The sequence below is a fragment of the Pongo pygmaeus genome, chromosome 18 (genome assembly GCF_028885625.2).
Source record: "Pongo pygmaeus isolate AG05252 chromosome 18, NHGRI_mPonPyg2-v2.0_pri, whole genome shotgun sequence".
NCBI lineage: Eukaryota > Metazoa > Chordata > Mammalia > Primates > Hominidae > Pongo > Pongo pygmaeus.
Window position 1 is genome coordinate 6,009,511 of NC_072391.2, and position 72,089 is coordinate 6,081,599.

Below are 72,089 nucleotides of genomic sequence, written 5' to 3' on the forward strand. Positions count from 1 at the left end.
AACAGGAGTCAGAGGGATTTCTAAGGCAGAATCTAGTCCCCAGGGCAGCTATAAGGCAAAGAGAAAGAGAGAGAGAGACAGAGACAGAGACAGAAAGACAGAGAGAGATGGGAGGAGACACGAGGCACCCAGGCCTCTGCATCAAAATCCCTACAAGAGGGGATTCCTAAAAATGCAGGAGGCTGAGGTGGGTGCACACAGAAGTTCAAGACTAGCCTGGGCAACATAGCAAGACCCTGTCTTTACAAAAAATACAAAAATCAGCCGGGTGTGGTGGTGTATGCCTGTGGTCCCAGCTACCCAGGAGGCTGAGGTGGGAGGATGGCTTGAGCCCAGGAGGTAGAGGCTGCAGTGAGCCGAGATAGCACCACTGCACTCCAGCCTGGGCGACAGAGTGAGACTTCATCTCAAAAAAATTTTTAAAAATTTTTAAAAAGGATCACCCTGGCTACCTGAATGGATGGTAAGAAGGTAAGAGCAGAAGCAAGGAGACCAGCAGGGAGATTCTGCAGTGGGAATCCACAGTGGCTCAGACCAGGCTGCCGCTGAAGACCGGCTGGATTATGTATATATTTTGATGATGAAGCAGCTCACTGACTCTTGAAGAGTGGGCTCTAGGAGACTGTATTTTTAACAAGCTCTCAGAGGATTCCAATGCAGGCTGAAGTTGAAGAACTCCTGATTTAGGTGAAGCTTCTGTTTCATCCTTCGGGAAGTACCTACTGACTTTTCTCCAAGCCACCTCAAAAGAGGTGCTAGACAAGATGTGCTCCAGTGTCTGAACATGTGTGCACAGCTCTAGAGCAGACCTCAGGACACCGAGTCAAAGGTTAGGAGTACAACAGTGAACAACCACCATCCTCTTTTCAATGAGCTTTGCATTTAATGAGAGAAATAGAAAGCAAAAAAAAAAAAAAATCATTTTCAACTCAGAATGGTAAGAGTTATGGTGACAGTATGCCTGGGGCAATGGGGGCACATAGAAGGGGCAGCCAATCAGCCAGTTACAGTTGTTCATGCCTGTAATCCCAGCACGTTGGGAGGCCAAGGTGGGTGAATCACTTGAGGCCAGGAGTTCAAAAACAGCCTGGCCAACATGGTGAAATCCTGTCTTTACTAAAAATACAAAAAAAATTAGCTGGGTGTGGTGGCAGGCACCTGTAATTTCAGATACTCAGAAGGCTGAGGGGGGAGAATTGCTTGAACCCGGGAGGCAGAGATTGCAGTGAGCCAAGATCGTGCCACTGCACTCCAGCCTGGATGGCCAGAGTGAGACTCCATCAAAAAAAAAAAAAAAAAAGCCAGGAGGTGGGTGGGCATCCAATCTATATCAGGTGGTCAGAAATACTTCTCCATCACAGGACTTCTAAGTTGAAGACTAGAAAATGGTAGGACTTAGCCAGGTCGATAGGAGAGGTATGGAAGATCATTCCCAGCAGAGGGAAGAGCATGTGCAAAAATTGAGAAGTGAGAGGGTGCGGAGCTGAGAGATGTTCATGTAATTGTAAAAAGTGACTAATGTAGAGGTAAGTTGGAGCCAAATCATAAAGGCTCTTTGTCATGTTTGTCCTGTAGACAAAGGGAGACAGTAGATGTTTTTAGGCAGGGAAGTAATGATCCACTTTGTGCTATAAAAAGAGCAGTCTGGCTGGAGGAGAGTGGGAGCTGAGTAGACCAGGTAGGAGGCTGCAATACACCAAGTGAGACAAGATGGTTGGCTGGACCAGGGCTGTGGCAGTGAGGATGGAGGGGAGACAGTAGACTAACTTGACTGAGAAAGAGGGAGGAATGCAGGATGAGGCCCAGGTGTTTTGGAAGCTTGGTGGATGGTGGTGAGCCCAGGCAGAAGAGGAAATCAGGAGAGGAAAGGTAAGGTGAAGTCAATGCAAGACAGACAGCCAAGTAGAGATCACCAGTGGGCAGCTGGATTCATCAGCCTGGAGTTACACAGAGAGCTCTGGAATGGAAATAAAGAGGAAAGGACTGTGCGAATAGGTGAATCCTCCCTGAATAATGTGTAGAGAAAGGAGAATAGAACACAGGGGACAGAAAAAGGGAAGAGATTTGTTATTAAAACCAACCATCCATCGGACATCTTCCAATAAAACACTTGTTAGAGGTTTCCTCAGTGTGAGTTATTCAGGACCAGAGCTAAAGACCATATTCACAATAAAATAACTGCTGGGAGGGTCTTAATGAAAACATTTAATGCTGCTTTTAAAACAACAACAACAAAAAGGCTTTAGCTACTGCACAGACCGTGGAGCAATTTTTCAGCGAGAGTCTATCAAACACGAATCTGATCTGACTCAAGGAGGTGTCATATCAAGTATAAAAATCCAATTCCAATGTCCATAAGAGCCTTTCTGCCAGGTACAAGAACCTAATCCAGTTGAAGTGATTTTCTACTGATTAATAGGCTGGGAATACACAGGTTGTTGGTTTTTGAGATTTCCTTTCCTGTGCCTTCATGCCAGCTGTGAAAGAGTCAAAAGGCTCCCAACTGTCAAAATAAAAATGACACTTGGTCACAGAGGAAACAGATTACAGGTCAATCACCTTGATGACTTTTTAACTATGAGGAGCCATTAATGTTACTAAATAAGCAAATCTGTTTGCATAACCAGATTTTTGTAGGCTACTGGGAATAAAGGTTTTCCTAAGTGGGTGATTTGTGCAACGATAGCCTTAGGGTCTCTGATGGAACAGCTCTGATGAGGAAATGTTCCTTTAATTATGTGGAAGGCCAATTACCATGTTATAGCCACATTGTTTTGCAGATTGCATATAATTTCACCATTTCCATAGCTTCAGCACTATAATTCTGGAGAAAATTCAGGCACCAAGAAGACACTTGAGGCACATTATGCTGGAGATAAAGATGTTTTAGTGAATTCAATTTAAGCTACAACATTAAAGTTATTTTGTTGAATAAAATATAATGCAATAATGAGCTTGTGTATGTCAACTCTATAGTGGAGGTAATAATAGCTAGAGAGAGCATGTCCCCTCTCCTCTTTTTCATGCTCATTAGAGTAATAGATAATGCTATAGAGAGAACCTTTCTCTAATATGTGCTTCATCTCAGGCTAAGCGTGTTTTGTGCAACTGCGCTTCATGAAAGAAAAAAAAAAGGTAAAGGAACTAATTTGGGAGCCATTCACAAAAGCGCTACCACTTGATGTTATTTTATACTCTGGGATTTCTTATTCCCAGTGCCTACCAGGAATGGACTTTCCGGAGAAGCTCAGATTAATCACTCCTTATGAGAGGTGACAGCCTGCTGGCAGCCCTCACAGCCCTCGCTCTCTCTCGGCGCCTCCTCTGCCTGGGCTCCCACTTTGGCGGCACTTGAGGAACTCTTCAGCCCGCGGCTGCACCGTGGGAGCCCCTTTCTGGGCTGGCCAATGTTGGAGCTGGCTCCCTCAGCTTGCGGGGAGGTGTGGAGGGAGAGGCGCGAGCCGGAACCGGGGCTGCGCGCGGCGCTTGCCAGCCGGCTGGAGTTCCATTTGGGCGTGGGCTTGGCGGCCCCGCACTAGGAGCTGCGGGCCGGCCCTCTCGGCCCCGGGGAGAGAGGGGCTTAGCACCTGGGCCAGCAGCTGCTGTGGTCGACTTCTCGCCGGGCCTTAGCTGCCTCCCCGCGGGGCAGGGCTCGGGAACTGCAGCCCGCCATTCCTGAGCCTCTCCGCTCCGCGGGCTCCTGTGCGGCCAGAGCCTCCCGGACAAGCGCCGCCCCCTGCTCCAAGGCTCCCAGTCCCATCGACCACCCAAGGGCTGAGGAGTGCGGGCGCACGGCGCGGGACTGGCAGGCAGCTCCACCTGCGGCCCCTGTGCGGGATCCACTGGGTGAAGCCAGCGGGGCTCCTGAGTCTAGTGGGGACTTGTAGAACCTTTATGTCTAGCTGAGGGATTGTAAATACAGCAGTTGGCACTGTGTATCTAGCTCAAGGTTTGTGAACACACCAATCAGCACCCTGTGTCTAGCTCAGGGTTTGTGAATGCACCAATCGACATTCGTATCTAGCTACTCTGGTGGGGACTTGGAGATCCTTTATGTCTAGCTAAGGGATTGTAAATACACCAGTTGGAACTCTGTATCTAGCTCAAGGTTTGTGAATACACCAATCAGCACCCTGTGTCTAGCTCAGGGTTTGTGAATGCACCAATCGACACTCTGTATCTGGCTACTCTGATGGGGACTTGGAGAACCTTTGTGTGGACACTCTGTATCTAGCTAATCTAGTGGGAACGTGGAGAACCTTTGTGTCTAGCTCAGGGATTGTAAACGCACCAGTCAGCGCCCTGTCAAAACAGACCACTCGGCTCTCTGTAAAATGGACCAATCAGCAGAATGTGGGTGGGGCCAGGTAAGAGAATAAAAGCAGGCTGCCCGAGCCAGCAGTGGCAACCCGTTGGGGTCCCCTTCCACACTGTGGAAACTTTGTTCTTTCCCTCGTTGCAATAAATCTTGCTGCTGCTCACTCTTTGGGTCCACACTGCCTTTATGAGCTGTAACACTCACGGGGAAGGTCTGCAGCTTCACTCCTGAAGCCAGCGAGACCACGTACCCACTGGGAGGAATGAACAACTCCAGACGTGCCACCTTAAGAGCTGTAACACTCACCGCGAAGGTCCTTAGCTTCACTCCTGAGCCAGCGAGACCACAAACCCCACCAGAAGGAAGAAACTTCAAACACATTCGAACATCAGAAGGAACAAACTCCAGACACGCCACCTTTAAGAACTGTAACACTCACCATGAGGGTCTGTGGCTTCGTTCTTGAAGTCAGCGAGACCAAGAACCCGCCAATTCTGGACACACTTATATACTTGGCACTGGGAGGTCTGTATGGAGCAAGTGAAGAAATCAGCAGAGTGAAGATAGAGGGAGAATAACATGATGGGGGAAAGGCAAAGTTACTGCCATGTTGGTTTCAATTCTGCCACTCATGAATGAGACCTATGACCTCCTCTCTCTAGGACTCTGTTGTTCTTATCTGTAGAGTGGAGGAATAGCAGGGCCTTTTAAAGTATTAACATTTCCTGACCTATCTGTAAAACACTTTCGTTCAAACTGATGGGAATCTTGACTACTTTGCTAAGAGGACATAATAATCATCAAGCTGAATGCACCAAACAACATTGCCTGAAACTATCTAAGCAAAAACTGAGAAAGTTACACAGGACAGACAAACCTCCTATAAGAGTAAGAACTGTTTAGCACATGCATAGTGTGCCAAAGACAATGCTGTGTTCACACCATTCTGCTTCCTGGACAGGCAGAAAGACTACATTTCCCAGCCTCCCTTGCAGTTAGTTTGGAACTATGTGACTGCATTTCCACAAATAGAAATGTAAGAAATCACTTCTGGGCCAAGGTTATCAAAGGCAAGTGTGAGCTATGTTCCCTCTCTTCCTATCCATATAGCAACAAGAGAAAAACTCTGAGATAGCAGAATGAAAAGATGGAAACCTCCAGAATCTCTGAATCACTGTTGGACAAGGGCCCCCAAGGAGAATCCCCTGCCCTGCACCAGACTATGCTATGGGTGCCAACACACTAAGAGTTCAGGGTTTATTTGTCTCAGCAGCATTGTCTGGTGTTACACTGACTAATATCCTAAGGTTTGAGAGATCTAGCATGTTGTTAATTGAAGCTAGATTTCAATTACACTGAGAACCTTATCTATTTAAAAATAAAAACTCTCCTGAAAAAACTAATAATCCATATTCCTTTTAACCACATGTGGCACATTTGCCAAAAAACAAACAAACAAACAAACAAACAAAAAAAACCCAAAAGAACTGGCCACATATTAGGCCATAAATAAGTTTCAGAAAAATCCACTATACTATTGACATTACCCAGACCACGTTTTCCTGACCATAATGCAATAAAATTAGAAGTCAACAGCAAGAAGATAGCTAACCATAAGCATACATGTGGAAAATTAAAAATATCCTTTCATGAGTTAAAGGAAAAATCACAATAGAAATTACTAAATATTCTCAACAGAACGAAAACAAAACTTTATATATATATATATGTATATATATATTTTTATGAGTCTTCCAACTTTGTTCTTCTTTTATAAGGTTATTTGGGAAATTCTGGGTCTCCTGAAATTCCTCATACAGTTTTATGCTGTTTGTCAATTTCTGTGGCTGGGATGAACTGGTGGTAGTTGTCATAGACCGGGGTCTGCGTGTCGCTGTCTAGAGCCAGGATCTGCCGCACCATGTCCATCTCACTGTCCATCAGCTGGGCCAGAGGGCACTCTCTATGCAGCTTGTCTAGGTAAACTTCCGGGTCCAAGTGCGCCCCGTTCAGATCAGTGGGGTCCAGGGGGTCGGACCTGGCGGGGAGTCCCACCGCCTCCCCTTCCGAGAGGCTGTAATAAAGCTTTAGCATCCTGTGGGCCTTCCGCCGACGCTCCGTGAACCTCCCCCTCGGGCCCTTCTGGGGAGTCCCCAGGTCCACACCCCGGGCTAGGCCCAGCGGCAGCTGCCACAGCCATAGCTCCAACTGCAGCCCACGGGCCTAACTTTTTATATTTTTAAGGTGGATACATGGAGCTACTTGGCTTCTGCTTTCATCACATCATTGAGGAAAGAGGTGGTTGCTTATGGTACCCCTGTTTCTACTGCAACCTGTAATGGATGAGAACCTCCCTGTTGCTGAGAGCAAAACAATGAACTAAGTTGTGCTGTAACACAGCCCTGTGTTGGGGGATTGGGAGTGATCATGCAAAGGCTTGCAAATTTGCACAGTGACAGAGACAATTGTTTGGGCAGCTGTTCACTATATGAAAAGGCACCTGACCAAAAGTCAGTTACTGAGCTATCTCAATACTTTCATTTTATTTAAACTTTTGGCAGCAGGGTGCAATTAAAGGAGAGAAAGGAAGCAAAGTGGTAAGCGTAAGATAAGGTACACACATGTGTAACAGAAAATGACAAGACAGGATGACTATTTGTCTCTTGGTTAGATCCTTGGGCTCTATGTCTCCTTCCGCAGAGAACCTCGTTTTCCTTTGTCCAGATTTGTTAGGGTGGATAATCCAGGCGCCTGCTCCCTCATGATGCAAGCCAAAGACATCCCTGGAGCCGCCTCCCGCTGCATCCTTTCCTGCACTGCGCACATGGACACAACTCAGCCGATTAGGTTTCCTCTCAGAACTTTAGTCTTGAGCAAAGGGATTAAAGGGTGAAGTGACTGAAGGTATGCCCTTCCAAAGTGGTACGTGAGCTAATGGTTAAAGTTTGCCAAGCCCATTCAAGCACTTTTTTTTGTAATTTTTATTTATTTATTTTTTTGGCACAGAGTCTTGCTCTGTCGCCCAGGCTGGAGTGCAGTGGAGTGGTCTCGGCTCACTGCAACCTCTGTCTCCCGGCTTCAAAGGAGTCTCCTGCCTCAGCCTCCGCAGTAGCTGGGATTACAGGCATAAGACACCATGCCTGGCTATTTTTTCTTTTTTTTTGTATTTTTAGTAGAGACAGAGTTTCACCATGTTGGCCAGGCTGGTCTCGAAATCCTGAACTTGTGATTCGCCTGCCTCAGCCTCCCAAAGGGCTGGGATTACAGGTGTGAGCCACCGCGTCCAGCTTCCAAAAGTTTTCAGAAGAGCTCAGAGGTTTTAACCACAGGCACGTCGGAGGAGCATTTTTGAAACACTTTCATGCTTCCTCAATAGGAATGGAAGCCAAACCCCGAATTGATGACTCCTTTGAGGAAGTCGAGAGCTGTAAGGAAAGCCAGGAACAGGGGGAAAGGAGAGATGCGTCGCGAATGATCCTGTGCCAATTCTTTCTGGAATCCTTGATGTGATCTCAGCTGCCCTTTCTATACTTGACACAGTGATTGTGGCACCCACTGGTCTAGCTGTGGTCTAAAAGGAACCCCCAAAGAGAAGGGCACAGTGAGCAGGGGCATCGGCCTGAGTGACAAGGATTTGAGAGGGCAGGTTGGATGGAGGGAGAGGACTGGCCAAATGCCATGTGTCTGGACTTAGACTGCCCGGTTCAAATTGGACTTCACCCTTTTTGACTTCGTGATCTGGTACAAGCTATATGAAAATGCGTTGCTCCTTTTCTAGTCTGTAAAATCACCATGAAATATGCACTAATAACGTGGAGACTACACAGATGAAATGAAAGAAGCTGCATAGAGCAGAGAGCTCAGAGCATGGCCTTTAGGAAGCCTCAGTAAGGGTTCATGATGCCATGGTGTCTGTCGTCATCCTCTTTATCTTCATCATCACCTTCATAAACTCTTTGTCGTTCTTAGGGAATAGTTTAGAGGGACTGATTCCCTGCTATCATGGGTGAGATGTCTATGAAAAGGACAACCAATGGGGGAGGAAAGCAAAATTTTGAATAAGATTTCTGAGACCCCCATCACAACCAAGAACAGAAACTCCACAGTCTGCTGAGTGGACAGTTTGCACATTGGTCTCCTCACATCTGCCCACCGCACTCTCCCGTTTGTCCTGAGGAGGAGGAAGGAAAACAAGGCTCCCGATAATCCCAGCACTCGCTTGAAGGAGTCGCCTTCCCCTCCACACCTGTGGGTATTTCTAGTCAGATGGGTTGAGAGACTGAGAAAAGAAATAAGACACAGAGACAAAGTATAGAGAAACAACAGTGGGCCCAGGAGACCGGTGCTCAGCATACCAAGGACCTGCACCGTCACTAGCCTGTGAGTTCCCTCAGTTTTTATTGATTATTATTTTTATTATTTTAGCAAAAAGGAATGTAGTAGGAGGGCAGAGTGATAAGAAGGAGAAGGTCAGCAACGAACATGTGAGCAATAGAATCTATGTCATAAGGAAGTTCCAGGGAAGCTACTGTGACTGGAGATGCACGTAAGCCAGATTTATGTTTCTCTCCACCCAAACATCTCAGTGGAGTAAAGAATAACAAGGCAGCATTGCTGCAAACATGTCTCGCCTCCCACCATAAGGCGGATTTTCCCACATCTCAGAATTGAACAAGTGTACAATCAGGCTTTATACCGAGACATTCAGTTCCCAGGGGTAGGCAGGAGACAGTGGCCTTCCTCTCTCTCAACGGCAAGAGGCTTTCCTCTTTGACTAATCCACCTCAGCACAGACCCTTTACGGGTGTAGGGCTCGGGGACGGTCAGGTCTTTCTCATCCCACGAGGCCACATTTCAGACTATCACATGGGGAGAAACCTTGGACAATATGCCGCTTTCAAAGGCAGAGGTCCCTGCGGCTTTCCACAGTGTATTGTGCCCCTGGTTTATTGAGAGTAGAGAATGGCGATGACTTTTACCAAGTATACTCCTTGTAAATATTTTGTTAACAAGGCACGTCCTGCACAGCCCTAGATCCCTTAAACCTTGATTTCATACAACACATGTTTTTGTGAGCTTCAGGTCGGGTCAAAGTGGCTGGGGCAAAGCTACACATTAACAACATCTCAGCAAAGCAATTGTTGAAAGTACGGGTCTTTTTCAAAATGGAGTCTCTTATGTCTTTCCTTTCTACATAGACACAGTAACAGTCTGATCTCTCTTTCTTTTGCCTACACTCACTGAACTGCCCTTCCCCTCTGCTGGGCCATGACCACGGAGGACAGGTCCACTGTACTCCCTGCATGGTGCCCGATGGAGGCTCAGACTCCGTCCTCGAGGCTGGCAAGAAGACAGGGTGAGACATGAGCCTCCTGATACAGGTGACAGGTGTGGAACCCACAGGACTGGACCCTCACACTGCAGGGCTGGAGGCACAGACTATTTACTATTCTGTGGTCTGGGGAGTTCAAGGCACAGAGCTCCTCATTAGCCAGAGTCGCCCAAGTTCCCCAGCCTCTGAGGATTTCCTCATAATAATTCAAGAAGGAGAGGAGAAAAGTGAGTGTCCATAGAGGCTTTGGGGCTCTTCCTCTCATCAGGAGAAAGCTGGTGTGTATTCTTCACTTCTTTCTTTTCTTTGTAAAGATCCAACAGCTATAATTTTCATCTTTTATTATGGGAAAATATACCACATATAAGTATTGAAAATTATAAATATATATTAGATTATATAGAATGGCCGTATAAACATTTACAATTTCCATTCTTTTTCAGTTTACAGTTTAATGACATTAAGTACTTTCACATTGTTTAGCAACCGTCACTGCCATCGTCTCCGGAACAGTTTTATCTTTCAAAATGGAAATTGCACCCATTCACCAAACTCTCCACTCCTCTCTGTCGCCCACCCATGGGGGCCACCTTTCTAGTTTGCAACTCTATGAGTTTAACTACTCTACACATTTGATAGATAAGTGGAATCATACCGTGTTTAATTTGTTTGGTTTGGAGACAGAGTCTTTCTCTGTCGTCCAGGCTGGAGTGCAGTGGTGTGATCTCGGCTCGCTGCAACCTCCACATCGTGGGTTCAAGCGATTCTTGTGTTTCAGTCTCCCGAGTAGCTAGGATTACAGGCGTACGCCACCACGCCCAGCTAATTTTTGTATTTTTAATAAAGACGAGACTTCACCATATGGGCCAGGCTGGTCTCGAAATCCTGACCTTAAGTCATCCACCTGGCTCAGCCTCCCAAAGGGCTGGGGTTACAGGTGCAAGCCACTGAGCCTGGGCGTGTTTAACCTTTTGGGATTTATTTATTTCACTGATCATAATGTCTTCAAGGTTCATCCATGTTGCGGTCTGCGTCAGAAGTGCCTGTCCTTTTTTTTGTTTGTTTGTTTGACTTTGTTTTGTTTTGCATTTCCATGGAGTCTCACTCTGTCGCCCAGGCTGGAGAGCAGCGGCACAATCTGGGCTCACTGCAACCTCCGCCTCCCAGGTTCCAGCGATTCTTGAGCCTCAGCCTCCCGAGTAGCTGGGACTATAGGCACACGCCACCACGCTCGTCTAATTTTTTCATTTTCACTAGAGACAGGGTTTCACCAAGATGGCCAGGCTTGTCTTGAATTCCTGACCTCAGGTGATCCGCCCACCTCGTTCTTCCAAGATGCTGCGATTACAGGCGTGAGCTGCCGGACCGGCTAAAAGTGCCTGCCTTTTTAAGGCTGGATAGTCTTCCATTATATGAAGGAACTGCAGTGTGCTTTCTCATTCATCTGTCCACGAACCCTTGGGTTGCTTCCACATTTTGGCTGTTGCGAACAATGCTGCTATGAATATGTGTGTACAAATCTGTTTTCCACTCCTGGCTTCTAATTCTTTTTGGTAGGTACCCACAAATGCAACTGCGGGAACATCTGATCATACTGTTTCTAATTTTACCAGTGCACGCCATACTATTTTCTCCGTTCCTTCACGGTTTTACATTCCCTCTGATCGTATTCGAGCATTCCTATTTCCTTCTAGTCTGACCAATGCTTGTTTGTTTATCATATCCATCCTAATGTGTGGTATCTCATTCTTTGTTTGACTTGCGCTTCCCTATGATTAGTGATTTTGAACATCATTTTAGATGCTTATTGGCCATTGCTATATCTTGTTTAGGAACACGTCTACTCGAGTCTTCTGACCATTGTTGATGGAATGCTTTGGGTTTCTTGTTGTTTAGTTCTAGCTGTTCTTTATATGTGATCTATATCAGCCTCTTTTCAGATATATGATTTGCAAATATTTTTCCGAATTCACGGGTTATCTTTTCACTCAGTTCACAGTGTTTTTCGCTGCACAAAAGTGTCTGTCATTTAGATGTAATCCAAGGAATCTAATTTTCTTTTGTTGCCTATGCTTTTGGTGTCATATCCCAGAGAGCATTGCCCAATCTGATGTCATGAAAGTGTGGCCAATGTTTTCTTTTACGCGTATGATACTTTTAGCCCTTGGGGTTAGGTCTTTGATCCAGTTTGTGTTAATTTTTGCACCTGGTGTGACATGGGGTCCACCTTCATTCTTCCGCATGTGGAAATCAAGTTTCTCCGACACCATTTCTTGAAAAGGCTGCTTTTCCACCGATGAGTTTTCTTAGCACTCATGTTAAAAATCATTTGAACATATAGGTGAGAAGTTATTTCTGGGCTCAAAAACAAACGAACAACAACAGACAACAGATAAGGATACAGCATGGGCTGGGCGCGGTCGCTCACGCCTGTAATCCCAGCACTTTGGGAGGCCGAGGCGGGCGGATCACCTGAGATCAGGAGTTGAAGGCCAGCCTGACAGACAGGGAGAAACCCCCGTGTCTACTAGAAATACAACATTAGCTGGGCGTGCTGGCTCATGCCTGTAATCCCAGCCTCTTGGGAGGTGGAGGCAGGAGAATCGCTTGAACCCAGGAGGCAGAGGTTGCGGTGAGCCAAGATTGCACCATGATACTCCAGCCTGGGCCACAAGAGCGAAATTCCATCTCAAAACAAAAAACGAAAAACAGAAAACCAGCATGATTTCAAGTGTAGAAAGGGAAGAGCTTAAAAACCAGCATAATGAGAAAGGAAGCTTCTTACCAAAGCATCTGAAAATATGCAAGCAATTCTCGTGAATTAAAATGTTCATACCGTACTAACAAACACTAGAACTCACTTATTCTATCTTCCTGTATTTTGGGACCCGGTTGTCCACTTGTCTTCATTCCCCATCCCACCCCTTTTCTTCCTAGCGTCTGCTAACCCCCTTTATACTCTCCATCTTCCTGAGATTCCTTTTGTGTGTAGGTGTGTGTGGGATGGAGTCTCTTTCTGTTGCACAGGTTGGAGTACACAGGCACAGTCCAGGCTCCCTGCAACCTCCACCTCTCGAGTTCAAGCGCTTCCTGGGCCTCAGCTCTCCGAGTAGCTGAGACTACAGGCACCCATCACCACGCCCGGCTAATTGTTTGTGTTTTCCGTAGAGACGGGGTTTCACCATGTTGGCTAGGCAGGTCTCGAACTCCTGGACTCATGTGATCCGTGCGACTCGGCCTCCCACAGTGCTGGGATTACAGGCCTGAGCCACCACACCTGGCCAAGGTTTCCTTTTTTCTTCCTACATAGAAGTGAGGACACGAAATATTTGTCATTCTGTGCCTGGCTTAATTCATTTAATATACAGACCTGCAATCTCACACATTTCGTCCGCAGCGGAGAGGATTTTCTTCCCTTGTAGGCTGAATAATACTTCATTGGGTGTGTATACCACAGTTTCTTAATTGAAATAAATTTCAAGAGAGCAAGTATTTTTAAAATGTCTTGGAATGTGAAACTTCAGGGATACTGTGCCCATTTTATTCTTTTCTATTTCACATCTTATGTATATGCAAGTGTATAACAAAGTAGCAATCAATGTGTGTATAAATCTATAACTTCAACAAATGTGAAATGTAAATTCTAAGTGGTGGCAGGGCGGGGTCGCTCATGCCTGTAATCCCAGCACTTTTGGAGGCGGAAGCGGGTGGATCACCTGAGGTCGGGAGTTCAAGACAAGCCTGGCCAAAATGGAGAAACACTGTCTCTACTAACAATAAAAAAATAAATGAATAAATAAAATTAGCCAGGCATGACAGCGCATGCCTGTAATCCCAGCTACTTGGAAGACTGAGGCAGGAGAATTGCTTGAATACAGGACACAGAGGTTGCAGTGAGCCGAGACCGTGCCATTGAACTCCAGCCTGGGCAAGAAAGGTGAAAATCTTACTCAAAAAAAAAAAAAAAAAAAAAGGAAAAGAAAGAAATAGAAAATACGAAATGGTAAGAAAAAACAGCATAATAAACATTTGTATGGTGTTGATAGACAATGCATTTGAAGATAATATTTGAAGAAATCATGTTACAATTAATTTTTGTTCTTACACATTGGAGCTTGACGTCTCTAAAAACTTCGTCATTGGAAACATCTCTGGTGTTTATAAGAAAAAAAAAAATTTACATACTCACACAGGTGCAAGGAAATCCGAATCTCTGGTGTTGAGACCCAGGCCTCATCATTTGTAAGCTCCCCAGGTGATTTGACTCAAAGCCAAGATTGAGGAACGGCGACTGGATCTCTACACATAACCTGCCTAAGTAGATTCTCTAGAAGCAGTTTATAAAGAAATTCCACATGAACTGTGGAAAAGGATATGAATTTGATGTACAGTATGTACTCACTTAACATCTTTGAAAGTCTCTTGGAAACTTCACCTCGAAGCAAAATTATGTATAGTGAAACCACTTATTTTTCATCAACAGTATAACTACACAACTTTGAACAACCAACGATGTTGGAGGAGCTCCTGTACATGGTTTCCATAAAGTCAGTTTTCAGGGAATTCCAAAGTGAAGTGAGGACTTCGTATATATAAAAAGATGGTTGTGATTCCACCTGGATGACAGGTTTATTGCTCAGAAACTAAAAGGGGCCGCCTAGGCATAGAGGATTCTGTCATGAGGTTTCTGCTAAACAAAGGATCCCAGAATACTCACCCATTCCAGTTAAAGGCATAACGAAGAAAGCAATATTCACAAAGGAAACGCGGAAAGGAATAAAAGCCATCAAGCCACAAAAATAATGTGACTAAGGGGCAGGATTTGCAGATGTAGAGATTGAATGTGGTTGCCCTTTCTCACCCACACAAGAAAAAGGATGGAACAGATCATGAGATTCGACTGTTCTGCTGCGCAGCCTCCGCAGGGCACTTTGTATGTCCCTGTTTCTCAGGCTGTAGATGAAAAGGTTCAGCATGGGGGTGAGCACAGCGTACATCACTGATGCCACCACACCATTCCTGGGGGGTGGTGACACAGCTGAAGTCAGGTACATGCCAATGCCTGTTCCGTCAAATCAGGAAACAACTGCTAGGTGAGAGCCACAGGTGAAGAAGGCTTCCTACTTCCCATCTGACGAAGAAATCCTTAGAATGGAGGGGACAATTTTATAGTAAGACAAAAGGATCCCTGAAATGGCAAGAAAACCCAACATAGTACTATCGAAATCTATGAATATGCTATCGATGACGCTGTCAGAACAGGCAAGTTTGAGAAGTTGAGAGGGGTCACAGACAAAATGAGAGATTTCCACATTCTTGATGATGGTGAATTGTAACACAATCCAACTGTGCAGCTGGGAATCCAACAGGCTAAGGAAAAAGGACACCAAAACGAAGAAGACACAGAGGTGAGGATTCACGATGACTGGGGAGTGCAGAGGGCGACAGAGGGCTACAAAGCAGTCATAGGCCATCACAGGCAGAAGCATGTCTTCTATACATGCAAAAAGGACCAAGAAAGACATCTGTGTCAGGCAGCCCGCATGAGAGATGACTCTGCTATGCGACTACATGTGCACAATCATCTTGGGAACCGTGGCCGAGGTGAAACCCATGTCAGCCCAGCACAGGTTGGAGAGGAAGAAGTACATGGGGGTGTGGAGGGGGGAGTCAGAGCTGACAGTCAGGATGCTGAGTAGGTTCCTCAGCACCGTGACCAGATACGTGGACAGGGACAGGGAGAGCAAAGCGAGGACCGGCTGCAGTTCTGGATCCTCTGAGAGTCCCAGGAGGAGGAATTCTCAGACACCTGTGAGATTCCGTGGCTCTGTGTGTCTTGGACACCTTGAGAAGGAAAGAGGATTGGAAAAATAAAAGAGAAAAACCAGCCCTTAATGCTGGACGCAAGGAATTCACAGGGAACATTTTCACACTTGCGGACCATAAACCGCCAGCAATGTTTCTCAGCTGTGACAATTCCAAAAATCTCAGAATTATTACGTGGTTTACTTTTTTACTATACAAGTCTTTCTGTACATGCTACTTTAGAGAAAATCCACTGAAGAATATTAGAAGACCAAAACGTCATATATAACAAATCCGTGATCTCAGTAAAATACGGCCTACTCTTTTCAGAAAAAATACAATGCAATGAAAATGTCCTTCTCTCTTTAAGAAAAAGATCTCAGTCTAATTGAAAGAAATTAAGAAGCCGTGAAATACACTCTATTTTATTCTGACACCGTGCTACAAATTCCTTTGATGTAGAACATGTAAAAGGACGACACAAGAGCTAGGACCCCATTATCTATAAACGAAATCGAAGCTTATAGTTCTCAATCAGAAGACCTTTTAACGTGCCTGTTACTTTTCATATTTATTATCATCCTTAGGTTTTCTGACATCATTTCTTCATAAAAGTACATGCACACTCAAATATGGGAGCTGTGTTTCCAAATGAATTGAATATATAACTCTTGGCCCAGCACCATGCCTCACACCTGTAATCCCAGCACTTTGGGCGGCCAAGGCTGATGGATCACCTGAGGTCAGGAGTTCCAGGCCAGCCTGGCCAACGGGGTGAAACCCCGTCTCCAGTGAAAATAAAAAAAAATTAGCCGGGTGTGGTGGCGCGGAACCCTAGCTACTCGGGAGGCTGAAGCAGGAGAATCCCTTCGAACCTGGAAGGCAGAGATTGGACACCCCGTGATAGGATTTTTGATATCCTAGGGAGATATTGCTCCTGACAGCAGAGTGGGCGTACACCCTGTGATATTATCTGTAATATCCTAGAAAGATATTGCTCCTAATATCAGGGTGGCTGTACACCGTGTGATATTAATTGTAATGTCCTACAGAGATATGACTCCTAATAATACAGTGGGTGTACAACCTGTGATATTATTCATAATATATTACAGAGATACGACTCCTGGTATCACAGTGAGTGTACACCATGTTTCTACACCCTGTGATCTTATTTGTAACAACTTAGAGGAATATTACAGCTAATATCAAAGTGGGGGTACACCCTGCGATGTTATTTGTTATCTACTAGGTAGATGTTACTCCTAATATCACAGTGAGTGTACATTATGTGTGTAGAGACTGTGAAATTATTCATAATACCCTAGGAAGATATTACTCCTAATATCACAGTGGGTGTACACCCTGTGATATTACTTGTAATCACCTAGGGAGATACGATTCCTAATATTACAGTGGGTGTACACTCTGTGATGTTATTTTAATGTCCTAGGAAGAGATTACTCCTAATATCAAAGTGGATGTACACCATGTGTGTACACTCTGTGATCTAATTCGTAATATCACAGAGAGATATTTCTCCTATGATCACAGTGGGTGTACACTCTGATATTATTCGTAGTATCCTAGAGAGATATTGCTCCCAGTATCACAGTGGGGGTACACCCTGTGATATTATTCATAATATCCTAGAGAGATATTACCTCTAATATCAGAGTTTCTGTACACCCTGCGGTATTATTCATAATATCCTAGGGAGTTATTATCCCTAACATCACAGAGCATGTACACCATGGGTGGACACCCGGTGATGTTATTGGTAATATCCTAGGGGGATATTACCCTTAATGTCACAGTGGGTGTTCACCATGTGTGTATGCACTGAGATGTTACTCGTAATATCGTAGGGAGAAATTACACCTAAGGTTACAGTGGGTGTACACCATGTGTTTCTGTTGTGTGATGCTACTGGTAATATCTCAGAAAGTTATTAGTCCTAGTGCCACGGTGGGTGTATACCATGTGTGTCCACTCTGTGATGTTATTCGTATTATCCTAGGGAGGTAGTTCTCATAACATCGCCGTGGGTGTACATCAGGTATGTACTCCCTGTGGTCTTATTGACTATGTCCTGCGTTGATAGTACTCCTAATATCACCGTGCGTGCGCACCATGTGTGTACATTCTGTGATGGTGTTCGTAGTATCCTAGGGAGATATCACTCCCGATGTCATAGTGGGTGTACAGCCTTGTGATATTCTTGGTAGTATCCTTGGGATGTATTATTACTCGTGTTATCACAGTGGGTGTACACCCTGTGATAGTATTTGTAATATCCTAGGGAAATATCATTGTATACCCTGTGATATTGTTTGGGACATTTGAGGGAGCTATTTCTCTTAAAGTCAGAGTGGGTGTACACCCTGTAATATTCTTCCTAATATCACAGCGGGTGTACACCGTGAGTGATATTTTTTTCTAATATCCAGCGGGGGAGAGGATGATATTGCTTCCAGTATCACAGAAGGTGTACACCCCCCTGTGATATTGTTCCTAATATCCAGGGAAGGAGAGGATGACATTATTCGCAATATCACTGGGGGTGTACCACCTCCCGCCGGGATATTGTTCTTAATATCCGGAGGTGGGGAGAATGATGTTACTCCCAATATCACAGGGGTGTACACCACCCCTGTTTGTAAACACCCCCTGTTGTATTGTTCCAAATGGCCTGTGAAAGAGTAAATATGACTCCCATTATCGCGGGGGGTGTTGAGCCCTGATGATACTGTTTTCTAACATCCAGGGAAGGAGAGTATGCTATTACTCCCAAGATCGCAGGGGTTGTACACCCTTTTGTGTTTTTGTGCCCAATATCCAGGAAAATAGAGGATGATATTACTCCCAATATCGAAGTAATTGTACAGCTCCCCTGTGATATGCTTCCTCATATCCAGACAGGAAAAGAATGAGATTACTGCCAACAGCGTAGGGAACGTATACCCGCGCTGTGATATCTTTCTTTCCCAGTATCCAGGTGGGGAGACGATCATATTCCTTCCAATGTCGCAGGGTGTGTACACCCCCTCTGTGATCTCGTTGCTAACATCCAGGTTTGGGGAGGATGACATTACTCCCAATATCGCAGGGGGTGTACACACCCCTGTGAAAATCTTCCTCTATTCAGAGGGAGAGAGGATGATATTACTCCCAGTACCGCAGGGGGTTTACACAGCCCTGTGATACTCTTCCTAATATCCACAGGGAGAGAGGATGATAGTACTCCCAATATCGCAGGGGGTGTACACAACCCTGTGATATTGTTCCTAAGATCCAGAGCGAAAGAGGATGATACGACTCTCAATATCGCAGTTGGCGTACACCCCTCCTGTCCTATTGTTCTGAATACCCTGGGAGGGAGAGGATGAAGTTACGTTGAATATGGCAGGGAATGCACACCCTCCCCCTCTGATACCCTTCCTGATGTCCAGGGGAAGAGAGGAAAATTTTACCCCCAATATCGCAGAGGCAGTACACCCCACCTGTGATGTTGTTCCCAATATGCAAGGGGGGAGAGGATGATACTATTCTCAATATCGCAGGGCTGTTCACATCCCCAGTGACATTTTTCCTAATATCTAGGGGAGAGACAATTGTATGACAGCAAAGGTCGCAGGGTCTCTACGTCCCTTCCTGATATTGTTCCTAATATCCAGGGGGGAAGAGGATGGTATCAAATATGAAAGGGGGTGTACACCCCCCACCCCTACGATATTGTTCTTAATCATCGTGAGGGGAGACGATGATATCACTCCAAGTATCGCAGGGGTTGTTCGCCACCCCCTGTGATATCGTTTCTGATATCCACGGGGGGAGAAAATCATATTACTTCCAATATTGCAGGTGGCGTATACCCCACCTGAAATACGGCACCGAATATCCAAAGAGGGAGAGGATGGTATTAATACCAATATCGAAGTGTCTGTACACGCCCCTTGTGATATGGTTTTTAATATCCAGTGGGCGGGAGGATGATATTAGTGCCAACATGCCAGAGGGTGTACACTACCCCTGTGATATTGTCCCTAACTTCCAGAGGGGAGAGGATGATATCACTCCCAATATCTCAGAAGCTGTACATCCCCTGTGATATTGTTCATCATATCCAGGGAGGCGAAGGATGACATTCCATTGAATTTCACGACAGTACTACACGCACAGTGTGATATTGTTCCTAATATCCGAGAAGGGAGAGGATGATATTATTCCCAATCAAGTAGTGGGTGTACGTTACGCCTGTGTTATTGTCTCTAATATCCGGGGCCGCGGGAGTGGGGGAGAGGATAATATTCCCTCAAATTTAGCAGGTGGTTTGACGCCCCTTGTGGTGTTGTTTTAAATATCTCGCGGGGAAGACAATAGTATTATTTTTGATAGTCCGATTCATCTGCTCCACCTTTCTGGGGCTCTGAGGCCGGGAGGCGCCATGCAGTTTCCGTGGGATCCCCAATACCTTTGCCGTCTTCTGTACCAAGGGAGCCTAAAACGCAGGCCCGTTTATCTGAGCCGATCCGTAAGGGCAGTCGAAATCTAGGTATCAGATCTCGAAGAAGCACACGGGTTACTTCACGAGCTTTCTCAGTTGGTGTTGGATAGGCCGCCACCCACCCAGAGTAGGTACGCACGCCCAAGAACTAGTAAATACTTGTTACCTCCACACTTTGGCATCTCTGTGAAGTCTACCTGGAGATCTTCAAAGGGGGCTGCTCCATAAGCTCGTATGCCGGGCGGAACGGCTGGACCTTGCCTCGCATCATGCTGTCGGCAGGTAACACACCGCTGCCTCACCGTTTTGGCAAGGGCTGACAAAGGCGAGATGTAGAAATACCGGCCTAACAACTCTTCCAGTGACTCCTGACCTCGATGGGTGGTTTCTTGCACAGCCAGTACAACTGCAACTCCTAGCAGCTGTGGCACAGCTACGCTCCCATCTGGTAACCGAATCCATCCTTCCTCCATCACTTGTCCTTCCCTCTACCTGGAGAATGTCCTTTTCTTTTTTAGAAGAAGTAGGTCCAAGATCAGGTACTTGAGGGAGCACTGATGCCCAGAAGGGGGCAGATGCTGCTTTTCGAGCCTCTGAGTCAGCGCGGGTATTCCCCAAACCCACCGAGGTGGAAGCTCGCTGGTGTCCTCTGCAATGCCTAACTGCCACCTTGTGGGGTTTCCATACTGCTTCTAATCATTGCAAGGTTTCTTGTTGATATTTTCTGTCTTTTCCCTCAGAGTTCAATAGGCCCTTTTCTTTCTATCACGCTCCATGCACTCGAAGGGTTAAAAAGACACCGAGAATCAGTGTAAATGTTTACAGTCTCACCCTCACTGAGTCCTAAGGCCCGAATTAAAGCAATGAGTTCAGCTTTCTGGGCTGAAGTGGCCTGGGGCAACGATCTGGCTTCAACAAGAGTGTCCAGGGTTACCACTGCATATCCTGCACCTCTCTCTCCTTGGGGGTTGAAGAAGCTGCTCCCATCCACGTATAGTTCCCAGTCTACTGATGCCCAAGTCCGGTCCCGGAGGTCAGGTCTGCCAGAGTCGACTGAGTCCAAGACTTCCACACAATCAGGCTCGACAGGGCTCTCTGATACCGGGAGCAAGGTGGCGGGTGTAGGGTGTTACAAACTTCAATGGTTATACGAGGATTTTCACAGAGCCAAGTTTGGTACTTGGTGAGTCTGGCATTCGGTAGCCGACGATGTCCTTTAGCGTTCATGAAAGTCACCACAGCATGGGGGCCCTTTATGTTCAGGTTTTGCCCAAGAGTCAGCTTATTTGCTTCTTGTTCTAGCAGGGCAGTTGCTGCCAAGGCCCTCAAACAGGGGGCCATCCTTTAGTAGACCCGTCTAGTTGTTTAGAGAGGTAGGCCGCCGGCCTTGGCCGGAGCCCAACCGTTTGGGTTCAAAGTCCAGCTGCCATCTTTTCTCTCTCTGATGCATAGAATGGAAAAGGCTTTGTCAGATCGAGTAGCCCCAGGGCTAGGGCTGCCAGAAGTTTTTCCTTTAACTCATGAAAGACTTGCTGTTGTTGGGATCTGCATTCCAAAGGTTCCCGGTCCCCGCCCCCTTTGGGACCTCATACAAAGGCTTGGCTAATACTGCAAAGTTTGGGATCCACAGTCTACAAAACCCCACAGCTCCTAAGAATTGTCTCACCTGCTTTCTGCTCTTGGGCTCCACTAGATTGCAAATGACCTGCTTTCTTTCTGATCCCGGGCTGCGTTCCGAGCCCTGTCAGATAGTAAATCCCAAGTCACGTACCTGCTGTCGGCAGATCTGAGCTTTCTTCTTGGACATCTTATACCCACAGTCCTCCAGGTGCCGGTGTAGGGCATCTGTTCCCTTGGCACACCCGACTGCCGTGGGGTGTCCCAGCAGAAGGTCATCAACCTACTGGAGCAACACACAGCCTAGGTCTCTGGTGGGAAACTTCTGGAGGTCTCGAGCCAACGCCTCCCCGAAGGTGGTGGGGGAGTTCTTGAACCCTTGGGGAAGCCCGGTCCAAGTGTACTGAGTAGTGACACCTGACTCCGGATCTTCCCACTGAAAGGCAAACAGCCTCTGCCTCTCAGGGGCTAATCTGATAGGAAAGAAAGCATCTTTCAGGTCCAAGCAGGTGAAGCAGCTGTCCTCAGCTGGCAGCAACCCCAACAATGTGGACGGGTTAGGTACTGTTGGATGTCAAGTCAGTGTAGCTTGATGAAGCAAGCGCAAATCCTGTACCGGCCGGTAGTCCTTGGTCCGTGGCTTGGGAACAGGCAGGAGGGGAGTGTTCCATGGAGACTGACAAGGAACAAGAATTGCAACAGTTCTTAGGTGCTTGAGACGGACCTGGATACCTTGAAGAGCTTCTCTGGAGACCGGGTCCTGTTTTTGCCTAACCCGCTGGGCCCCAGTCTTAACTGGCCAATCCCGGAGGGTTGTCTTCTGCCCGTACTCTTGGCCACCGCTTAGCCAGAGCTGGCCTTCTCTCTTGGCCCGGCTCAGTTCAGAAAAGTCTCCATTCCTCCTCTCGGGGGACCATAAGGGTCACAATGACTCCCGTTCCGGGTAACTTTAGCAGCAAAGAGCCGTGCTCTGTCAGAGAGATCGTGGCTCTCAGCTTGCTGAGCAAGTCCCTTCCCCAAAAGGTCAAGGGACAGTCAGGCATGTACCATAACTGATGAATGACTTTATGTCCTCCTACAGTACAAGTCCGAGGCAAGCCTACAGCTTGCTTTGCTGAAACCCCCGTGGCTCCGATGACGTCAATAGTCTTTTTGGATAAGGGGGCGACCGGGGCGGTTACTAGCGAATGTTCAGCACCGCTATCTCCAAGAAAGTCAATGTCTCCACCCCCGACTGTCATTCTGACCAGTGGCTCTTTGGGGACACTTGAGCCCGGTCTCCCTCAGTCCAAGAACCCTCCTGCCGGGTTGAGCAGGGCCCCTTCCTCCTTGTCCGGGGCCTCCTGCTCTGAGTCATCTTGTTTTCTTTTGAGTTGAGGGCATTTGTTCTTCCACCGTCCTATTTCTTTACCATCAGCACACTGGTTACGCTGCAAACTCTGACAGCCAAGCTGAGTTCCTTTCCCAGGGCCCCCCTTCCCTTGCCTCTTTGTGGGGGCCCCTGTGATTGCTGCAGCTAGCAAACAGGTCGGTGTTTCGCCGGGCCTGACCTCCATTGTCTTCGCCGTTTTCCTGACGGCTTACTGCATCCCTGATTACAAACACCTGGCTAGCTATTTCTAGTAATTGTGATGTGTTCATCCCTGCAAGTCCAGCGTGTTTCTGCAGTTTTCTTCTCATGTCTTCTGCGCTTTGACGGACTAAAGCCATGTGAATCATGCGCTGATTTTCAGGGCTATCGGGATGAAAGGGAGTATACATAGCATAGGCCTCACACAGTCTCTGGTAGAATTGTGCCGGACTTTCTTCTTTTCCCTGAATGACCTCAGAGACCTTGTTAACGTTTGTGGCCTTCTGAGCTCCCCTCATTAATCCTTCCAAGAGAGCTTCCCCGTCTCGGTTTAGCCTTTGCATATTCTCTCTTTCATGTGGGTCCAACTGGGGGTCGGTTCCTGGCAACTGGGTCCTTCCATACTCTTTGGGGTTTTGATAATCAGCAGGTGCATGCTCCTCTAGCCACTTAGTTGCTGCTTGGAGGACTCTCCGCCTTTCTTCGCTGTTAAAGAGGAACATGAGCAACTGGTGCCAATCAGCCCAGGTGTGGTTGTGGGTCTGGATAACAGTTTGGAGCAAATCAATTAGGGCTGGCGGCTTTTCGCTATAGGGCGGTGTATTGTTTTTCCAGTTGAGAAGGTCGACGGAGGTGAAGGGCTGGTATCCAAAAACACGCCTCCCCGCCACGTGACCATCCTCATCTATCCCAGTATACCGCTGCTCTCTCAGGGGCATTTGCACCCCCGTTTTGGGTCGTACACGAGCTGCCGAGGAAGGGGTGGAAGGGCGCAATGTGACTTACCGCAATTAATCATCTCAATTATTAATTGACACTAATAATTATCAATATTAATGATTGATAATATAATTTTTAAATCAATACCGATAACAAGGATAATGAATATTCAATAGTTATACTAACGATAACAATAAATGATTAATATTAATGGTTAATGACGCCTGATATTAATAGCTGATATTGATCTTATTCGTTAGAAAACAGTAATACTAGCTCCTAATAATTAATATTAATATTAATAATCTGAAAATTATTAGCCATTATTTTTTAATATTAATATCAATATCGGTTATTCATATTTATGTTAATAATCAATGAGGAATAATTCCTACTACTATTACGCCTAATACCTCAGTGGGTGTACACCCACCGCTGATATTGCTCCTAATGTCCAGGGAGGGAGAAAGCATGATGTTACGTTCAATATCGCACTAGGTGTACACCCAGACGGTGATATTGACCCGAATATAATCTCCAGGGGGTGGAGTATGACGTTACTCCCAATATAGCACTGGCTGTGCATCCACCTGGTGATTTTGCTCCTAATATTCACGGAAGAAGGGAATGCCATTACTCCCAGAATCGCAGGAAGTGTACACGCCCGTGTGAGATGGTCCGTAACAATACTCCAAGGCGGAGGAGGTGATATGACTACACATATGGCAGAAAGTGGACACCCCGCAGGGACATTGTTCCCATGATCCTGGAGGGAAGAGGATGATATTACTTTAAATGTCACAGAAGGTGGACACGCCCCCACTGATATTGTTTCCAATGGCAACGTGGGGGAGGAGGATATGACACGCGATATCTCAGGGAGTAGAAACACTCGTGTGATACCGTTCTTAACATTCAAGGAGGAAGAGGATGATATTACTCCCAATAGAGACGGATGCACACCCTCTGTACATCGTGGGAGTGCACACGTCTGTGAAACAGCTCATAATCTCTCGAGGGGGAGATGATATTACTGACAATATGGTAAACAGGCTGTGAGGCCACCGCGGATCCTAAGAGCCCAGGGGGGCAAGAGGGGCTGGCTCTCAGCCCCCGCCTCGCGGGGGGTGCCTCACCCCCCTGCGAGGGGGGTCCTAAGAGCCCAGGGGGGCAAGAGGGGCTGGCTCTCAGCCCCCGCCTCGCGGGGGGTGCCTCACCCCCCTGCGAGGGGGGTCCTAAGAGCCCAGGGGGGCAAGAGGGGCTGGCTCTCAGCCCCCGCCTCGCGGGGGGTGCCTCACCCCCCTGCGAGGGGGGTCCTAAGAGCCCAGGGGGGCAAGAGGGGCTGGCTCTCAGCCCCCGCCTCGCGGGGGGTGCCTCACCCCCCTGCGAGGGGGGTCCTAAGAGCCCAGGGGGGCAAGAGGGGCTGGCTCTCAGCCCCCGCCTCGCGGGGGGTGCCTCACCCCCCTGCGAGGGGGGTCCTAAGAGCCCAGGGGGGCAAGAGGGGCTGGCTCTCAGCCCCCGCCTCGCGGGGGGTGCCTCACCCCCCTGCGAGGGGGGTCCTAAGAGCCCAGGGGGGCAAGAGGGGCTGGCTCTCAGCCCCCGCCTCGCGGGGGGTGCCTCACCCCCCTGCGAGGGGGGTCCTAAGAGCCCAGGGGGGCAAGAGGGGCTGGCTCTCAGCCCCCGCCTCGCGGGGGGTGCCTCACCCCCCTGCGAGGGGGGTCCTAAGAGCCCAGGGGGGCAAGAGGGGCTGGCTCTCAGCCCCCGCCTCGCGGGGGGTGCCTCACCCCCCTGCGAGGGGGGTCCTAAGAGCCCAGGGGGGCAAGAGGGGCTGGCTCTCAGCCCCCGCCTCGCGGGGGGTGCCTCACCCCCCTGCGAGGGGGGTCCTAAGAGCCCAGGGGGGCAAGAGGGGCTGGCTCTCAGCCCCCGCCTCGCGGGGGGTGCCTCACCCCCCTGCGAGGGGGGTCCTAAGAGCCCAGGGGGGCAAGAGGGGCTGGCTCTCAGCCCCCGCCTCGCGGGGCGTGCCTCACCCCCCTGCGAGGGGGGTCCTAAGAGCCCAGGGGGGCAAGAGGGGCTGGCTCTCAGCCCCCGCCTCGCGGGGGGTGCCTCACCCCCCTGCGAGGGGGGTCCTAAGAGCCCAGGGGGGCAAGAGGGGCTGGCTCTCAGCCCCCGCCTCGCGGGGCGTGCCTCACCCCCCTGCGAGGGGGGTCCTAAGAGCCCAGGGGGGCAAGAGGGGCTGGCTCTCAGCCCCCGCCTCGCGGGGGGTGCCTCACCCCCCTGCGAGGGGGGTCCTAAGAGCCCAGGGGGGCAAGAGGGGCTGGCTCTCAGCCCCCGCCTCGCGGGGGGTGCCTCACCCCCCTGCGAGGGGGGTCCTAAGAGCCCAGGGGGGCAAGAGGGGCTGGCTCTCAGCCCCCGCCTCGCGGGGGGTGCCTCACCCCCCTGCGAGGGGGGTCCTAAGAGCCCAGGGGGGCAAGAGGGGCTGGCTCTCAGCCCCCGCCTCGCGGGGGGTGCCTCACCCCCCTGCGAGGGGGGTCCTAAGAGCCCAGGGGGGCAAGAGGGGCTGGCTCTCATTCCCCCCCTCGCGGCGTGTGCCTGCTTCTCCCCCCTGCGATCTGGATCGTCATATGCAGCTGGGGAGTGAGGGGTGGTATTACTCCCCGCCTGCGTGGGTCCCCCGCCCCCCTGCCCTGTGGGTCGTCGTATCCAGGGTGGGAATAGCGGGTGACATTAGTCTTCTCTTCGAGGGGGTTCGTCCGTGCCCTTGCGATGTGGCTCGTAATAGCCCGTGGGGGAGTCTGTGGTGATATTACTCCCCGCATCGCTGGGGGCGCCCTCACCTCCCTGCGATGTGGCTCGCAATATCCAGGCGGGAAGACGGCATGATATTTCTCCCTTTCTCCTCGGGTGTTTTCTCTGCTGCCGCACTTTGTTAACACCCTGGGACATTATTTTCCATATTGTAGGAGGATGCCACTGCTTAAGTCCCAGGGGGTATACACCCTGTGATATTATTCGTGATATTGTAGCGAAATGTGAATCCTGATGTCACAAGTCTCTACACACTCTGATATTATTCGCAATACCATAGCGAGACGTTAATAATAATGTCACAATGTGTGTACAGCTGGTGCTATTATTCTTAATCTCCTAAGGGGACGTTGATTTTATTGTCACACGGGGTATTTTCCCTTTTCTATGATTCGGAATATCCTGGAGGGATGTCACTCCTTATGTCACAGGGTTTGTACACCTTGTCAAATTACTCGTATTACCCTTATAAGACGTCACTCCTCATATCACCGAGGGTGTACACTGTGTGATATTATCGTCATATTCTAGGGAAATGTTACTTTCAATGTCACAGATGTTGCAAACCTTGTGAAATTATTCATTATAGTTTTGTTGGATGGGACTCCTATCCTCACACGGGGTGTACACACAGTGATATTACGTGTAATCTTCTCTAGAAATGTTACTCGTAAATCACAGGTCCTGTACACACTTTAATATTCTTCGTCATATTTTAGGACAACGTGACTACTATTGTCACAGGGCGTGTAGACCCTGTCATAAAATTCGTAATATCCCAGCGGGAGTTCACTCCTAATTTCACATTGCATGTACACCCTTTGATATTGTTCGTATTATCCTAAAGAGATGTTACTAGTCATGTCCCAGGGCATGTACATTCTCTGATATTGTTCGTTATATCCTTGGGGGATGTTACTTCTAATATCACACGGCGTGTACTCCCTGTGTTCTATTTCCTAATATCCTAGGGCAATTTTACTCTTAATGACACAAGGGGTGTACACATTGTGATATTATTCATGATATTCTAGAAGGATGTTACTCCTAATGTCACAGGGGTGTACGCCCTTTGATAGTAGTCATAATTTCCCGGGGGTCTATACCCCTCATGTCACAGAAGATAACACCTTGTGGCATTATTCGTAATATTCTGGTGAGATGATTCTCCTAATATCACAGGAGGTGTACACCGTGTGACAGTATTCTTACTATTCTAGGGGGATGTCACTCTTAATGTCACAGGTGTGTTCCTTCTGTGATAGTATGGAAAATATGCTACCTGAATATTACTCCTAATGTCACAATGCGTGTACACCTTGTGATATTATTAGTAATATTCTGAGGGAATGTTACCCCTAAAGTTACAGGGGTGTACCTCGTGCAATATTGCTCCCAATATTGTAAGGGGATGTTACTCCTGATGTCACAGGGGGTGTATAGCCTCCGATATTATTTGTAATCTTATAGAGAGATACTACTTTAATGATGACAGTGGGTGTACACACATGGGGTACACCCACTGGGATATTCTTTGCAATATCTTAGGGAGATATAACTCCTAATGTCACAGTGGGTGTACCCCATGTGTGTACACCCTGTGATATTATTTGTAACATCCATGGTAAACATTACTTCTAGTATCCCACAGAGGGTACACCCTGTGATATTTTTCCTAATATCATAGGGAGATATTGCTTCTAATAACACAGTGGGTGTACACCATGTGTGTACACTCTGTGATGTGATAGCTTATGTCCTAGGGAGGTATTCCTTCTAATATCACAGTGAGTGTACACCCTGTGATATCATTCGTAATCTCCTAGAAAGATGTTGCTGCTAATATCACAGAGGGTGTGCCCCCAGTGACATCATTTGAAATATCCTAGGGAGGTGTTACTCCTAAAGTCACAGGGGGTGTACACCCTGTTATATTATTGTAATATTCTAGGGGGGTGTTACTTTTAAAGTCACAGGGGTGTACACCCTGTGATGTTATTCATAATATCCCTAGGAGGGGTTGTTACTTTTAATGTCACAGGGGTGTAAACCCTGTGATGTTATTCGTAATATCCTAGGAAGGGGTTACTCCTAATATCACATGGGTTATCCTAGGAAGAGGTGATAGCATTCGGAATATCTAAAAGGGATGTCACTTTTAATGTCACATGGGGTGTACACCCTTTGATAATATTCGTAAGATCCTAGGGACGTATGACTTCAAATATCACATTGGGTGTACACACATGGTGTACACGTTGTGTGTGAACACCTCCTGTGATATTATCCATAATATCCTAGGAAAATGGGACTCCTAATATCATGGTCAGTGTACACCCTGTGATATTATTTGTAATATCCTAAAGAGATGTTACCGCTAGGGTCACAATGCATGTACGCCCCCTGATATTATTCGTTATATCCTCGGGGGATGTTACTCCCAATGTCACACGGGGTGTACTCCCTGTGATATTATTCATACTATCTTAGGGGGATGTTACTTTTCATGTCATCGGGGGTGTATATCATGCGTATTCAACGCCTGTGATACTATTCCTAATATCCTAGGGGCATGTTCCTCCTAATATCACATGGGGTGAACACCATATGTGTACACCTGCTGTGATAGTATTCGTAATATCCTAGGGGAATATTACTCCTGATGGCACAGGAGATGTACACCATGGGTGTCAACCGCCTGTGTTATTATTCGTAATATCCTAGGGGGATGTTTCCTTGAATGGCACAAACTGTGTGCAAAAGGCCACAGAAGGTGTACACCTTGTGATGTTATCTGTAATACCCTAGAAGGATGTTACTCCTAATATGTCACATGGGTGCACACACTTTCATATTATTTGTAATCTCGTAGAGAGATATGATATCAAACATCACAGTGGATGTTCACACATAGTGTATACCCTGTGATATTATTTGTAATATCCTAGGGAGATGCAACTCCCGATATCACAGTGCGTGTAGCCTGTGTGTGTACACCCGTGATATGAGTCATAATATTCAGGGTAAATATGACTCCTCGTATCACACAGTGTGCACACCCTGTGCTATTTTTCATCATATTTCAGGGAGATACTGCTTCTAATATCACCACGGGTGTACCCCATGTGTGTGTACTCTGTGACAGTATTTTTTCTATCCTAGGGAGGTATTACTCGTAATGTGACAGTGGGTGTGCACCCTGTGATATCATTCTTATTTGACCTTGCTGTCTTTTTTAACCCACCCTACAAAAGGAATGGAACAGATAAGAAGATATTGAGATTAGACTGTGCTGCCGTGCGGCCGCCGCAGGACACCTTTCATATCCCTGTTTCTCAGGCTGTAGATGAAGGGGTTCAGCATGGGGGTGACCACCGTGTACATCACTGAGGCCACTGCACCCTTTCTCGGGGAGGATGACACATCTGAACCCAGCTACCCTCCAACGCCTGTTCCGTAAAATCAGCAAACAACTGACAGGTGAGACCCACAGGTGGAGAAGGTTGATACTTCCCACCTGATGACGAAACACTCAGAATGGAGGAAACAATTTTACCGTAAGAGAAAAGGGCCCCCGAGATGGGAAGAAAACCAAATACGGCAGCAGGGAAATACATGTGGATGTTACTGGTGAAGGTGTCACAAAATGTAAGATGGGGGAGTTGAGAAGGTTCCCAGAAGAAATTAGGAATTTCCACATCCTTGAAGCAGGTCATGCGTAAGGCAATCAAGTTGTGCAGCTGGGAGTCTAAAAGACTGAGGAAAAAGAAAACAAAGACCACAAATCTAGGAAGCCACAGAAACACGGGTTCAAGATGGCTGAACAATATAGAGGGTGACAGAGGGCTACAAACCGCTCATAGGCCATCACACTCAGGAGCATGTCTCTCTTCCATGCCTCCAAAAATGGCCAGGAGACACATCTGAGTCAGGCAGCCTGCATAGGAGATGACTCTGCTGTGAGATTGGATGTCCACAATCATCTTGGGGACCGTGGTGGAGGTGAAACCGATGTCAGGCAAGGACAGGTTGGAGAGGAAGAAGTACATGGGGGTGTGGAGGTGGGAGTCAGGGCTGACGGCCAGGATGATGAGCCGGTTCCCCAGCACCATGACCAGGCACATGGACAGGAACAGCCCAGCGACGACCGGCTGCAGTTCTGGATCGTCTGAGAGTTCGAGGAGGAGGAATATAGAGACATCTGTTAGATTCTGTGGGTCTGTATCGTTTGGACATCTTTTGCCTAGAAAAGAGGGTTGAAAAATCGGAAACAAGTAAACCAACAGCCGGCATTGCGTCTGCATTTTGGATACAAGGAATTCAGAAGTAATGTTTGCAGATTTCAGAGCAATCCACACTCAGCAACATTTGGTAGTTCTGACAAACTCAATTGCCATATAATGCTTTCAACATCGATTGCTGTGTTATTCACGTCTTGCTGTACACACCTGCCTTAGAGACACTAGCTTCAAGAACATTCCAGGAACCAGATCATCGTATATAACAAATTCGTTATTGCTAGAAAATACAGCCTATGTTTTCCGAAGAAAGAGATGTAATAAAACCATTGTCTTCACTTTAAGGAAAAGGTTATCCTAATTAAAGGAAATTAGGAACTCAAATATTTTGTTTATTCTTCTAGATTGATATAAATTCCCTTGATGTAGACCATTCGTAAACACTGTATAACAGCTGAGACCATGCCATCTGGAAATGAAATGATAGTTGAGAGTTCATAAGCAGGAAATAGTTCCACAGGCCAGTTAGGTCCTAGTGATTTCATCATTGTGTTTTCTGACTTTTCTCCTTCAAGAGAGTAATTGCTTCCTCAAATCGGTGGGTCTTGTTTTAAAATTCATGGAAGCTCTAACTCCTGTCCTTAGCTTAGGTGGACTTAGAGTATTCATCAGAAAGTTTGGCTGGATGCGGTGGCTCACGCCTGTAATCCCAGCACTTTGGGAGGCCGAGGAGGGCGGATCACGGGGTCAGGAGATCAAGACCATCCTGGCCAACATGGTGAAACCCCGCCTCTGCTAAAAGTACAAAAACTTCTCCCGGTATGGCGGCACGCGCCTGTAGTCCCAGCTACTCGGGAGGCTGAGGCAGGAGAATGGCTTGAACCTGGGAGGCAGAGACTACAGTGAGCCGAGATCACACCCCTGCCCGCCAGCCTGGGCAACGAGAGCAAAACTCCGTCTCAAAAAACAAAAAACAAAAAGAAGTAAGTCAAAGTCACGCTGATGACAGCCAATTTTGGTGAAGCAAGGAAGTGTCAGTTCAATCATCAACATAGATGTTTGCTTTTGCTGCCTCCTATGTGCCAAGCAAGATATCGGCTCTGGGGAATCAGAAACCAAAGAGACTCACTTGTTCCTCTCACAGTACTCAGTACTTACTGAGAGAAGGATGAAACAAAATGTCCTGTCTGGAATGCAGGGAAACCAGAACTTCAGGTCAGGGGATATTTACGTTGAATTGTGTGGAGTTGAAGCTGAAAATCTTAAGGAATGTATCTAAAATCCACTTTGCCTTTACTTTATGCATCCGTCAGCTAGAGATCACGCAGCGGGCACCCACGATCGGCTTAATCATCGCTCACTTCCATTGGATCAACTGGAAATCAAGTCAGATGAGAGTGCTGAGTCTCAGAGGACGGACATCTCACCCCTTGCCACACAGAGAAGTAGAAAGGGCGGTATTCAAAATTCATGGCCAGACTCTAAGTCCCGGGTACTATACTTCCTGGTCTTCTAACTCCCAAAAATTGTGGGTTTTTTGGGTTTTGGTTTTGTTTTCGTTGTTTTGAGACAGAGTCTCATTCTGTTGCCCAGGCTGGAGTGCGGTGGAGTGATCTCGGCTCACTGCAACCTCTGCATCCCGGGTTCAAGCTATTCTCCTGTCTCAACCTGCCGAGTAGCTGAGATGACAGGCGCCCGCCACTACACCCGGCTAATTTTTTTCTATTTTGAATAGAGACGGGGTTTCACCATGTTGGCCAGGCTGGTCTTGAACCCCTGACCTTGTGATTCACCTGCCTCAGCCTCCCAAAGGGCTGGGATTACAGGCGTGAGCCACCGCACCCCGCTTCCAAAAGTTTTCAGCAGAGCTCAGAGTTCTTAACCACAGGCACATCGGAGGAGCATTTTTGAAACGCTTTCCAGCTTCCTCAATAGGAATGGAAGCCAAACTCCGAATTGATGACTCCTTTGAGGAAGTCGAGAGCTGTAAGGAAAGCCAGGAACAGGGGAAAGGGAGAGATGCATCCCGAATGATCCTGTGCCCATTCTTTCTGGAATCCTTGATGTGATCTCAGCTGCCCTTTCTATACTTGACACAGTGATTGTGGCACCCACTGGTCTAGCTGTGGTCTTACAAGGAGCCCCCAAAGGGAAGGGCACAGTGAGCAGGGGCACCCACCTGAGTGACAAGGATTTGAGAGGGCAGGTTGGTTGCAGGGAGAGGACTGGCCAAATGCCATGTGTCTGGACTTAGACTGCCCGGTTCAAATTGGACCTCGCCCTTTTTGACTTCATGATCTAGTACGAGTTCTATGAAAAGGCGTTGATCCTTTTCTAGTCTGTAAAATCATCATGAAATGTGCACTAATAAAGTGGAGACTACGCAGATGAGATGAAACAAACTGCATAGAGCATAGAGCTCAGAGCCTGGCCTTCAGGAAGCCCTCAATAACGGTTCATGATGCCATGGTGTCTGTCGTCATCCTCTTTGTCCTCATCATCACCTTCATAATCTTTTTGTCGTTCTTAGGGAATAGTTTAGAGGGACTGATTCCCTGCTATCATGGGTGAGATGTCTATGAAAAGGACAACCAGTGGGGGAGGAAAGCAAAATTTTGAATAAGATGTCTGAGACCCCCATCACAACCAAGAACAGAAACTCCACAGTCTGCTGAGCGCACAGTTTGCATATTGGTCTCCTCCCATCTGCCCACCGCACTCTCCTGTTTGTGCTGAGGAGGAGGAAGGAAACCAAGGCTCCGGACCGTCCCTCAGCACTCACTTGAAGGGGTGGCCTGCCCCTCCACACCTGTGGGTATTTCTAGTCGGGTGGGATGAGAGACTGAGGAAAGAAATAAGACACAGGGACAAAGTAGAGAGAAACAACAGTGAGCCCAGGGGAGCGGCGCTCAGCATACCAAGGATCTGCAGAGGCACCGGCCTCTGAGTTCCCTCAGTTTTTATTGATTATTAGTTTTATTATTTTAGCAAAAAAAAAATGTAGTAGGAGGGCAGGGTGATAAGAAGGAGAAGGTCAGCAACGAACAGGTGAGCAACAGAATCTATGTCATAAGGAAGTTCCAGGGAAGCTACCGTGACTGGAGATGCACGTAAGCCAGATTTATGTTTCTCTCCACCCAAACATCTCAGTGGAGTAAAGAATAACAAGGCAGCATTGCTGCAAACGTGTCTCGCCTCCCACCATAGGGCGGTTTTTCCCCCATCTCAGAATTGAACAAATGTACGATCGGGTTTTATACCGAGACATTCAGTTCCCAGGGGCAGGCAGGAGACAGTGGCCTTCCTCTCTCTCAACTGCAAGAGGCTTTCCTCTTTGACTAATCCACCTCAGCACAGACCCTTTACTGGTGTAGGGCTCGGGGACGGTCAGGTCTTTCTCATCCCACGAGGCCACATTTCAGACTATCACATGGGGAGAATCCTTGGACAACACGCCGCTTTCAAGGGCAGAGGTCCCTGCGGCTTTCCACAGTGTATTGTGCCCCTGGTTTATTGAGACTAGAGAATGGCGATGATTTCTACCAAGTATACTTCATGGAAACATCTTGTTAACAAGGCACGTCCTGCACAGCCCTAGATCCCTTAAACCTTGATTTCATACAACACATGTTTTTGTGAGCTTCAGGTTGGGTCAAAGTGGCTGGGGCAAAGCTACACATTAAAAACATCTCAGGAAAGCAATTGTTGAAAATACAGGTCTTTTTCAAAATGAAGTCTCTTATGTCTTTCCTTTCTACATAGACACAGGAACAGTCTGATCTCTCTTTCTTTTGCCTACACTCACTGAACTGCCCTTCCCCTCTGCTGGGCCATGACCGCGGAGAACAGGTCCAGTGTCCTCCCTGTGTGTAGCACGGTGGAGGCTCAGACTCCGTCCTCGAGGCTGGCAAGAAGACAGGGTGAGACATGAGCCTCCTGATACAGGTGACAGGTGTGGAACCCACAGGACTGGAATCTCACACTGCAGGGCTGGAGGCACAGACTATTTACTATTCTGTGGTCTGGGGAGCTCAAGGCACAGAGCTCCTCATTAGCCAGAGTCGCCCAAGTTCCCCAGCCTCTAAGGATTTCCTCACAATAATTCAAGAAGGATAGGAGAACAGTGAGTGTCCATAGACGCTTTGGGGCTCTTCCTCTCATCAGGAGAAAGCTGGTGTGTATTCTTCGCTTCTTTCTTTTCTTTTGAAAGATCCAACTGCTTTAATTTTCATCTTTAATTATGGGCAAATATACCACGTATAAATATTAAAAATTGTGAATATATATTAGTTCATATAGAATGGCCAGTATAAACATTTACAATTTCCACTCTTTTTCAGTTTACAGTTTAATGACATTAATGACGTTCACATTGTTCAGCAGCCATCACCGCCACCGTCTCCGGAACAGTTTTATCTTTCAAAATGGAAATTGCACCCATTTAGCAAGCTCTCCACTCCTCTCTCTCGCCCACCCCTGGGGGCCACCTTTCTAGTTTGCAACTCTATGAGTTTAACGACTCCAGACACTTGATAGAAAAGTGGAATCATACCGTGTTTAATTTTTTTGGGTTGGAGACAGAGACTTTCTCTGTCGTTCAGGCTGGAGTGCGGTGGTGTGATCTCGGCTCACTGCAACCTCCACATCGTGGGTTCAAGCGATTCTTGTGTCTCAGTCTCACGAGTAGCTGGGATTACAGGCGTCCGCCACCACGCCCAGCTAATTTTTGTATTTTTAATAGAGACGAGCTTTCACCATATTGACCAGGCTGGTCTCGAACTCCTGACCTTAAGTGATCCACCTGGCTCAGCCTCCCAAAGTGCTGGGGTCACAGGTGCGAGCCACTGAGCCTGGGCGTGTTTATCCTTTTGGGATTTATTTATTTCACTGACGATAATGTCTTCGAGGTTCATCCATGCTGCGGTCTGAGTCAGAAGTGCCTGTCCTTTTTTTTGTTTGTTTGTTTGACTTTGTTTTGTTTTGCGTTTCCATGCAGTCTCACTCTGTCGCCCAGGCTGGAGTGCTGCGGCACAATCTGGGCTCAGTGCAACCTCCGCCTCCCGGGTTCCAGCGATTCTTGTGCCTCAGCCTCCCGAGTAGCTGGGACTATAGGCACACGCCACCACGCTCGTCTCATTTTTTGCATTTTCACTAGAGACAGGGTTTCACCAAGATGGCCAGGCTTGTCTTGAATTCCTGACCTCAGGTGATCCGCCCACCTCGTTCTTCCAAGATGTTGCGATTACAGGCGTGAGCCGCCGCACCGGCCAAAAGTGCCTGCCTTTTTAAGGCTGGAGAGTCTTCCATTGTATGAAGGAACTGCAGTGCGCTTTTTCATTCATCTGTCCACGAACCCTTGGGTTGCTTCCACATTTTGGCTGTTGCGAATAATGCTGCTATGAGCGTGTGTGTACAAATCTGTCTTCCACTCCTGGCTTCTAGTTCTTTTTGGTAGGTACCCACAAATGCAACTGCGGGAACATCTGAGCATACTGTTTCTAATTTTTCCAGTGCACGCCATACTACTTTCCCCGTTCCTTCACGGTTTTACATTCCCTCCGATCGTATTGGAGCATTCCTATTTCCTTCTAGTCTCACCAATGCTTGTTTGTTGATCGTATCCATCCTAATGTGTGGTATCTCATTCTTTGTTTGATTTGCGCTTCCCTATGGTTAGTGATTTTGAACATCATTTTAGATGCTTATTGGCCATTGCTATATCTTCTTTAGGGACACGTCTACTCGAGTCTTCTGACCATTGTTGATGGAATGCTTTGGGTTTCTTGTTGTTTAGTTCTAGCTGTTCTTTATATATGATGGATATCAGCCTCTTTTGAGATATATGATTTGCAAATATTTTTCCTAATCCACGGGTTATCTTTTCACTCAGTTCACAGTGTTTTTCGCTGCACAAAAGTGTCTGTCATTTAGATGTAATCCAAGGAATCTAATTTTCTTTTGTTGCCTATGCTTTTGGTGTCATATCCCAGAGAGCATTGCCCAATCTGATGTCATGAAAGTGTGGCCAATGATTTCTTTTAGGCATATGATACTTTTAGCCCTTGGGGTTAGGTCTTTGATCCAGTTTGTGTTAATTTTTGCACCTGGTGTGACACGGGGTCCACCTTCATTCTTCTGCATGTGGAAATCAAGTTTCTCCGACACCATTTCTTGAAAAGGCTGCTTTTCCAGCAATGAGCTTTCTTAGTACTCATGTTAAAAATCATTTGAACCTATAGGTGAGAAGTTATTTCTGGGCTCAAAAACAAACGAACAACAACCGACAACAGATAAGGATACAGCATGGGCTGGGCGCGGTCGCTCACGCCTGTAATCCCAGCAGTTTGGGAGGCCGAGGCGGGCGGATCACCGGAGGTCAGGAGTTGAAGACCAGCCTGAGCGACAGCGAGAAACCCCCATCTCTACCAGAAATACAACATTAGCTGGGCAGCTGGCGCATGCCTGTAATCCCAGCTACTCGGGAGTTGGAGGCAGGAGAATCGCTTGAACGCAGGAGGCAGAGGTTGCGGTGAGCCAAGATTGCACCATGACACTCCAGCCTGGGCAACAAGAGCGAAATTCCATCTCAAAACAAAAAACAAAAAACAAAAAACCAGCATGATATCAAGAGCAGAAAGAGAAGAGCTTAAAAACCAGCATAATGAGAAAGTTAGGAAGCTTCTTACCAAAGCATCTGGAAATATGCAAGCAATTCTTGTGAACTAAAATGTTCATACTGTACTATCAAACACTAGAACTCACTCATTCCATCTTTCTGTATTTTGGGACCCAATTATCCACTTGTCTTCATTCCCCATCCCACCGCTTTTCTTCCTAGCATCTGCTAACCACCTTTATACTTTCCACCTTCCTGAGATTCCTTTTGTGTGTAGGTGTGTGTGGGATGGAGTCTCTTTCTGTTGCCCAGGTTGGAGTACACAGGCACAGTCCGGGCTCACTGCAACCTCCGCCTCCCGAGTTCAAGCGCTTCTTGGGCCTCAGCCCTCCGAGTAGCTGAGACTACAGACACCCATCACCACGCCTGGCAAATTGTTTCTGTTTTCTATAGAGACGGGGTTTCACCATGTTGGCCAGGCTGGTCTCAAATTCCTGGACTGAAGTGATCCGTGCGACTCGGCCTCCCACAGCGCTGGGATTACAGGCTTGAGCCACCACATCTGGCCAAGGTTTCCTTTTTTCTTCCTACATAGAAGTGAGGACACGAAATATTTGTCATCCTCTGCCTGGCTTATTTCATTTAATATACAGACCTGCAATCTCACCCATTTTGTCCGCAGCGGAGAGGATTTTCTTCCTTTTTAGGCGGAATAATACTTCATTGGGTGTGTATGCCACAGTTTCTTAATTGAAACAAATTTCTAAGAGCAAATATTTTTAAAATAGCAGGAATGTGAAACTTCAGGGATACTGTGCCCATTTTATTCTTTTCTATTTCCCATCTTATGTATACGCAAGTGTATAACAAAGCAGCAATCAATGTGTGTATACATCTATAACTTCAACAAATGTGAAATGTAAATGCTAAGCGGTGGCTGGGCGCAGTCGCTCATGCCTGTAATCCCAGCACTTTGGGAGGCGGAAGCGGGTGGATCACCTGTGGTGGGGAGTTCAAGACCAGCCTGACCAAAATGGAGAAACACTGTCTCTACTAACAATACAAAAAAAAAAAAAAAAAAAATTAGCCAGGCATGGTAGCGCATGCCTGTAATCCCAGCTACTTGGAAGGCTGAGGCAGGAGAATTGCTTGAATACGGGAGGCAGAGGTTGCAGTGAGCCAGACCGTGCCATTGAACTCCAGCCTGGGCAACAAGGGTGAAACTCTGACTCAAAAAAAAAAAAAAAAAAAAAAAAAAAAACGAAAAGAAAGAAATAGAAAATGCGAAAATGCGAAATGGTAAGAAAAAACAGCATAATAAACATTTGTGTGGTGTTGATGGACAATGCATTTGAAGATAATATTTGAAGAAATTATAATTAATTTCTGTTCTTACTCATTGGAGCTTGATGCCTCTAAAAACTTCGTCATTGGAACCACCTCTGGTGCTTTAAAAGAAAAAAAAACAAAAATCCGCGTACTCACACAGGTGCAAGGAAATCCGAATCTTAGGTGTTGAGACCCAGGCCTCATCATGTGTTAGCTCCCCAGGTGATTTGACTCAAAGCCAAGATTGAGGAACGGCGACATTTATCTCTACACATAACCTGCCTAAATAGATTCTCTAGAAGCAGTTTATGAAGAAATTCCACATAAACTGTGGAAGAGGATATGAATTTGATGTACAGTATGTCCTCACTTAACATCTTTGAAAGTCTCTTGGAAACTTCACCTCGAAGCAAAATTATGTATAGTGAAACCACTTATTTTTCATCAACAGTATAACTACACAACTTTGAATAACCAATGGTGTTGGAGGACCTCCTGTACATTGTTTCCATAAAGTCAGTTTTCAGGGAATTCCAAAATGAAGTGAGGACTTCGTGTATATAAAAAGATGGTGGTGATTCCACCTGGATGACCGGGTTATTGCTCAGAAACTAAAAGGGGCCGCCTAGGTATAGAGGATTCTGTCATGAGGTTTCTGCTAAACAAAGGATCCCAGAATACTCACCCATTCCAGTTAAAGGCATAACGAAGAAAGCAATATTCACAAAGGAAATGCGGAAAGGAATAAAAGCCATCAAGCCACAAAAATAATGTGACTAAGGGGCAGGATTTGCAGATGTAGAGATTGAATGTGGTTGCCCTTTCTCACCCACACAAGAAAAAGGATGGAACAGATCATGAGATTCGACTGTTCTGCTGCGCAGCCTCCGCAGGGCACTTTGTATGTCCCTGTTTCTCAGGCTGTAGATGAAAAGGTTCAGCATGGGGGTGAGCACAGCGTACATCACTGATGCCACCACACCATTCCTGGGGGGTGGTGACACAGCTGAAGTCAGGTACATGCCAATGCCTGTTCCGTCAAATCAGCAAACAACTGCTAGGTGAGAGCCGCAGGTGGAGAAGGCTTCCTACTTCCCATCTGACGATGAAATCCTTAGAATGGAGGGGACAATTTTATAGTAAGACAAAAGGATCCCTGAAACGACAAGAAAACCCAACATAGTACTACCGAAATCTATGAATATGCTATCGATGACGCTGTCAGAACAGGCAAGTTTGAGAAGTTGAGAGGGGTCACAGACAAAATGAGAGATTTCCACATTCTTGATGATGGTGAATTGTAACACAATCCAACTGGGCAGCTGGCAATCCAACAGGCTAAGGAAAAAGGACACCAAAACGAAGAAGACACAGAGGTGAGGATTCACGATGACTGGGTAGTGCAGAGGGCGACAGATGGCTACAAAGCAGTCATAGGCCATCACAGGCAGAAGCATGTCTTCTATACATGCAAAAAGGACCAAGAAAGACATCTGTGTCAGGCAGCCCGCATGAGAGATGACTCTGCTATGTGACTGCATGTCCACAATCATCTTGGGAACCGTGGCCGAGGTGAAACCCATGTCAGCCCAGCACAGGTTGGAGAGGAAGAAGTACATGGGGGTGTGGAGGGGGGAGTCAGAGCTGACAGCCAGGATGCTGAGCAGGTTCCTCAGCACCGTGACCAGATACGTGGACAGGGACAGGGAGAGCAAAGCGAGGACGGGCTGCAGTTCTGGATCCTCTGAGAGTCCCAGGAGGAGGAATTCTCAGACACCTGTGAGATTCCGTGGCTCTGTGTGTCTTGGACACCTTGAGAAGGAAAGAGGATTGGAAAAATAAAAGAGAAAAACCAGCCCTTAATGCTGGATGCAAGCAATTCACAAGGAACGCTTTCACACTTGGGGACCATACACCGCCAGCAATGTTTCTCAGCTGTGACAATTCCAAAAATCTCAGAATTATTACGTGGTTTACTTTTTTGCTATACAAGTCTTTCTGTACATACCACTTCAGAGAAAATCCACTGAAGAATATTAGAAGACCAAAACGTCATATATAACAAATCCGTGATCTCAGTAAAATACGGCCTACTCTTTTCAGAAAAAATACAATGCAATGAAAATATCCTTCTCTCTTTAAGAAAAAGATCTCATCTAATTGAAAGAAATTAAGAAGCCGTGAAATACACTCTATTTTATTCTGACACCGTGCTGCAAGTTCCTGTGATGTAGAATATGTAAAAGGACGACACAAGAGCTAGGACCCCATTATCTAAAACCGAAATCGAAGCTTATAGTTCTCAATCGGAGGACCTTTTCACGTGCCTGTTACTTTTCATAGTTATTATCATCCTTAGGTTTTCTGACATCATTTCTTCATAAAAGTACACGCACACTCAAATATGGGAGCTGTGTTTCCAAATGAATTGAATATATAACTCTTGGCTCAGCACCATGCCTCACACCTGTAATCCCAGCACTTTGGGCGGCCGAGGCTGATGGATCACCTGAGGTCAGGACTTCCAGAACAGCCTGGCCCACGTGGTGAAACCCCGTCTCCAGTGAAAATAAAAAAAAATTAGCCGGGTGTGGTGGCGCGTAAACCTAGCTACTCGGGAGGCTGAAGCAGGAGAATCCCTTCGAACCTGGAAGGCAGAGATTGGACACCCCGTGATAGGATTTTTGATATCCTAGGGAGATATTGCTCCTGACAGCAGAGTGGGCGTACACCCTGTGATATTATCTGTAATATCCTAGAAAGATATTGCTCCTAATATCAGGGTGGCTGTACACCGTGTGATATTAATTGTAATGTCCTACAGAGATATGACTCCTAATAATACAGTGGGTGTACAACCTGTGATATTATTCATAATATATTACAGAGATACGACTCCTGGTATCACAGTGAGTGTACACCATGTTTCTACACCCTGTGATCTTATTTGTAACAACTTAGAGGAATATTACAGCTAATATCAAAGTGGGGGTACACCCTGCGATGTTATTTGTTATCTACTAGGTAGATGTTACTCCTAATATCACAGTGAGTGTACATTATGTGTGTAGAGACTGTGAAATTATTCATAATACCCTAGGAAGATATTACTCCTAATATCACAGTGGGTGTACACCCTGTGATATTACTTGTAATCACCTAGGGAGATACGATTCCTAATATTACAGTGGGTGTACACTCTGTGATGTTATTTGTAATGTCCTAGGAAGAGATTACTCCTAATATCAAAGTGGATGTACACCATGTGTGTACACTCTGTGATCTAATTCGTAATATCACAGAGAGATATTTCTCCTATGATCACAGTGGGTGTACATTCTGATATGATTCGTAGTATCCTAGAGAGATATTGCTCCCAGTATCACAGTGGGGGTACACCCTGTGATATTATTCATAATATCCTAGAGAGATATTACCTCTAATATCAGAGTTTCTGTACACCCTGCGGTATTATTCATAATATCCTAGGGAGTTATTATCCCTAACATCACAGAGCATGTACACCATGGGTGGACACCCGGTGATGTTATTGGTAATATCCTAGGGGGATATTACCCTTAATGTCACAGTGGGTGTTCACCATGTGTGTATGCACTGAGATGTTACTCGTAATATCGTAGGGAGAAATTACACCTAAGGTTACAGTGGGTGTACACCATGTGTTTCTGTTGTGTGATGCTACTGGTAATATCTCAGAAAGTTATTAGTCCTAGTGCCACGGTGGGTGTATACCATGTGTGTCCACTCTGTGATGTTATTCGTATTATCCTAGGGAGGTAGTTCTCATAACATCGCCGTGGGTGTACATCAGGTATGTACTCCCTGTGGTCTTATTGACTATGTCCTGCGTTGATAGTACTCCTAATATCACCGTGCGTGCGCACCATGTGTGTACATTCTGTGATGGTGTTCGTAGTATCCTAGGGAGATATCACTCCCGATGTCATAGTGGGTGTACAGCCTTGTGATATTCTTGGTAGTATCCTTGGGATGTATTATTACTCGTGTTATCACAGTGGGTGTACACCCTGTGATAGTATTTGTAATATCCTAGGGAAATATCATTGTATACCCTGTGATATTGTTTGGGACATTTGAGGGAGCTATTTCTCTTAAAGTCAGAGTGGGTGTACACCCTGTAATATTCTTCCTAATATCACAGCGGGTGTACACCGTGAGTGATATTTTTTTCTAATATCCAGCGGGGGAGAGGATGATATTGCTTCCAGTATCACAGAAGGTGTACACCCCCCTGTGATATTGTTCCTAATATCCAGGGAAGGAGAGGATGACATTATTCGCAATATCACTGGGGGTGTACCACCTCCCGCCGGGATATTGTTCTTAATATCCGGAGGTGGGGAGAATGATGTTACTCCCAATATCACAGGGGTGTACACCACCCCTGTTTGTAAACACCCCCTGTTGTATTGTTCCAAATGGCCTGTGAAAGAGTAAATATGACTCCCATTATCGCGGGGGGTGTTGAGCCCTGATGATACTGTTTTCTAACATCCAGGGAAGGAGAGTATGCTATTACTCCCAAGATCGCAGGGGTTGTACACCCTTTTGTGTTTTTGTGCCCAATATCCAGGAAAATAGAGGATGATATTACTCCCAATATCGAAGTAATTGTACAGCTCCCCTGTGATATGCTTCCTCATATCCAGACAGGAAAAGAATGAGATTACTGCCAACAGCGTAGGGAACGTATACCCGCGCTGTGATATCTTTCTTTCCCAGTATCCAGGTGGGGAGACGATCATATTCCTTCCAATGTCGCAGGGTGTGTACACCCCCTCTGTGATCTCGTTGCTAACATCCAGGTTTGGGGAGGATGACATTACTCCCAATATCGCAGGGGGTGTACACACCCCTGTGAAAATCTTCCTCTATTCAGAGGGAGAGAGGATGATATTACTCCCAGTACCGCAGGGGGTTTACACAGCCCTGTGATACTCTTCCTAATATCCACAGGGAGAGAGGATGATAGTACTCCCAATATCGCAGGGGGTGTACACAACCCTGTGATATTGTTCCTAAGATCCAGAGCGAAAGAGGATGATACGACTCTCAATATCGCAGTTGGCGTACACCCCTCCTGTCCTATTGTTCTGAATACCCTGGGAGGGAGAGGATGAAGTTACGTTGAATATGGCAGGGAATGCACACCCTCCCCCTCTGATACCCTTCCTGATGTCCAGGGGAAGAGAGGAAAATTTTACCCCCAATATCGCAGAGGCAGTACACCCCACCTGTGATGTTGTTCCCAATATGCAAGGGGGGAGAGGATGATACTATTCTCAATATCGCAGGGCTGTTCACATCCCCAGTGACATTTTTCCTAATATCTAGGGGAGAGACAATTGTATGACAGCAAAGGTCGCAGGGTCTCTACGTCCCTTCCTGATATTGTTCCTAATATCCAGGGGGGAAGAGGATGGTATCAAATATGAAAGGGGGTGTACACCCCCCACCCCTACGATATTGTTCTTAATCATCGTGAGGGGAGACGATGATATCACTCCAAGTATCGCAGGGGTTGTTCGCCACCCCCTGTGATATCGTTTCTGATATCCACGGGGGGAGAAAATCATATTACTTCCAATATTGCAGGTGGCGTATACCCCACCTGAAATACGGCACCGAATATCCAAAGAGGGAGAGGATGGTATTAATACCAATATCGAAGTGTCTGTACACGCCCCTTGTGATATGGTTTTTAATATCCAGTGGGCGGGAGGATGATATTAGTGCCAACATGCCAGAGGGTGTACACTACCCCTGTGATATTGTCCCTAACTTCCAGAGGGGAGAGGATGATATCACTCCCAATATCTCAGAAGCTGTACATCCCCTGTGATATTGTTCATCATATCCAGGGAGGCGAAGGATGACATTCCATTGAATTTCACGACAGTACTACACGCACAGTGTGATATTGTTCCTAATATCCGAGAAGGGAGAGGATGATATTATTCCCAATCAAGTAGTGGGTGTACGTTACGCCTGTGTTATTGTCTCTAATATCCGGGGCCGCGGGAGTGGGGGAGAGGATAATATTCCCTCAAATTTAGCAGGTGGTTTGACGCCCCTTGTGGTGTTGTTTTAAATATCTCGCGGGGAAGACAATAGTATTATTTTTGATAGTCCGATTCATCTGCTCCACCTTTCTGGGGCTCTGAGGCCGGGAGGCGCCATGCAGTTTCCGTGGGATCCCCAATACCTTTGCCGTCTTCTGTACCAAGGGAGCCTAAAACGCAGGCCCGTTTATCTGAGCCGATCCGTAAGGGCAGTCGAAATCTAGGTATCAGATCTCGAAGAAGCACACGGGTTACTTCACGAGCTTTCTCAGTTGGTGTTGGATAGGCCGCCACCCACCCAGAGTAGGTACGCACGCCCAAGAACTAGTAAATACTTGTTACCTCCACACTTTGGCATCTCTGTGAAGTCTACCTGGAGATCTTCAAAGGGGGCTGCTCCATAAGCTCGTATGCCGGGCGGAACGGCTGGACCTTGCCTCGCATCATGCTGTCGGCAGGTAACACACCGCTGCCTCACCGTTTTGGCAAGGGCTGACAAAGGCGAGATGTAGAAATACCGGCCTAACAACTCTTCCAGTGACTCCTGACCTCGATGGGTGGTTTCTTGCACAGCCAGTACAACTGCAACTCCTAGCAGCTGTGGCACAGCTACGCTCCCATCTGGTAACCGAATCCATCCTTCCTCCATCACTTGTCCTTCCCTCTACCTGGAGAATGTCCTTTTCTTTTTTAGAAGAAGTAGGTCCAAGATCAGGTACTTGAGGGAGCACTGATGCCCAGAAGGGGGCAGATGCTGCTTTTCGAGCCTCTGAGTCAGCGCGGGTATTCCCCAAACCCACCGAGGTGGAAGCTCGCTGGTGTCCTCTGCAATGCCTAACTGCCACCTTGTGGGGTTTCCATACTGCTTCTAATCATTGCAAGGTTTCTTGTTGATATTTTCTGTCTTTTCCCTCAGAGTTCAATAGGCCCTTTTCTTTCTATCACGCTCCATGCACTCGAAGGGTTAAAAAGACACCGAGAATCAGTGTAAATGTTTACAGTCTCACCCTCACTGAGTCCTAAGGCCCGAATTAAAGCAATGAGTTCAGCTTTCTGGGCTGAAGTGGCCTGGGGCAACGATCTGGCTTCAACAAGAGTGTCCAGGGTTACCACTGCATATCCTGCACCTCTCTCTCCTTGGGGGTTGAAGAAGCTGCTCCCATCCACGTATAGTTCCCAGTCTACTGATGCCCAAGTCCGGTCCCGGAGGTCAGGTCTGCCAGAGTCGACTGAGTCCAAGACTTCCACACAATCAGGCTCGACAGGGCTCTCTGATACCGGGAGCAAGGTGGCGGGTGTAGGGTGTTACAAACTTCAATGGTTATACGAGGATTTTCACAGAGCCAAGTTTGGTACTTGGTGAGTCTGGCATTCGGTAGCCGACGATGTCCTTTAGCGTTCATGAAAGTCACCACAGCATGGGGGCCCTTTATGTTCAGGTTTTGCCCAAGAGTCAGCTTATTTGCTTCTTGTTCTAGCAGGGCAGTTGCTGCCAAGGCCCTCAAACAGGGGGCCATCCTTTAGTAGACCCGTCTAGTTGTTTAGAGAGGTAGGCCGCCGGCCTTGGCCGGAGCCCAACCGTTTGGGTTCAAAGTCCAGCTGCCATCTTTTCTCTCTCTGATGCATAGAATGGAAAAGGCTTTGTCAGATCGAGTAGCCCCAGGGCTAGGGCTGCCAGAAGTTTTTCCTTTAACTCATGAAAGACTTGCTGTTGTTGGGATCTGCATTCCAAAGGTTCCCGGTCCCCGCCCCCTTTGGGACCTCATACAAAGGCTTGGCTAATACTGCAAAGTTTGGGATCCACAGTCTACAAAACCCCACAGCTCCTAAGAATTGTCTCACCTGCTTTCTGCTCTTGGGCTCCACTAGATTGCAAATGACCTGCTTTCTTTCTGATCCCGGGCTGCGTTCCGAGCCCTGTCAGATAGTAAATCCCAAGTCACGTACCTGCTGTCGGCAGATCTGAGCTTTCTTCTTGGACATCTTATACCCACAGTCCTCCAGGTGCCGGTGTAGGGCATCTGTTCCCTTGGCACACCCGACTGCCGTGGGGTGTCCCAGCAGAAGGTCATCAACCTACTGGAGCAACACACAGCCTAGGTCTCTGGTGGGAAACTTCTGGAGGTCTCGAGCCAACGCCTCCCCGAAGGTGGTGGGGGAGTTCTTGAACCCTTGGGGAAGCCCGGTCCAAGTGTACTGAGTAGTGACACCTGACTCCGGATCTTCCCACTGAAAGGCAAACAGCCTCTGCCTCTCAGGGGCTAATCTGATAGGAAAGAAAGCATCTTTCAGGTCCAAGCAGGTGAAGCAGCTGTCCTCAGCTGGCAGCAACCCCAACAATGTGGACGGGTTAGGTACTGTTGGATGTCAAGTCAGTGTAGCTTGATGAAGCAAGCGCAAATCCTGTACCGGCCGGTAGTCCTTGGTCCGTGGCTTGGGAACAGGCAGGAGGGGAGTGTTCCATGGAGACTGACAAGGAACAAGAATTGCAACAGTTCTTAGGTGCTTGAGACGGACCTGGATACCTTGAAGAGCTTCTCTGGAGACCGGGTCCTGTTTTTGCCTAACCCGCTGGGCCCCAGTCTTAACTGGCCAATCCCGGAGGGTTGTCTTCTGCCCGTACTCTTGGCCACCGCTTAGCCAGAGCTGGCCTTCTCTCTTGGCCCGGCTCAGTTCAGAAAAGTCTCCATTCCTCCTCTCGGGGGACCATAAGGGTCACAATGACTCCCGTTCCGGGTAACTTTAGCAGCAAAGAGCCGTGCTCTGTCAGAGAGATCGTGGCTCTCAGCTTGCTGAGCAAGTCCCTTCCCCAAAAGGTCAAGGGACAGTCAGGCATGTACCATAACTGATGAATGACTTTATGTCCTCCTACAGTACAAGTCCGAGGCAAGCCTACAGCTTGCTTTGCTGAAACCCCCGTGGCTCCGATGACGTCAATAGTCTTTTTGGATAAGGGGGCGACCGGGGCGGTTACTAGCGAATGTTCAGCACCGCTATCTCCAAGAAAGTCAATGTCTCCACCCCCGACTGTCATTCTGACCAGTGGCTCTTTGGGGACACTTGAGCCCGGTCTCCCTCAGTCCAAGAACCCTCCTGCCGGGTTGAGCAGGGCCCCTTCCTCCTTGTCCGGGGCCTCCTGCTCTGAGTCATCTTGTTTTCTTTTGAGTTGAGGGCATTTGTTCTTCCACCGTCCTATTTCTTTACCATCAGCACACTGGTTACGCTGCAAACTCTGACAGCCAAGCTGAGTTCCTTTCCCAGGGCCCCCCTTCCCTTGCCTCTTTGTGGGGGCCCCTGTGATTGCTGCAGCTAGCAAACAGGTCGGTGTTTCGCCGGGCCTGACCTCCATTGTCTTCGCCGTTTTCCTGACGGCTTACTGCATCCCTGATTACAAACACCTGGCTAGCTATTTCTAGTAATTGTGATGTGTTCATCCCTGCAAGTCCAGCGTGTTTCTGCAGTTTTCTTCTCATGTCTTCTGCGCTTTGACGGACTAAAGCCATGTGAATCATGCGCTGATTTTCAGGGCTATCGGGATGAAAGGGAGTATACATAGCATAGGCCTCACACAGTCTCTGGTAGAATTGTGCCGGACTTTCTTCTTTTCCCTGAATGACCTCAGAGACCTTGTTAACGTTTGTGGCCTTCTGAGCTCCCCTCATTAATCCTTCCAAGAGAGCTTCCCCGTCTCGGTTTAGCCTTTGCATATTCTCTCTTTCATGTGGGTCCAACTGGGGGTCGGTTCCTGGCAACTGGGTCCTTCCATACTCTTTGGGGTTTTGATAATCAGCAGGTGCATGCTCCTCTAGCCACTTAGTTGCTGCTTGGAGGACTCTCCGCCTTTCTTCGCTGTTAAAGAGGAACATGAGCAACTGGTGCCAATCAGCCCAGGTGTGGTTGTGGGTCTGGATAACAGTTTGGAGCAAATCAATTAGGGCTGGCGGCTTTTCGCTATAGGGCGGTGTATTGTTTTTCCAGTTGAGAAGGTCGACGGAGGTGAAGGGCTGGTATCCAAAAACACGCCTCCCCGCCACGTGACCATCCTCATCTATCCCAGTATACCGCTGCTCTCTCAGGGGCATTTGCACCCCCGTTTTGGGTCGTACACGAGCTGCCGAGGAAGGGGTGGAAGGGCGCAATGTGACTTACCGCAATTAATCATCTCAATTATTAATTGACACTAATAATTATCAATATTAATGATTGATAATATAATTTTTAAATCAATACCGATAACAAGGATAATGAATATTCAATAGTTATACTAACGATAACAATAAATGATTAATATTAATGGTTAATGACGCCTGATATTAATAGCTGATATTGATCTTATTCGTTAGAAAACAGTAATACTAGCTCCTAATAATTAATATTAATATTAATAATCTGAAAATTATTAGCCATTATTTTTTAATATTAATATCAATATCGGTTATTCATATTTATGTTAATAATCAATGAGGAATAATTCCTACTACTATTACGCCTAATACCTCAGTGGGTGTACACCCACCGCTGATATTGCTCCTAATGTCCAGGGAGGGAGAAAGCATGATGTTACGTTCAATATCGCACTAGGTGTACACCCAGACGGTGATATTGACCCGAATATAATCTCCAGGGGGTGGAGTATGACGTTACTCCCAATATAGCACTGGCTGTGCATCCACCTGGTGATTTTGCTCCTAATATTCACGGAAGAAGGGAATGCCATTACTCCCAGAATCGCAGGAAGTGTACACGCCCGTGTGAGATGGTCCGTAACAATACTCCAAGGCGGAGGAGGTGATATGACTACACATATGGCAGAAAGTGGACACCCCGCAGGGACATTGTTCCCATGATCCTGGAGGGAAGAGGATGATATTACTTTAAATGTCACAGAAGGTGGACACGCCCCCACTGATATTGTTTCCAATGGCAACGTGGGGGAGGAGGATATGACACGCGATATCTCAGGGAGTAGAAACACTCGTGTGATACCGTTCTTAACATTCAAGGAGGAAGAGGATGATATTACTCCCAATAGAGACGGATGCACACCCTCTGTACATCGTGGGAGTGCACACGTCTGTGAAACAGCTCATAATCTCTCGAGGGGGAGATGATATTACTGACAATATGGTAAACAGGCTGTGAGGCCACCGCGGATCCTAAGAGCCCAGGGGGGCAAGAGGGGCTGGCTCTCAGCCCCCGCCTCGCGGGGGGTGCCTCACCCCCCTGCGAGGGGGGTCCTAAGAGCCCAGGGGGGCAAGAGGGGCTGGCTCTCAGCCCCCGCCTCGCGGGGGGTGCCTCACCCCCCTGCGAGGGGGGTCCTAAGAGCCCAGGGGGGCAAGAGGGGCTGGCTCTCAGCCCCCGCCTCGCGGGGGGTGCCTCACCCCCCTGCGAGGGGGGTCCTAAGAGCCCAGGGGGGCAAGAGGGGCTGGCTCTCAGCCCCCGCCTCGCGGGGGGTGCCTCACCCCCCTGCGAGGGGGGTCCTAAGAGCCCAGGGGGGCAAGAGGGGCTGGCTCTCAGCCCCCGCCTCGCGGGGGGTGCCTCACCCCCCTGCGAGGGGGGTCCTAAGAGCCCAGGGGGGCAAGAGGGGCTGGCTCTCAGCCCCCGCCTCGCGGGGGGTGCCTCACCCCCCTGCGAGGGGGGTCCTAAGAGCCCAGGGGGGCAAGAGGGGCTGGCTCTCAGCCCCCGCCTCGCGGGGGGTGCCTCACCCCCCTGCGAGGGGGGTCCTAAGAGCCCAGGGGGGCAAGAGGGGCTGGCTCTCAGCCCCCGCCTCGCGGGGGGTGCCTCACCCCCCTGCGAGGGGGGTCCTAAGAGCCCAGGGGGGCAAGAGGGGCTGGCTCTCAGCCCCCGCCTCGCGGGGGGTGCCTCACCCCCCTGCGAGGGGGGTCCTAAGAGCCCAGGGGGGCAAGAGGGGCTGGCTCTCAGCCCCCGCCTCGCGGGGGGTGCCTCACCCCCCTGCGAGGGGGGTCCTAAGAGCCCAGGGGGGCAAGAGGGGCTGGCTCTCAGCCCCCGCCTCGCGGGGGGTGCCTCACCCCCCTGCGAGGGGGGTCCTAAGAGCCCAGGGGGGCAAGAGGGGCTGGCTCTCAGCCCCCGCCTCGCGGGGGGTGCCTCACCCCCCTGCGAGGGGGGTCCTAAGAGCCCAGGGGGGCAAGAGGGGCTGGCTCTCAGCCCCCGCCTCGCGGGGGGTGCCTCACCCCCCTGCGAGGGGGGTCCTAAGAGCCCAGGGGGGCAAGAGGGGCTGGCTCTCAGCCCCCGCCTCGCGGGGGGTGCCTCACCCCCCTGCGAGGGGGGTCCTAAGAGCCCAGGGGGGCAAGAGGGGCTGGCTCTCAGCCCCCGCCTCGCGGGGGGTGCCTCACCCCCCTGCGAGGGGGGTCCTAAGAGCCCAGGGGGGCAAGAGGGGCTGGCTCTCAGCCCCCGCCTCGCGGGGGGTGCCTCACCCCCCTGCGAGGGGGGTCCTAAGAGCCCAGGGGGGCAAGAGGGGCTGGCTCTCAGCCCCCGCCTCGCGGGGGGTGCCTCACCCCCCTGCGAGGGGGGTCCTAAGAGCCCAGGGGGGCAAGAGGGGCTGGCTCTCAGCCCCCGCCTCGCGGGGGGTGCCTCACCCCCCTGCGAGGGGGGTCCTAAGAGCCCAGGGGGGCAAGAGGGGCTGGCTCTCAGCCCCCACCTCGCGGCGTGTGCCTGCTTCTCCCCCCTGCGATCTGGATCGTCATATGCAGCTGGGGAGTGAGGGGTGGTATTACTCCCCGCCTGCGTGGGTGCCCCTCCCCCCTGCCCTTTGGGTCGTCGTATCCAGGGTGGGAATAGCGGGTGACATTAGTCTTCTCTTCGAGGGGGTTCGTCCGTGCCCTTGCGATGTGGCTCGTAATAGCCCGTGGGGGTGTCTGTGGTGATATTACTCCCCGCATCGCTGGGGGCGCCCTCAACTCCCTGCGATGTGGCTCGCCATATCCAGGCGGGAAGACGGCATGATATTTCTCCCTTTCTCCTCGGGTGTTTTCTCTGCTGCCGCACTTTGTTAACACCCTGGGACATTATTTTCCATATTGTAGGAGGATGCCACTGCTTAAGTCCCAGGGGGTATACACCCTGTGATATTATTCGTGATATTGTAGCGAAATGTGAATCCTGATGTCACAAGTCTCTACACACTCTGATATTATTCGCAATACCATAGCGAGACGTTAATAATAATGTCACAATGTGTGTACAGCTGGTGCTGTTATTCTTAATCTCCTAAGGGGACGTTGATTTTATTGTCACACGGGGTATTTTCCCTTTTCTATGATTCGGAATATCCTGGAGGGATGTCACTCCTTATGTCACAGGGTTTGTACACCTTGTCAAATTACTCGTATTACCCTTATAAGACGTCACTCCTCATATCACCGAGGGTGTACACTGTGTGATATTATCGTCATATTCTAGGGAAATGTTACTTTCAATGTCACAGATGTTGCAAACCTTGTGAAATTATTCATTATAATTTTGTTGGATGGGACTCCTATCCTCACACGGGGTGTACACACAGTGATATTACGTGTAATCTTCTCTAGAAATGTTACTCGTAAATCACAGGTCCTGTACACACTTTAATATTCTTCGTCATATTTTAGGACAACGTGACTACTATTGTCACAGGGCGTGTAGACCCTGTCATAAAATTGGTAATATCCCAGCGGGAGTTCACTCCTAATTTCACATTGCATGTACACCCTTTGATATTGTTCGTATTATCCTAAAGAGATGTTACTAGTCATGTCCCAGTGCATGTACATTCTCTGATATTGTTCGTTATATCCTTGGGGAATGTTACGTCTAATATCAGACGGCGTGTACTCCCTGTGTTCTATTTCCTAATATCCTAGGGCAATTTTACTCTTAATGACACAAGGGGTGTACACATTGTGATATTATTCATGATATTCTAGAAGGATGTTACTCCTAATGTCACAGGGGTGTACGCCCTTTGATAGTAGTCATAATTTCCCGGGGGTCTATAACCCTCATGTCACAGAAGATAACAGCTTGTGGCATTATTCGCAATATTCTGGTGAGATGATTCTCCTAATATCACAGGAGGTGTACACCGTGTGATAGTATTCTTACTATTCTAGGGGGATGTCACTCTTAATGTCACAGGTGTGTTCCTTCTGTGATAGTATGGAAAATATGCTACCTGAATATTACTCCTAATGTCACAATGCGTGTACACCTTGTGATATTATTAGTAATATTCTGTGGGAATGTTACCCCTAAAGTTACAGGGGTGTACCTCGTGCAATATTGCTCCCAATATTGTAAGGGGATGTTACTCCTGATGTCACAGGGGGTGTATAGCCTCCGATATTATTTGTAATCTTATAGAGAGATACTACTTTAATGATGACAGTGGGTGTACACACATGGGGTACACCCACTGGGATATTCTTTGCAATATCTTAGGGAGATATAACTCCTAATGTCACAGTGGGTGTACCCCATGTGTGTACACCCTGTGATATTATTTGTAACATCCATGGTAAACATTACTTCTAGTATCCCACAGAGGGTACACCCTGTGATATTTTTCCTAATATCATAGGGAGATATTGCTTCTAATAACACAGTGGGTGTACACCATGTGTGTACACTCTGTGATGTGATAGCTTATGTCCTAGGGAGGTATTCCTTCTAATATCACAGTGAGTGTACACCCTGTGATATCATTCGTAATCTCCTAGAAAGATGTTGCTGCTAATATCACAGAGGGTGTGCCCCCAGTGACATCATTTGAAATATCCTAGGGAGGTGTTTCTCCTAAAGTCACAGGGGGTGTACACCCTGTTATATTATTGTAATATTCTAGGGGGGTGTTACTTTTAAAGTCACAGGGGTGTACACCCTGTGATGTTATTCATAATATCCCTAGGAGGGGTTGTTACTTTTAATGTCACAGGGGTGTAAACCCTGTGATGTTATTCGTAATATCCTAGGAAGGGGTTACTCCTAATATCACATGGGTTATCCTAGGAAGAGGTGATAGCATTCGGAATATCTAAAAGGGATGTCACTTTTAATGTCACATGGGGTGTACACCCTTTGATAATATTCGTAAGATCCTAGGGACGTATGACTTCAAATATCACATTGGGTGTACACACATGGTGTACACGTTGTGTGTGAACACCTCCTGTGATATTATCCATAATATCCTAGGAAAATGGGACTCCTAATATCATGGTCAGTGTACACCCTGTGATATTATTTGTAATATCCTAAAGAGATGTTACCGCTAGGGTCACAATGCATGTACGCCCCCTGATATTATTCGTTATATCCTCGGGGGATGTTACTCCTAATGTCACACGGGGTGTACTCCCTGTGATATTATTCATAATATCTTAGGGGGATGTTACTTTTCATGTCATCGGGGGTGTATATCATGCGTATTCAACGCCTGTGATACTATTCCTAATATCCTAGGGGCATGTTCCTCCTCATATCACATGGGGTGAACACCATATGTGTACACCTGCTGTGATAGTATTCGTAATATCCTAGGGGAATATTACTCCTGATGGCACAGGAGATGTACACCATGGGTGTCAACCGCCTGTGTTATTATTCGTAATATCCTAGGGGGATGTTTCCTTGAATGGCACAAACTGTGTGCAAAAGGCCACAGAAGGTGTACACCTTGTGATGTTATCTGTAATACCCTAGAAGGATGTTACTCCTAATATGTCACATGGGTGCACACACTTTCATATTATTTGTAATCTCGTAGAGAGATATGATATCAAACATCACAGTGGATGTTCACACATAGTGTATACCCTGTGATATTATTTGTAATATCCTAGGGAGATGCAACTCCCGATATCACAGTGCGTGTAGCCTGTGTGTGTACACCCGTGATATGAGTCATAATATTCAGGGTAAATATGACTCCTCGTATCACACAGTGTGCACACCCTGTGCTATTTTTCATCATATTTCAGGGAGATACTGCTTCTAATATCACCACGGGTGTACCCCATGTGTGTGTACTCTGTGACAGTATTTTTTCTATCCTAGGGAGGTATTACTCGTAATGTGACAGTGGGTGTGCACCCTGTGATATCATTCTTATTTGACCTTGCTGTCTTTTTTAACCCACCCTACAAAAGGAATGGAACAGATAAGAAGATATTGAGATTAGACTGTGCTGCCGTGCGGCCGCCGCAGGACACCTTTCATATCCCTGTTTCTCAGGCTGTAGATGAAGGGGTTCAGCATGGGGGTGACCACCGTGTACATCACTGAGGCCACTGCACCCCTTCTCGGGGAGGATGACACATCTGAACCCAGCTACCCTCCAACGCCTGTTCCGTAAAATCAGCAAACAACTGACAGGTGAGACCCACAGGTGGAGAAGGTTGATACTTCCCACCTGATGATGAAACCCTCAGAATGGAGGAAACAATTTTACCGTAAGAGAAAAGGGCCCCCGAGATGGGAAGAAAACCAAATACGGCAGCAGGGAAATACATGTGGATGTTACTGGTGAAGGTGTCACAAAATGTAAGATGGGGGAGTTGAGAAAGTTCCCAGAAGAAATTAGGAATTTCCACATCCTTGAAGCAGGTCATGCGTAAGGCAATCAAGTTGTGCAGCTGGGAGTCTAAAAGACTGAGGAAAAAGAAAACAAAGACCACAAATCTAGGAAGCCACAGAAACACGGGTTCAAGATGGCTGAACAATATAGAGGGTGACAGAGGGCTACAAACCGCTCATAGGCCATCACACTCAGGAGCATGTCTCTCTTCCATGCCTCCAGAAATGGCCAGGAGACACATCTGAGTCAGGCAGCCTGCATAGGAGATGACTCTGCTGTGAGATTGGATGTCCACAATCATCTTGGGGACCGTGGTGGAGGTGAAACCGATGTCAGGCAAGGACAGGTTGGAGAGGAAGAAGTACATGGGGGTGTGGAGGTGGGAGTCAGGGCTGACGGCCAGGATGATGAGTCGGTTCCCCAGCACCATGACCAGGCACATGGACAGGAACAGCCCAGCGACGACCGGCTGCAGTTCTGGATCCTCTGAGAGTTCGAGGAGGAGGAATATAGAGACATCTGTTAGATTCTGTGGGTCTGTATCGTTGGGACATCTTTTGCCTAGAAAAGAGGGTTGAAAAATCGGAAACAAGTAAACCAACAGCCGGCATTGCGTCTGCATTTTGGATACAAGGAATTCAGAAGTAATGTTTGCAGATTTCAGAGCAATCCACACTCAGCAACATTTGGTAGTTCTGACAAACTCAATTGCCATATAATGCTTTCAACATCGATTGCTGTGTTATTCACGTCTTGCTGTACACACCTGCCTTAGAGACACTAGCTTCAAGAACATTCCAGGAACCAGATCATCGTATATAACAAATTCGTTATTGCTAGAAAATACAGCCTATGTTTTCCGAAGAAAGAGATGTAATAAAACCATTGTCTTCACTTTAAGGAAAAGGTTATCCTAATTAAAGGAAATTAGGAACTCAAATATTTTGTTTATTCTTCTAGATTGATATAAATTCCCTTGATGTAGACCATTCGTAAACACTGTATAACAGCTGAGACCATGCCATCTGGAAATGAAATGATAGTTGAGAGTTCATAAGCAGGAAATAGTTCCACAGGCCAGTTAGGTCCTAGTGATTTCATCATTGTGTTTTCTGACTTTTCTCCTTCAAGAGAGTAATTGCTTCCTCAAATCGGTGGGTCTTGTTTTAAAATTCATGGAAGCTCTAACTCCTGTCCTTAGCTTAGGTGGACTTAGAGTATTCATCAGAAAGTTTGGCTGGATGCGGTGGCTCACGCCTGTAATCCCAGCACTTTGGGAGGCCGAGGAGGGCGGATCACGGGGTCAGGAGATCAAGACCATCCTGGCCAACATGGTGAAACCCCGCCTCTGCTAAAAGTACAAAAACTTCTCCCGGTATGGCGGCACGCGCCTGTAGTCCCAGCTACTCGGGAGGCTGAGGCAGGAGAATGGCTTGAACCTGGGAGGCAGAGACTACAGTGAGCCGAGATCACACCCCTGCCCGCCAGCCTGGGCAACGAGAGCAAAACTCCGTCTCAAAAAACAAAAAACAAAAAGAAGTAAGTCAAAGTCACGCTGATGACAGCCAATTTTGGTGAAGCAAGGAAGTGTCAGTTCAATCATCAACATAGATGTTTGCTTTTGCTGCCTCCTATGTGCCAAGCAAGATATCGGCTCTGGGGAATCAGAAACCAAAGAGACTCACTTGTTCCTCTCACAGTACTCAGTACTTACTGAGAGAAGGACGAAACAAAATGTCCTGTCTGGAATGCAGGGAGACCAGAACTTCAGGTCAGGGGATATTTACGTTGAATTGTGTGGAGTTGAAGCTGAAAATCTTAAGGAATGTATCTAAAATCCACTTTGCCTTTACTTTATGCATCCGTCAGCTAGAGATCACGCAGCGGGCACCCACGATCGGCTTAATCATCGCTCACTTCCATTGGATCAACTGGAAATCAAGTCAGATGAGAGTGCTGAGTCTCAGAGGATGGACATCTCACCCCTTGCCACACAGAGAAGTAGAAAGGGCGGTATTCAAAATTCATGGCCAGACTCTAAGTCCCGGGTACTATACTTCCTGGTCTTCTAACTCCCAAAAGTTGTGGGTTTTTTGGGTTTTGGTTTTGTTTTCGTTGTTTTGAGACAGAGTCTCATTCTGTTGCCCAGGCTGGAGTGCGGTGGAGGGATCTCGGCTCACTGCAACCTCTGCATCCCGGGTTCAAGCTATTCTCCTGTCTCAACCTGCCGAGTAGCTGAGATGACAGGCGCCCGCCACTACACCCGGCTAATTTTTTTCTATTTTGAATAGAGACGGGGTTTCACCATGTTGGCCAGGCTGGTCTTGAACTCCTGACCTTGTGATTCACCTGCCTCAGCCTCCCAAAGGGCTGGGATTACAGGCGTGAGCCACCGCACCCAGCTTCCAAAAGTTTTCAGCAGAGCTCAGAGTTCTTAACCACAGGCACATCGGAGGAGCATTTTTGAAACGCTTTCCAGCTTCCTCAATAGGAATGGAAGCCAAACTCCGAATTGATGACTCCTTTGAGGAAGTCGAGAGCTGTAAGGAAAGCCAGGAACAGGGGAAAGGGAGAGATGCGTCCCGAATGATCCTGTGCCCATTCTTTCTGGAATCCGTGATGTGATCTCAGCTGCCCTTTCTATACGTGACACAGTGATTGTGGCACCCACTGGTCTAGCTGTGGTCTTACAAGGAGCCCCCAAAGGGAAGGGCACAGTGAGCAGGGGCACCCACCTGAGTGACAAGGATTTGAGAGGGCAGGTTGGTTGCAGGGAGAGGACTGGCCAAATGCCATGTGTCTGGACTTAGACTGCCCGGTTCAGATTGGACTTCGCCCTTTTTGACTTCATGATCTAGTACGAGTTCTATGAAAATGCGTTGCTCCTTTTCTAGTCCGTAAAATCATCATGAAATGTGCACTAATAAAGGGGAGACTACGCAGATGAGATGAAACAAACTGCATAGAGCATAGAGCTCTGAGCCTGGCCTTCAGGAAACCCTCAATAACGGTTCATGATGCCATGGTGTCTGTCGTCATCCTCTTTATCCTCATCATCACCTTCATAATCTTTTTGTTGTTCTTAGGGAGTAGCTTAGAGGGACTGATTCCCTGCTATCATGGGTGAGATGTCTATGAAAAGGACAACCAGTGGGGGAGGAAAGCAAAATTTTGAATAAGATGTCTGAGACCCCCATCACAACCAAGAACAGAAACTCCACAGTCTGCTGAGCGGACAGTTTGCATATTGGTCTCCTCCCATCTGCCCACCGCACTCTCCTGTTTGTGCTGAGGAGGAGGAAGGAAACCAAGGCTCCGGACCGTCCCTCAGCACTCACTTGAAGGGGTGGCCTGCCCCTCCACACCTGTGGGTATTTCTAGTCGGGTGGGATGAGAGACTGAGGAAAGAAATAAGACACAGGGACAAAGTAGAGAGAAACAACAGTGAGCCCAGGGGAGCGGCGCTCAGCATACCAAGGATCTGCAGAGGCACCGGCCTCTGAGTTCCCTCAGTTTTTATTGATTATTAGTTTTATTATTTTAGCAAAAAAAAAATGTAGTAGGAGGGCAGGGTGATAAGAAGGAGAAGGTCAGCAACGAACATGTGAGCAACAGAATCTATGTCATAAGGAAGTTCCAGGGAAGCTACCGTGACTGGAGATGCACGTAAGCCAGATTTATGTTTCTCTCCACCCAAACATCTCAGTGGAGTAAAGAATAACAAGGCAGCATTGCTGCAAACGTGTCTCGCCTCCCACCATAGGGCGGTTTTTCCCCCTTCTCAGAATTGAACAAATGTACGATCGGGTTTTATACGGAGACATTCAGTTCCCAGGGGCAGGCAGGAGACAGTGGCCTTCCTCTCTCTCAACTGCAAGAGGCTTTCCTCTTTGACTAATCCACCTCAGCACAGACCCTTTATGGGTGTAGGGCTCGGGGACGGTCAGGCCTTTCTCATCCCACGAGGCCACATTTCAGACTATCACATGGGGAGAATCCTTGGACAACACGCCGCTTTCAAGGGCAGAGGTCCCTGCGGCTTTCCACAGTGTATTGTGCCCCTGGTTTATTGAGACTAGAGAATGGCGATGATTTCTACCAAGTATACTTCATGGAAACATCTTGTTAACAAGGCACGTCCTGCACAGCCCTAGATCCCTTAAACCTTGATTTCATACAACACATGTTTTTGTGAGCTTCAGGTTGGGTCAAAGTGGCTGGGGCAAAGCTACACATTAAAAACATCTCAGGAAAGCAATTGTTGAACATACAGGTCTTTTTCAAAATGAAGTCTCTTATGTCTTTCCTTTCTACATAGACAAGGAACAGTCTGATCTCTTTCTTTTGCCTACACTCACTGAACTGCCCTTCCCCTCTGCTGGGCCATGACCGCGGAGAACAGGTCCAGTGTCCTCCCTGTGTGTAGCACGGTGGAGGCTCAGACTCCGTCCTCGAGGCTGGCAAGAAGACAGGGTGAGACACGAGCCTCCTGATACAGGTGACAGGTGTGGAACCCACAGGACTGGAACCTCACACTGCAGGGCTGGAGGCACAGACTATTTACTATTCTGTGGTCTGGGGAGCTCAAGGCACAGAGCTCCACATTAGCCAGAGTCGCCCAAGTTCCCCAGCCTCTAAGGATTTCCTCATAATAATTCAAGAAGGATAGGAGAACAGTGAGTGTCCATAGACGCTTTGGGGCTCTTCCTCTCATCAGGAGAAAGCTGGTGTGTATTCTTCGCTTCTTTCTTTTCTTTTGAAAGATCCAACTGCTTTAATTTTCATCTTTAATTATGGGCAAATATACCACGTATAAATATTAAAAATTGTGAATATATATTAGTTCATATAGAATGGCCAGTATAAACATTTACAATTTCCACTCTTTTTCAGTTTACAGTTTAATGACATTAATGACGTTCACATTGTTCAGCAGCCATCACCGCCACCGTCTCCGGAACAGTTTTATCTTTCAAAATGGAAATTGCACCCATTTAGCAAGCTCTCCACTCCTCTCTCTCGCCCACCCCTGGGGGCCACCTTTCTAGTTTGCAACTCTATGAGTTTAACGACTCCAGACACTTGATAGAAAAGTGGAATCATACCGTGTTTAATTTTTTTGGTTTGGAGACAGAGTCTTTCTCTGTCGTTCAGGCTGGAGTGCGGTGGTGTGATCTCGGCTCACTGCAACCTCCACATCGTGGGTTCAAGCGATTCTTGTGTCTCAGTCTCACGAGTAGCTGGGATTACAGGCGTCCGCCACCACGCCCAGCTAATTTTTGTATTTTTAATAGAGACGAGCTTTCACCATATTGACCAGGCTGGTCTCGAACTCCTGACCTTAAGTGATCCACCTGGCTCAGCCTCCCAAAGTGCTGGGGTCACAGGTGCGAGCCACTGAGCCTGGGCGTGTTTATCCTTTTGGGATTTATTTATTTCACTGACGATAATGTCTTCGAGGTTCATCCATGCTGCGGTCTGAGTCAGAAGTGCCTGTCCTTTTTTTTGTTTGTTTGTTTGACTTTGTTTTGTTTTGCGTTTCCATGCAGTCTCACTCTGTCGCCCAGGCTGGAGTGCTGCGGCACAATCTGGGCTCAGTGCAACCTCCGCCTCCCGGGTTCCAGCGATTCTTGTGCCTCAGCCTCCCGAGTAGCTGGGACTATAGGCACACGCCACCAGGCTCGTCTCATTTTTTGCATTTTCACTAGAGACAGGGTTTCACCAAGATGGCCAGGCTTGTCTTGAATTCCTGACCTCAGGTGATCCGCCCACCTCGTTCTTCCAAGATGTTGCGATTACAGGCGTGAGCCGCCGCACCGGCCAAAAGTGCCTGCCTTTTTAAGGCTGGAGAGTCTTCCATTGTATGAAGGAACTGCAGTGCGCTTTTTCATTCATCTGTCCACGAACCCTTGGGTTGCTTCCACATTTTGGCTGTTGCGAATAATGCTGCTATGAGCGTGTGTGTACAAATCTGTCTTCCACTCCTGGCTTCTAGTTCTTTTTGGTAGGTACCCACAAATGCAACTGCGGGAACATCTGAGCATACTGTTTCTAATTTTTCCAGTGCACGCCATACTACTTTCCCCGTTCCTTCACGGTTTTACATTCCCTCCGATCGTATTGGAGCATTCCTATTTCCTTCTAGTCTCACCAATGCTTGTTTGTTGATCGTATCCATCCTAATGTGTGGTATCTCATTCTTTGTTTGATTTGCGCTTCCCTATGGTTAGTGATTTTGAACATCATTTTAGATGCTTATTGGCCATTGCTATATCTTCTTTAGGGACACGTCTACTCGAGTCTTCTGACCATTGTTGATGGAATGCTTTGGGTTTCTTGTTGTTTAGTTCTAGCTGTTCTTTATATATGATGGATATCAGCCTCTTTTGAGATATATGATTTGCAAATATTTTTCCTAATCCACGGGTTATCTTTTCACTCAGTTCACAGTGTTTTTCGCTGCACAAAAGTGTCTGTCATTTAGATGTAATCCAAGGAATCTAATTTTCTTTTGTTGCCTATGCTTTTGGTGTCATATCCCAGAGAGCATTGCCCAATCTGATGTCATGAAAGTGTGGCCAATGATTTCTTTTAGGCATATGATACTTTTAGCCCTTGGGGTTAGGTCTTTGATCCAGTTTGTGTTAATTTTTGCACCTGGTGTGACACGGGGTCCACCTTCATTCTTCTGCATGTGGAAATCAAGTTTCTCCGACACCATTTCTTGAAAAGGCTGCTTTTCCAGCAATGAGCTTTCTTAGCACTCATGTTAAAAATCATTTGAACCTATAGGTGAGAAGTTATTTCTGGGCTCAAAAACAAACGAACAACAACCGACAACAGATAAGGATACAGCATGGGCTGGGCGCGGTCGCTCACGCCTGTAATCCCAGCAGTTTGGGAGGCCGAGGCGGGCGGATCACCGGAGGTCAGGAGTTGAAGACCAGCCTGAGCGACAGCGAGAAACCCCCATCTCTACCAGAAATACAACATTAGCTGGGCAGCTGGCGCATGCCTGTAATCCCAGCTACTCGGGAGTTGGAGGCAGGAGAATCGCTTGAACGCAGGAGGCAGAGGTTGCGGTGAGCCAAGATTGCACCATGACACTCCAGCCTGGGCAACAAGAGCGAAATTCCATCTCAAAACAAAAAACAAAAAACAAAAAACCAGCATGATATCAAGAGCAGAAAGAGAAGAGCTTAAAAACCAGCATAATGAGAAAGTTAGGAAGCTTCTTACCAAAGCATCTGGAAATATGCAAGCAATTCTTGTGAACTAAAATGTTCATACTGTACTATCAAACACTAGAACTCACTCATTCCATCTTTCTGTATTTTGGGACCCAATTATCCACTTGTCTTCATTCCCCATCCCACCGCTTTTCTTCCTAGCATCTGCTAACCACCTTTATACTTTCCACCTTCCTGAGATTCCTTTTGTGTGTAGGTGTGTGTGGGATGGAGTCTCTTTCTGTTGCCCAGGTTGGAGTACACAGGCACAGTCCGGGCTCACTGCAACCTCCGCCTCCCGAGTTCAAGCGCTTCTTGGGCCTCAGCCCTCCGAGTAGCTGAGACTACAGACACCCATCACCACGCCTGGCAAATTGTTTCTGTTTTCTATAGAGACGGGGTTTCACCATGTTGGCCAGGCTGGTCTCAAATTCCTGGACTGAAGTGATCCGTGCGACTCGGCCTCCCACAGCGCTGGGATTACAGGCTTGAGCCACCACATCTGGCCAAGGTTTCCTTTTTTCTTCCTACATAGAAGTGAGGACACGAAATATTTGTCATCCTCTGCCTGGCTTATTTCATTTAATATACAGACCTGCAATCTCACCCATTTTGTCCGCAGCGGAGAGGATTTTCTTCCTTTTTAGGCGGAATAATACTTCATTGGGTGTGTATGCCACAGTTTCTTAATTGAAACAAATTTCTAAGAGCAAATATTTTTAAAATAGCAGGAATGTGAAACTTCAGGGATACTGTGCCCATTTTATTCTTTTCTATTTCCCATCTTATGTATACGCAAGTGTATAACAAAGCAGCAATCAATGTGTGTATACATCTATAACTTCAACAAATGTGAAATGTAAATGCTAAGCGGTGGCTGGGCGCAGTCGCTCATGCCTGTAATCCCAGCACTTTGGGAGGCGGAAGCGGGTGGATCACCTGTGGTGGGGAGTTCAAGACCAGCCTGACCAAAATGGAGAAACACTGTCTCTACTAACAATACAAAAAAAAAAAAAAAAAAAATTAGCCAGGCATGGTAGCGCATGCCTGTAATCCCAGCTACTTGGAAGGCTGAGGCAGGAGAATTGCTTGAATACGGGAGGCAGAGGTTGCAGTGAGCCAGACCGTGCCATTGAACTCCAGCCTGGGCAACAAGGGTGAAACTCTGACTCAAAAAAAAAAAAAAAAAAAAAAAAAAAAACGAAAAGAAAGAAATAGAAAATGCGAAAATGCGAAATGGTAAGAAAAAACAGCATAATAAACATTTGTGTGGTGTTGATGGACAATGCATTTGAAGATAATATTTGAAGAAATTATAATTAATTTCTGTTCTTACTCATTGGAGCTTGATGCCTCTAAAAACTTCGTCATTGGAACCACCTCTGGTGCTTTAAAAGAAAAAAAAACAAAAATCCGCGTACTCACACAGGTGCAAGGAAATCCGAATCTTAGGTGTTGAGACCCAGGCCTCATCATGTGTTAGCTCCCCAGGTGATTTGACTCAAAGCCAAGATTGAGGAACGGCGACATTTATCTCTACACATAACCTGCCTAAATAGATTCTCTAGAAGCAGTTTATGAAGAAATTCCACATAAACTGTGGAAGAGGATATGAATTTGATGTACAGTATGTCCTCACTTAACATCTTTGAAAGTCTCTTGGAAACTTCACCTCGAAGCAAAATTATGTATAGTGAAACCACTTATTTTTCATCAACAGTATAACTACACAACTTTGAATAACCAATGGTGTTGGAGGACCTCCTGTACATTGTTTCCATAAAGTCAGTTTTCAGGGAATTCCAAAATGAAGTGAGGACTTCGTGTATATAAAAAGATGGTGGTGATTCCACCTGGATGACCGGGTTATTGCTCAGAAACTAAAAGGGGCCGCCTAGGTATAGAGGATTCTGTCATGAGGTTTCTGCTAAACAAAGGATCCCAGAATACTCACCCATTCCAGTTAAAGGCATAACGAAGAAAGCAATATTCACAAAGGAAATGCGGAAAGGAATAAAAGCCATCAAGCCACAAAAATAATGTGACTAAGGGGCAGGATTTGCAGATGTAGAGATTGAATGTGGTTGCCCTTTCTCACCCACACAAGAAAAAGGATGGAACAGATCATGAGATTCGACTGTTCTGCTGCGCAGCCTCCGCAGGGCACTTTGTATGTCCCTGTTTCTCAGGCTGTAGATGAAAAGGTTCAGCATGGGGGTGAGCACAGCGTACATCACTGATGCCACCACACCATTCCTGGGGGGTGGTGACACAGCTGAAGTCAGGTACATGCCAATGCCTGTTCCGTCAAATCAGCAAACAACTGCTAGGTGAGAGCCGCAGGTGGAGAAGGCTTCCTACTTCCCATCTGACGATGAAATCCTTAGAATGGAGGGGACAATTTTATAGTAAGACAAAAGGATCCCTGAAACGACAAGAAAACCCAACATAGTACTACCGAAATCTATGAATATGCTATCGATGACGCTGTCAGAACAGGCAAGTTTGAGAAGTTGAGAGGGGTCACAGACAAAATGAGAGATTTCCACATTCTTGATGATGGTGAATTGTAACACAATCCAACTGGGCAGCTGGCAATCCAACAGGCTAAGGAAAAAGGACACCAAAACGAAGAAGACACAGAGGTGAGGATTCACGATGACTGGGTAGTGCAGAGGGCGACAGATGGCTACAAAGCAGTCATAGGCCATCACAGGCAGAAGCATGTCTTCTATACATGCAAAAAGGACCAAGAAAGACATCTGTGTCAGGCAGCCCGCATGAGAGATGACTCTGCTATGTGACTGCATGTCCACAATCATCTTGGGAACCGTGGCCGAGGTGAAACCCATGTCAGCCCAGCACAGGTTGGAGAGGAAGAAGTACATGGGGGTGTGGAGGGGGGAGTCAGAGCTGACAGCCAGGATGCTGAGCAGGTTCCTCAGCACCGTGACCAGATACGTGGACAGGGACAGGGAGAGCAAAGCGAGGACGGGCTGCAGTTCTGGATCCTCTGAGAGTCCCAGGAGGAGGAATTCTCAGACACCTGTGAGATTCCGTGGCTCTGTGTGTCTTGGACACCTTGAGAAGGAAAGAGGATTGGAAAAATAAAAGAGAAAAACCAGCCCTTAATGCTGGATGCAAGCAATTCACAAGGAACACTTTCACACTTGGGGACCATACACCGCCAGCAATGTTTCTCAGCTGTGACAATTCCAAAAATCTCAGAATTATTACGTGGTTTACTTTTTTGCTATACAAGTCTTTCTGTACATACCACTTTAGAGAAAATCCACTGAAGAATATTAGAAGACCAAAACGTCATATATAACAAATCCGTGATCTCAGTAAAATACGGCCTACTCTTTTCAGAAAAAATACAATGCAATGAAAATGTCCTTCTCTCTTTAAGAAAAAGATCTCATCTAATTGAAAGAAATTAAGAAGCCGTGAAATACACTCTATTTTATTCTGACACCGTGCTGCAAGTTCCTGTGATGTAGAATATGTAAAAGGACGACACAAGGGCTAGGACCCCATTATCTAAAACCGAAATCGAAGCTTATAGTTCTCAATCGGAGGACCTTTTCACGTGCCTGTTACTTTTCATAGTTATTATCATCCTTAGGTTTTCTGACATCATTTCTTCATAAAAGTACACGCACACTCAAATATGGGAGCTGTGTTTCCAAATGAATTGAATATATAACTCTTGGCTCAGCACCATGCCTCACACCTGTAATCCCAGCACTTTGGGCGGCCGAGGCTGATGGATCACCTGAGGTCAGGACTTCCAGAACAGCCTGGCCCACGTGGTGAAACCCCGTCTCCAGTGAAAATAAAAAAAAATTAGCCGGGTGTGGTGGCGCGTAAACCTAGCTACTCGGGAGGCTGAAGCAGGAGAATCCCTTCGAACCTGGAAGGCAGAGATTGGACACCCCGTGATAGGATTTTTGATATCCTAGGGAGATATTGCTCCTGACAGCAGAGTGGGCGTACACCCTGTGATATTATCTGTAATATCCTAGAAAGATATTGCTCCTAATATCAGGGTGGCTGTACACCGTGTGATATTAATTGTAATGTCCTACAGAGATATGACTCCTAATAATACAGTGGGTGTACAACCTGTGATATTATTCATAATATATTACAGAGATACGACTCCTGGTATCACAGTGAGTGTACACCATGTTTCTACACCCTGTGATCTTATTTGTAACAACTTAGAGGAATATTACAGCTAATATCAAAGTGGGGGTACACCCTGCGATGTTATTTGTTATCTACTAGGTAGATGTTACTCCTAATATCACAGTGAGTGTACATTATGTGTGTAGAGACTGTGAAATTATTCATAATACCCTAGGAAGATATTACTCCTAATATCACAGTGGGTGTACACCCTGTGATATTACTTGTAATCACCTAGGGAGATACGATTCCTAATATTACAGTGGGTGTACACTCTGTGATGTTATTTGTAATGTCCTAGGAAGAGATTACTCCTAATATCAAAGTGGATGTACACCATGTGTGTACACTCTGTGATCTAATTCGTAATATCACAGAGAGATATTTCTCCTATGATCACAGTGGGTGTACATTCTGATATGATTCGTAGTATCCTAGAGAGATATTGCTCCCAGTATCACAGTGGGGGTACACCCTGTGATATTATTCATAATATCCTAGAGAGATATTACCTCTAATATCAGAGTTTCTGTACACCCTGCGGTATTATTCATAATATCCTAGGGAGTTATTATCCCTAACATCACAGAGCATGTACACCATGGGTGGACACCCGGTGATGTTATTGGTAATATCCTAGGGGGATATTACCCTTAATGTCACAGTGGGTGTTCACCATGTGTGTATGCACTGAGATGTTACTCGTAATATCGTAGGGAGAAATTACACCTAAGGTTACAGTGGGTGTAATTTCACAGTGGGTGTTCACCATGTGTGTATGCCCTGAGATGTTACTCGTAATATCGTAGGGAGAAATTACACCTAAGGTTACAGTGGGTGTACACCATGTGTTTCTGTTGTGTGATGCTACTGGTAATATCTCAGAAAGTTATTAGTCCTAGTGCCACGGTGGGTGTATACCATGTGTGTCCACTCTGTGATGTTATTCGTATTATCCTAGGGAGGTAGTTCTCATAACATCGCCGTGGGTGTACATCAGGTATGTACTCCCTGTGGTCTTATTGACTATGTCCTGCGTTGATAGTACTCCTAATATCACCGTGCGTGCGCACCATGTGTGTACATTCTGTGATGGTGTTCGTAGTATCCTAGGGAGATATCACTCCCGATGTCACAGTGGGTGTACAGCCTTGTGATATTCTTGGTAGTATCCTTGGGATGTATTATTACTCGTGTTATCACAGTGGGTGTACACCCTGTGATAGTATTTGTAATATCCTAGGGAAATATCATTGTATACCCTGTGATATTGTTTGGGACATTTGAGGGAGCTATTTCTCTTAAAGTCAGAGTGGGTGTACACCCTGTAATATTCTTCCTAATATCACAGTGGGTGTACACCGTGAGTGATATTTTTTTCTAATATCCAGCGGGGGAGAGGATGATATTGCTTCCAGTATCACAGAAGGTGTACACCCCCCTGTGATATTGATCCTAATATCCAGGGAAGGAGAGGATGACATTATTCGCAATATCACTGGGGGTGTACCACCTCCCGCCGGGATATTGTTCTTAATATCCGGAGGTGGGGAGAATGATATTACTCCCAATATCACAGGGGTGTACACCACCCCTGTTTGCAAACACCCCCTGTTGTATTGTTCCAAATGGCCTGTGAAAGAGTAAATATGACTCCCATTATCGCGGGGGGTGTTGAGCCCTGATGATACTGTTTTCTAACATCCAGGGAAGGAGAGTATGCTATTACTCCCAAGATCGCAGGGGTTGTACACCCTTTTGTGTTTTTGTGCCCAATATCCAGGAAAATAGAGGATGATATTACTCCCAATATCGAAGTAATTGTACAGCTCCCCTGTGATATGCTTCCTCATATCCAGACAGGAAAAGAATGAGATTACTGCCAACAGCGTAGGGAACGTATACCCGCGCTGTGATATCTTTCTTTCCCAGTATCCAGGTGGGGAGACGATCATATTCCTTCCAATGTCGCAGGGTGTGTACACCCCCTCTGTGATCTCGTTGCTAACATCCAGGTTTGGGGAGGATGACATTACTCCCAATATCGCAGGGGGTGTACACACCCCTGTGAAAATCTTCCTCTATTCAGAGGGAGAGAGGATGATATTACTCCCAGTACCGCAGGGGGTTTACACAGCCCTGTGATACTCTTCCTAATATCCACAGGGAGAGAGGATGATAGTACTCCCAATATCGCAGGGGGTGTACACAACCCTGTGATATTGTTCCTAAGATCCAGAGCGAAAGAGGATGATACGACTCTCAATATCGCAGTTGGCGTACACCCCTCCTGTCCTATTGTTCTGAATACCCTGGGAGGGAGAGGATGAAGTTACGTTGAATATGGCAGGGAATGCACACCCTCCCCCTCTGATACCCTTCCTGATGTCCAGGGGAAGAGAGGAAAATTTTACCCCCAATATCGCAGAGGCAGTACACCCCACCTGTGATGTTGTTCCCAATATGCAAGGGGGGAGAGGATGATACTATTCTCAATATCGCAGGGCTGTTCACATCCCCAGTGACATTTTTCCTAATATCTAGGGGAGAGACAATTGTATGACAGCAAAGGTCGCAGGGTCTCTACGTCCCTTCCTGATATTGTTCCTAATATCCAGGGGGGAAGAGGATGGTATCAAATATGAAAGGGGGTGTACACCCCCCACCCCTACGATATTGTTCTTAATCATCGTGAGGGGAGACGATGATATCACTCCAAGTATCGCAGGGGTTGTTCGCCACCCCCTGTGATATCGTTTCTGATATCCACGGGGGGAGAAAATCATATTACTTCCAATATTGCAGGTGGCGTATACCCCACCTGAAATACGGCACCGAATATCCAAAGAGGGAGAGGATGGTATTAATACCAATATCGAAGTGTCTGTACACGCCCCTTGTGATATGGTTTTTAATATCCAGTGGGCGGGAGGATGATATTAGTGCCAACATGCCAGAGGGTGTACACTACCCCTGTGATATTGTCCCTAACTTCCAGAGGGGAGAGGATGATATCACTCCCAATATCTCAGAAGCTGTACATCCCCTGTGATATTGTTCATCATATCCAGGGAGGCGAAGGATGACATTCCATTGAATTTCACGACAGTACTACACGCACAGTGTGATATTGTTCCTAATATCCGAGAAGGGAGAGGATGATATTATTCCCAATCAAGTAGTGGGTGTACGTTACGCCTGTGTTATTGTCTCTAATATCCGGGGCCGCGGGAGTGGGGGAGAGGATAATATTCCCTCAAATTTAGCAGGTGGTTTGACGCCCCTTGTGGTGTTGTTTTAAATATCTCGCGGGGAAGACAATAGTATTATTTTTGATAGTCCGATTCATCTGCTCCACCTTTCTGGGGCTCTGAGGCCGGGAGGCGCCATGCAGTTTCCGTGGGATCCCCAATACCTTTGCCGTCTTCTGTACCAAGGGAGCCTAAAACGCAGGCCCGTTTATCTGAGCCGATCCGTAAGGGCAGTCGAAATCTAGGTATCAGATCTCGAAGAAGCACACGGGTTACTTCACGAGCTTTCTCAGTTGGTGTTGGATAGGCCGCCACCCACCCAGAGTAGGTACGCACGCCCAAGAACTAGTAAATACTTGTTACCTCCACACTTTGGCATCTCTGTGAAGTCTACCTGGAGATCTTCAAAGGGGGCTGCTCCATAAGCTCGTATGCCGGGCGGAACGGCTGGACCTTGCCTCGCATCATGCTGTCGGCAGGTAACACACCGCTGCCTCACCGTTTTGGCAAGGGCTGACAAAGGCGAGATGTAGAAATACCGGCCTAACAACTCTTCCAGTGACTCCTGACCTCGATGGGTGGTTTCTTGCACAGCCAGTACAACTGCAACTCCTAGCAGCTGTGGCACAGCTACGCTCCCATCTGGTAACCGAATCCATCCTTCCTCCATCACTTGTCCTTCCCTCTACCTGGAGAATGTCCTTTTCTTTTTTAGAAGAAGTAGGTCCAAGATCAGGTACTTGAGGGAGCACTGATGCCCAGAAGGGGGCAGATGCTGCTTTTCGAGCCTCTGAGTCAGCGCGGGTATTCCCCAAACCCACCGAGGTGGAAGCTCGCTGGTGTCCTCTGCAATGCCTAACTGCCACCTTGTGGGGTTTCCATACTGCTTCTAATCATTGCAAGGTTTCTTGTTGATATTTTCTGTCTTTTCCCTCAGAGTTCAATAGGCCCTTTTCTTTCTATCACGCTCCATGCACTCGAAGGGTTAAAAAGACACCGAGAATCAGTGTAAATGTTTACAGTCTCACCCTCACTGAGTCCTAAGGCCCGAATTAAAGCAATGAGTTCAGCTTTCTGGGCTGAAGTGGCCTGGGGCAACGATCTGGCTTCAACAAGAGTGTCCAGGGTTACCACTGCATACCCTGCACCTCTCTCTCCTTGGGGGTTGAAGAAGCTGCTCCCATCCACGTATAGTTCCCAGTCTACTGATGCCCAAGTCCGGTCCCGGAGGTCAGGTCTGCCAGAGTCGACTGAGTCCAAGACTTCCACACAATCAGGCTCGACAGGGCTCTCTGATACCGGGAGCAAGGTGGCGGGTGTAGGGTGTTACAAACTTCAATGGTTATACGAGGATTTTCACAGAGCCAAGTTTGGTACTTGGTGAGTCTGGCATTCGGTAGCCGACGATGTCCTTTAGCGTTCATGAAAGTCACCACAGCATGGGGGCCCTTTATGTTCAGGTTTTGCCCAAGAGTCAGCTTATTTGCTTCTTGTTCTAGCAGGGCAGTTGCTGCCAAGGCCCTCAAACAGGGGGCCATCCTTTAGTAGACCCGTCTAGTTGTTTAGAGAGGTAGGCCGCCGGCCTTGGCCGGAGCCCAACCGTTTGGGTTCAAAGTCCAGCTGCCATCTTTTCTCTCTCTGATGCATAGAATGGAAAAGGCTTTGTCAGATCGAGTAGCCCCAGGGCTAGGGCTGCCAGAAGTTTTTCCTTTAACTCATGAAAGACTTGCTGTTGTTGGGATCTGCATTCCAAAGGTTCCCGGTCCCCGCCCCCTTTGGGACCTCATACAAAGGCTTGGCTAATACTGCAAAGTTTGGGATCCACAGTCTACAAAACCCCACAGCTCCTAAGAATTGTCTCACCTGCTTTCTGCTCTTGGGCTC

At 47.4% G+C, this 72,089-nt stretch overlaps 5 pseudogenes; all 5 read right to left on the bottom strand.

Moving 5' to 3' along the window:
- Positions 1–14,458: 14,458 nt before the first annotated feature.
- On the bottom strand, positions 14,459–18,583 carry LOC129026389 (olfactory receptor 7E24-like; annotated as a pseudogene).
- An 11,373-nt stretch (positions 18,584–29,956) lies between these two features.
- On the bottom strand, positions 29,957–30,823 carry LOC129026400 (olfactory receptor 7E24-like; annotated as a pseudogene).
- A 9,077-nt stretch (positions 30,824–39,900) lies between these two features.
- Positions 39,901–43,758, bottom strand: LOC129026403 (olfactory receptor 7E24-like; annotated as a pseudogene).
- An 11,373-nt stretch (positions 43,759–55,131) lies between these two features.
- Positions 55,132–56,049, bottom strand: LOC129026399 (olfactory receptor 7E24-like; annotated as a pseudogene).
- A 9,023-nt stretch (positions 56,050–65,072) lies between these two features.
- On the bottom strand, positions 65,073–69,023 carry LOC129026406 (olfactory receptor 7E24-like; annotated as a pseudogene).
- Between the last annotated feature and the right edge of the window lie 3,066 nt (positions 69,024–72,089).